The sequence below is a fragment of the Poecilia formosa genome, unplaced genomic scaffold (assembly GCF_000485575.1).
Source record: "Poecilia formosa unplaced genomic scaffold, Poecilia_formosa-5.1.2 Scaffold6, whole genome shotgun sequence".
NCBI classification, from domain to species: Eukaryota; Metazoa; Chordata; class Actinopteri; order Cyprinodontiformes; family Poeciliidae; genus Poecilia; species Poecilia formosa.
This window is the reverse complement of record NW_006799945.1, coordinates 2,683,008-2,754,395: the sequence shown is the minus strand read 5'-3', so window position 1 is coordinate 2,754,395 and position 71,388 is coordinate 2,683,008. Positions and strand designations below refer to the sequence as shown.

The 71,388-nt window shown below is 38.5% G+C and overlaps 3 protein-coding genes across 6 annotated transcripts; 2 read left to right on the top strand and 1 right to left on the bottom strand.

Annotated features, from left to right (window-relative positions):
* Positions 1-1,468: 1,468 nt before the first annotated feature.
* kcnn2 (potassium calcium-activated channel subfamily N member 2) lies at positions 1,469-34,309 on the bottom strand. 3 transcript variants are annotated; one of them, XM_016679327.1, is made up of 10 exons: positions 33,564-34,309; positions 33,341-33,533; positions 32,910-33,005; positions 15,503-15,921; positions 15,150-15,291; positions 13,779-13,889; positions 13,550-13,677; positions 11,100-11,108; positions 6,486-6,555; positions 1,469-3,208 (listed from the first exon to the last, which is right to left on the bottom strand). In XM_016679327.1, exons 1-10 carry the CDS (start codon positions 34,148-34,150, stop codon positions 2,933-2,935), a joined length of 2,031 nt encoding a protein of 676 aa, XP_016534813.1. In that variant the 5' UTR covers positions 34,151-34,309; the 3' UTR covers positions 1,469-2,932. The 3 variants fall into 3 exon arrangements, with proteins under 3 accessions (XP_016534813.1, XP_007567157.1, XP_016534818.1); XM_007567095.2 differs by having other exon boundaries at positions 33,341-34,309; XM_016679332.1 differs by lacking the exons at positions 6,486-6,555; positions 11,100-11,108 and having other exon boundaries at positions 3,075-3,208; positions 33,341-34,309.
* A 12,507-nt stretch (positions 34,310-46,816) lies between these two features.
* Positions 46,817-51,732, top strand: slc2a11l (solute carrier family 2 member 11, like). The gene is made up of 12 exons (XM_007567085.2): positions 46,817-46,850; positions 47,100-47,198; positions 47,311-47,471; positions 47,558-47,682; positions 47,768-47,897; positions 48,872-49,020; positions 49,143-49,330; positions 49,768-49,878; positions 50,117-50,218; positions 50,336-50,411; positions 50,519-50,646; positions 50,738-51,732. The coding sequence occupies exons 1-12, from the start codon at positions 46,827-46,829 to the stop codon at positions 50,945-50,947; spliced, it is 1,503 nt and encodes a 500-aa protein (XP_007567147.1). The 5' UTR covers positions 46,817-46,826; the 3' UTR covers positions 50,948-51,732.
* A 1,921-nt stretch (positions 51,733-53,653) lies between these two features.
* nt5c2l1 (5'-nucleotidase, cytosolic II, like 1) lies at positions 53,654-62,074 on the top strand. 2 transcript variants are annotated; one of them, XM_007567073.2, is made up of 18 exons: positions 53,655-53,852; positions 54,745-54,818; positions 54,906-55,023; positions 55,127-55,222; positions 55,969-56,060; positions 56,188-56,245; positions 56,834-56,927; positions 57,006-57,059; positions 57,139-57,222; positions 57,304-57,339; positions 57,416-57,523; positions 57,604-57,670; positions 58,742-58,912; positions 58,993-59,044; positions 59,884-59,944; positions 61,171-61,347; positions 61,446-61,539; positions 61,635-62,074. In XM_007567073.2, the coding sequence occupies exons 1-17, from the start codon at positions 53,791-53,793 to the stop codon at positions 61,536-61,538; spliced, it is 1,497 nt and encodes a 498-aa protein (XP_007567135.1). In that variant the 5' UTR covers positions 53,655-53,790; the 3' UTR covers position 61,539; positions 61,635-62,074. The 2 variants fall into 2 exon arrangements, with proteins under 2 accessions (XP_016534842.1, XP_007567135.1); XM_016679356.1 differs by lacking the exon at positions 61,171-61,347 and having other exon boundaries at positions 53,654-53,852.
* The last annotated feature ends 9,314 nt before the right edge of the window (positions 62,075-71,388 follow it).

Genomic DNA, 71,388 nt, shown 5'->3' with positions numbered 1-71,388 from the left:
ATATGCTATTTATTCAAGAAGCACCACAGTTACCTATGTCAACATACAATATAATCTTATTACAGATGAATCTGGCTTATATTAGCTGCAATATATGATATATGAAATATATAATAATATACAAGTCTAATCCACTCCATGACGTGCTGGCTGGATACAGGAGCACCTTCCTTCAGCAAGAGACTCATTTTACCAAAGTTCACCACAGAACTCCACAGAAAGTCATTTCTGCCTGTTCTGGCTCTACAATGCCTACTTCTGTGCTAATTGATAAAAAAATTTTCTGCGCTCATTTCTAGGTTATTTATTGATTAATATATTGCATGTGATTGCTTGCTATTTATTTATTTACTTATCACTCTTAGGTAAATATATATATTTTAAAAACTTTGTATTTATTACCTAAGATGGAGGAGCTTTCAACAAATGAGCAATTTTCACTTGTGGATCAATAAATTCTATTCTATTCTATTCTATTCTATTCTATTCTATTCTATTCTATTCTATTCTATTCTATTATGTTTCAATTCATTTGCAATGCACCACTTTTTAGGACAATGCAAGAAAGATCTTAAATCAAAACTTATTTATATTAGATTGCTCCAAGGCTGAACTGATCTTGAGTTAATAGCGCCTCAGACTGCAAACAATGTGACCCCTTTGACAATTGATTGGGATGACAGCGGTCCAGGAGGTAGGTGGTGCTGAGGAAGGAGGTAGGTTGCTGGTTTGAATGCCTGCTCCACCCGTCTCAGTCGTTGTGCCTGCTGGTTGTGGTTAGAGGGCCTGACTGTGCTGATTGTATAGCAGCTTCACTTCTGTCAGGCTTCCTCAGGGTAGCTGCAGCGTGGATTACTACCATCAACGTGTGGATGACTGAAAGTAGTGGATAAAGTGCTTTGGAGTTCTCTCGACTTGACAAAAATGATATACACGTACAGCTCATAAATTAAAATAAAATTTTTGATGCCTGGCAATGAGTCTTGTACATCTTTGTACAAGTTTAGCTCACTGATCCTGAGCAGAAACATTTTCATTCTATCACACTGGAAAGGGTACCTGGAGAAATGTCCTGTTTAAGGTCATGCCACAGCATTTGATGCAGATTTAGGTTCAGACTTTGACTAGGCTACTCAAAAATCTTTATTTTGGGTCCATTCAAGTTGACTTACAGGTTTGGTTTGAATCCTGTTCCTAAAACTCTTTGGATGAGGGAAAATATTTTTCCTGCTTTCACATATCTTTCCTACTTCTGTATTTAATTGATTTCTTTATACTCTACAGCCAAGAATATTTGCACGTGGGATGCAAGTTTAGTTTTGTCCACACAATAGAATGTGTAAGAAACTGAACAAATTCATCAGGGAACAAATACTTTTTCATTGCACTGTAAACATCTGAACATGGAAACCATGTTGTTAAATTGTCCGACATGTCACACAAGGAAAAACAAAGAAGGACTCAGACCCATCTAATTGGGTATTTTTTATTTGCTTTATCGTTTAGGTTGCATACAACAGAATCTCTCATTGGTTTCTACGTTGTTAATGTTTGTGGACTGCACATCCGGTTGGTTTATGTTTGAGTGCTGGCCGAGGTGCTGATTTTACGAGTGACCAGTTTATCTTCTTCATTCTTGAAAAGTTTACATCAGTGGGGTCTTATGCTGAAGTAATGCCTAATTAATTAATTTTCCTATCCTTTTGAAAAACTCAGACAAATCATCTCCATTTCCAGGTTTCTCCCACCGTATGCCGTTTCTGACTCTTCACCTTTTTTTTCCTGTCGTTTATTTATCGCAAGAGGTGTGCTTGTCCTCATGAAAATATATAAAAATATGTATTTCTTCAGCTTTAAAAGGTAGATAGGGTTTACAGTTGTTGTTCGGCATATTTTGTTGCCCGGCTTGGAAGACAGAGAGCATAGATAACGCAGGAGAGGACAGGAGTTAAGACACAGCAAGACATGGGTGGAATTACTTTGTTTATGATCATTCGGTGCATTTCATTAGACCTCTATAAGTCTAAGTAAATGCATTTTTTTTTATCAAGAACCAATAATAATAATAAATAATAATAAAAAAAAACAAACAAAAGAAACTAAATGTGGGTTTGTTGGATTAGACAACACTACAAATTGAGAACTGACAACAATAAACCCATGCCCATACGACTTTTTTTTTTAAAAATGGGTATAGATCTTTAGATCATATGTCAGCCAGCATTGAAGTGCATTCATTAAAAATTAAGTGCAAGTACAGATTTTCGATGCATTCAATTGAGTTGAGGATTAAACTATGTGCAACATCTCCCCCCCTTAAAAATAGTCATTCTACAGGGGGCAATCTGCAAAGAAAAACCGCTATAGTTGATGCTGTTTTCTAACCTAGAAATACGTGTTTGTTTCCTCATTTCAAGCTTTTTACCTTATCTCTGAGCGACTGTGTGTTGGAGTGCTATTTACCTGCCGTCTAGAGTCATTTCACTATTTCCGTCATATCGCTGACATGCTCTCTGTCTGGTTCCTCAGTAGTTTCTCAGTTTCAACTGAGTCAAGCCAGCAGAAGTGCAACGTCCATGAGAAAGCACTACTTTAGTGCAATAGTTTCACGCCTAGTAACCTTGACACCTAGAGCTGGCTACCTCTGCATAGAGACGGAGTAGAGTTCCTGTCAGAGCCTGGGGAGGCCTTTTATTACTGAGGGAAGGGCCATTATTTGTGGTCTATCACCAGAGCATGGATAACATCATCTTTTGAGGTAATAAAAATAAGGACAGCATGAAGTTATCCGTTAAAACGCATCGTCCCCAGGAAGTCGGATTCTGTCATCAGAATTTGGGTAATACTTATTGAAACCATAAGGCTTTACAGTAAATGCAACTTGGCCATATGATGGCAAAAGTCTTGAGCGGAGGCGTTCCCCGTTTGGACTCTAGCTGCTCTCCGAGGAGGTCGGCGGCGCCGTAGAGGATGACCTCCTCCGTGACACCGACTGCGAGCGCTCAGGGCTGTGTTTGTCGTAAGGCTGGAGCTGCACTTCCAGGAAGTCCCTGTGCTGCTGGTTGATGACCTGGCTGATGAGTCCAGGAAGAGCTTGCAAGTTAGTCAGTAGGGTTTCCAGCTTTGTTTCCAGCAACGCAATCCTCTTCTCCATGTCCTCCCCTCTCTCGTTCAAGTCTGACACCATGTCATACATGATGTTCTGCGTCTGCAACGGCAGAGAGGAAACACACTTGATGCAATCAGTCTTTCAACTTGCTGCTCATTCTCCACTGCTAACATGTGCAGGTTGTAACATTCGTGAATATATAGACAAAAAAAACACTTCTTTGACATCCATTTAAATATGTAGTTTATGTTGATTCTGTAAGAAAAGAGGAAAGAAAAAGTTAACAATAATTAAAACATATACTTTATTAATGCATTTAATTCCAATTTGCAGACTGTACATTAGAAAACACCTAAAAAACAATGCAGAAATTAAAGTCCATTCATTTACCGTAGCTAAAATAATGTAACACACAAAGTAGCGTTTCAGCTTCTCCACATTTTAAAAATGAAATTTAAGGTTATGTCTTCAAGATGTGGATTTGTAATTCAAATTGTAGATTTAAATGCTAAACGTCATTACCGTCAAACGAAACAAGAAACAAATCTCAAGTGGGCTAAGATTTGAGATTTATGTTACTTTATTTTAAATTCGAACCTTGATACTGTCTGTTCTACTTGGAATGCCCTCCCTTGATAGTTTCTTCTTCTGTTTCTAATTGTTGAATACAGGAAAATTTGACCTGCTGAGACATCCAGTGGTTAAAATAGGAACTGCAGTAAAAGCAGTGGACCTTCAAGGGAGAGGTATAAAAGTCAAAGGAACACTTTCCAAGTCCAAATCTTCTCTGGACATCTGGATTGCAAGGTTATGTCAATGGCTTGAATGTAAATTGAGCCTAAAGCTTCCTGAGGAGTTTTGCCAACTATGCGACAGAAAGAAAAAATTATTACAATAAAAAGACAGGATTTCAGAGATAAAACTTTAAATAATGCTTCTGTTAATGTGTGTCCACAACGTGCCTGATAACAGTTCTTTTTCTTTGAACCATTGCTTCTGTACACATTTATTATTTTTGAATACTTTTGTTTATAAACATTTACCAGTATATAGTTAATCTAATTTTCCTCTCTGGATTTCTGTTTGAACATCTGGATTCCCTGAAACTTTTCCTGGAGCAGATCTTTTGCTCTGCACCTACTTGCATCTCGTGTGTATTTGAAACCTAAGAGATTTTACTGCCAACGTGCAAAATTTGACATTACCGTCTTCTCAAACCACAACTTGGTAAGAAACCGGTTTTGCATAAGTAACCTGAATAAATACCAAATACTAAACTATTTGAATTCTTCTGGTAAAATCCACAGATTTCTACTTATGTTTCAAACAGTTCTCATGACACAAAACAGTTGTGAGAATATTTGAGTTATTGTTCTGCTGAAATCTGAAGATAAATCATAAAAACATCAGCTTTAATGCTGCTTAAAGCTAATGTCCACAACATCACAGAACTCATGAGGGACCATTTTCTGTACAAAGTTTGCAAGAAATCATGTTTCAGTGCAAGAAATCATGTTTCAGTGCAGAACAAACCGCATTAATTGTTGGCCTGGAGGACACAGGAAATGTGCCAGCTGAGGTCACTTTCTGCTAGTTTTGCAGACTGTTCCTCCTGAGCTTTTAGTTTTCTATATTCCTCAACTGCAGATGTAGAAACTCTTGTCACATTTCAAACATGCCTTCGGGGTGAAAATGTCAGAGGATGGCTTCTGAGGGATTATTCAATGTAAGACTGATAATCCTTGGCAGGCCAGAGGCAATGTCATCCATCACTTACCTTGTCGTATTCTGATTTAAGGCAGGAATGATGGAAAAGGTTGCTTATCTGTTGCAGTGTTGACTGAAGAAACATTGGCAGTGCTAAATATGCTGGTAACAATAGTTTTACTTTGTTCAATTATATTTATGAGTCCATATATCCTCATCATGCAAAGATTTCTGAGTGAGTCACAAAAATACAGCTCTGCAAAAGTGTTCACAACCCCTTGCACTTTTTCAGATTTTTTCCACAAACTTAAACGTACTTCACTCAGACCAATATGACATAGCACATAATTGTGATTTATATAGAAAAGGTTATGATATTTTAAAAAGATTTTTACAAAAAATGGTTTTACAAATATTATTTGAAATGAATGGCATGCATTTATGTGCAGCCCTCCAGAATACAATATATTACAAATGCATGCCACACTTTTCAGATATTTTTTCATTTGTCAAAAATCCTTCCACTTCAGTTATGTGCCATGTTTTGCTTAGCTATGGCATAAAATCCTGTAAAAAAAAAAAAAAAAAAAATCAACATTTGTGATTGTCATATAACAAAACAAACCAATGTACAATTTTTAGAACACTGAATTTGTTACTAGATGCAGCTCTTTAGGTAAAAACCTAACTGTGAGTTATGGAGTGAGAAGGAATTACACTTTAACGGCAAACAACCTGGCCCAGCAATTTGTGCAGGAGTCAATTTCATTAGCAAGAAAAAGATTCACTTTAAGCACGAAGCAAACCACCAGCTGACATCATGAAAGCAGGAGGAAAAGGAGGCAATCAGAGAGCAAGTACACAGATAACAGGCTGTGCGGGAGATAATGAATTAAAGAGATGCACCGTGATCTGATGATTTTCAGAGAGCACTGCAGTGGCAATTCATCTTCAACAGCTGCACATGTTGAGCTCAATTTTTCTACAGCAAAACTTAAAAAAAAAAGAAAAAAAAGACGTTTTACTGCCCTCTTGTGGTTGTGGCTTCTCATGACAACTGCTCGGACCAAAACGAACTGAATCGGTCGTTAGCCAGTTTCTCCCATGTTCCGAGTCTGACTGTTGTTTTACAGCAATAGATTGACTGGGCGATATCAGCTAATATTCTCAGTGACATGCTGGATTACGTCCAGCTTGACTGTGTTGTGTTTTTTGAATGTCAGAGTGGTCTCCTTCCCCCCCTCCTCTGCCTTTATTTCAGGCTGAATCATCAGATCACAGCGTGTCTCCCTTCCCAGGTTAGTGTTTGTGCTGCGTCAGGCTGGCACCCTGCCTGCGCTCTCCCAGAGGGTTGTCCGCTTGTAGTCAGTAACTCTAAAGGCGAACAAAATGAAAAATTACACCGCATTTAAAAAAAAAATTAAAGCATTTATTGGAGGGCATGTCTTGGGATAAACACCTTAAATAAAGATAGGCTATTATTTCATACCCAGACACTTCAGGTGAGTGGACCACACAACAGAACATAGATGTAAAGCCTGTCTGTTTATTTGACACCTGTAGACTTTGTCTACACCAGGACACCAACGTAGTGAGTGAAAAAGCATGCACTGAGCCCACTCACAGGAGTTAAGCGAATCGAAATTGACAGTGGAACAGTCTATCTTACCTTAGCAAGGTCCACTAGTGAGTTTGCTTGGTCATTCAGCTTGCGTTGCTCCATTTTAACACTTCTCAATCTGAACACAAGACCATTCACAACCCGGTAAATCAGCGCTGTCAGAAATTACTTTTTTAGGCTGTGCACACACAAGGGCATACACACGGAGAGCACTCCTGGGACATGCACAGGATGTGTGTAGAGAATGGAGGGATTGAAGGGAGAGAGGGGGGAGGGGAGAGAGGAGGGCAGGGGAGGGCAATCTGTTTGGCTGAACTGCATGCAAGTGGGAAGGAGGCCGCAGAGGGGGGAGAGCGAGATCAGCTCTGCATCCTCGACCAATTTTCACACAAAAGGGAAGGAAGGGATCTCAGAGTGTCTGCGTTGTGTACAAACACTCATGTCCTGATGTGGTATTGTTAAAAACACGGGGAAGGTCTTCTGTTGTCGCTTTATGTTTCTTTCTCAGTAAGCCAACGGCATCTGTGCTTATGGATGGAAACAGAAGACTGTCTCTATATGTAGTCATACCCCTTCAATTGTTGCTCATTTTTGCACATTACAGTACGAAACGTTAGTGTATTGTAATGGGATTTTATGGGATTAACCAACACAAAGTGGTGAATAATTGGGAAGTGCTAGAAAAAAAAATTATACACAATTTTCAAATTTTATCAGACCCCGTGATTTAACACTTTGTTTAATACTTTGCTTCATTTTCAGGTCAAACCTTGAAATTATAAGTCCAGATAGTAAAAATTGACCTTATCTAGAAAACCTTCTTCAACAGATTCCTTCTTTTTTTATTGTGTCCCCTACATAACTCGTGGAAAACTAAGCTAGCCTGTTTATGACTTTGTTTTTATCACCCTTCCAGAAAAGGACATATTTGAAAAGTGCACAAGTATGTGCACAGTTTGTCCAGTCTAGAGATTCTCCCACCTGAGCAGTGCATCTCTGCAGTGCCTCCAGAGTTACCCCGAGCCTCCTGGTTCTGTTTCCTAGTAAGTTTGCAATGCATCATCTACGTTGTCAGAAGATCCACTCAAGAATATTTTATAACATGTTAAAGCCTTGGAATATTGTTTTATATCCCAGTCTTGTTTTAAACCACTAATGCTAATAATTTCCTCTAACAAAATCTTCACAAATTAAACTCAGGCGGGCCCTACTGGCTAATTTGCTAAGCGACTTATGAAAGTAATTGGTTGAACTGGATTTTAATTAGGGGCATCAGGGTAAAATGGAATAAATACAAATGCATATCTCACTTTTCAGATTTGTATTAGTGACAATACTACTACTACTACTACTACTACTACTACTACTACTAATAATAANATAATAATAATAATAATAATAATAATAATAATAATAATAATAATAATAAAAACAAGAACATTTTTCCTTTTGGTTTACAATTATGAACCAATTTGTTTGTGTGTCACATCAAATTCCGTGAAAATACATTGATGTTTGTGTTGTAATGTGACCAAATATAACAAGGTTCAGGAGATATAAATACTTTTTAAAGACACTTTAATGCTTGTTAATTTACTGCAAAATAACAAAACCCTTGTGTGTCATTGTTCTTTTTACAGAATTTTCAATATTGACTTAGAAAACCTCAAAAGCATCGTAATTTTACTATTTAAAAAGGCTTAAGTTTTTGTGGTATTTACCTGATGAAATATAAACTGCAACCTAAGCTTGATTTTATTTTTTTTTTACCACAAAAGAAAAAGCCGTACAAAAGTGATAGAAGTTAATGTATTCACTGCAGACATATTGCCTGAGGAATCACGCTGCCTGTTTAATTAGGCCACTGAAGACTCTTTTCATTTCCATTCTCATGGGGCCCAAAAGCCACAACTTTCTCCTGCAGTGTGTCAACTAAACATGGATTCAAGATATCAATTCATCTTTTTCATCTGAATCATAATAGGCAAAGACACAAATTGCTTTTGAGATCTAATATCTGGAATATTGATTTAGAAATCTCTCAAAACCCACAGCTTTGCTTGCATTGAGCAAAACTCAAATTATTATCATTAAAATAATAATTTGAAACTCAAATGTGAACTAGAATCAAGAAATACATGGGAGAAAAATGGTCTGATTATTGGATTAAATCTATCAATGGTTTTGGAGGGCAATTTTAACGTTTGCTAATAGACACATGTGGAGCAAACATAATACGTTTGGCCAGCAGAGGGCGCCACAGGAGCCAAAAAGAAACCTGCAACAGCGAGTTAATATCCTCACAACTGAGTCCAGAAGGATTCCTCCTCCTTCCGCTTTATTTATTAAAAAATAACAAAACAAACAAAGAAGGCAGTTTCAGTGAGGTTTAAAGAGATGCAATGTTTTTTTGTGTTAAATGGAAATAAAGATTTCACAGTAGTTGGAGAGCTTTGAGAACAAAGCAGTTCAAGGTCAGAATGAAGAAAAGTTAAATTCAGTCTTTTTTTTTTCCACCTCGGTCAATCAGTCCTCTCAGGGCGTTCTCCTTTTAAACGAGCACTCTAAATCTGCTTGCTATTCATCAGGGGAAAACGGCTACGCTAAGCTTTTCAACGCCACACTAAATCTTTCAAGGCAATCTCAGTTAGTGCTGCTGCCCTGACTCTCTTTCTCTGTCATGACCGCCACTTCTGAAGTAAGACATTTGACCACATGACTGAATAAATACAATTTCTTTCACTTGTGTAGATTAAGAACCTATATCTAGATTGGATGTAATTGTTTTATGAATAAAAAGCAATTTGATGAAAAGATGCGCAGTACTGCACAAGAGCTCTAAATTATGTTTCATTTCTTGTTTTGCTTCCAAGTAACCAACTATTCCTTAAAAATGTCTTGATTATTGGTTCCCCAGGTTTTCCAAAGATATTTTTAAAGTTTTACTTTTGGACTTTTGATGCTTTTTCACACACATTTTGTCCACTGTATGTCGACAAGAAATGGTGGCAAAAATGTCGCTAGTTGCCAAAATAAGCAGCTGAAAATGGCTAAAAATATAAACTAAGTAATCATTTTGAATTTATAAATAATTAATTCCTTTTTACTATGACAACTTTCTGCATGGTGGTTAGAAAAAATATTTTTCAATAACTATTGGCAGATCAAAGCTTTACCAAACAGTGATTGAAGATCAGCCAAAAAATTATGAACGTCTCATCCTTTAAAGATGATCCCTTTTAAAATACATATTTTTTTTCGCTAAGTTTTATGTGTAAACTGGTTTGAGTCTTAGGAAGATTTGTGTTATTCAGGGATTTAACTAACTTTAAAAGCAAAACATTCCTCAGAAAATGGTCAGATACAAAGAGCAACTCCAGAGAAAAAGCACATCTGAAGAGATTCCATGAAAGCTTCACTCCTTAAAAGTAAAACATACAAAAACAAGCTTTGACTCAAGACTTTATATGCAGTGCTGTAAAAAATAATAATAATAATAATAAAAAAATCCTCCTAGATAAGTTTAAATCTGAAATTTTGTAAATGCTGTCTAGTTTCCAAAGATTGTGTTGGTATGAGCCAGTTACTCAGTCATTAGCGGCAGCCTGGTTTCTGTTTGACAGCGTCACGCTGGCGGTCACTGTTGAGTCTCTTCAGAGCAAATGGGATTGCTCGGAGTTTGACCTTCCTCACAGGTCGCTCGCTGTGTCTTCAGTTCAATGATCTCTGAACTAACAAGCACTACCCTGCTTCCTGCTATGATTCCCATTTCAACCTTGAGGATGAAAATGAATGGTAATCCCTTGGAGGGGGACTTTGAGGTTGCATGGGGACACTCCAATTCTCAGCTGTAATGGTCTAAAACCTGGTGTAAGACATTTGTTTGTATACTGACCATGTCTGATCCGAACACCCTCGGCAGTATTTAGACACTCTCTGCTGTAAGCGCTCCTAATTACCCTTGTATGACTGACGAATGTCCTTGTTGCTGCGCTGGTTAACAGCTTGGGTGTGTGCTACTGAGTCGTCAAACGGAGAAATGGAGGAAAATGCGGCTGCAAATGCTGTAACAGGCGTAATAATGGTTCCACTCGCCGAAAGATGACCCCCCCCAGCCGCCACAAGCCCTGCTCTATATGAGCACGACGGCTCCGCTGCATGTAACAAGTCTTCTAGGGATTTCATAAATTATAAATCAGCAGGTCTGCCTTGATGGGGAGCGCTAGCTGTCATCCTTCGGTATGTGAAAGCACAGTTGATTGGAGTTTAATCAGTGGCTTTCTGATTAAAGGTCAGAGGTCATCACATCCATGCAGAAATGGAAAGAAAAACACCCTCCATCACTGATAATTGAAATTCACATGACATGGATCTGTGGATGTGTTCAGAATATGCAGTAGGCATGTTAAAAAGTTGTACTTCTTTGTGTTTTCAATTCTATTTTCCATTTTTTTATTTTTTATTTTACATTAAAGTCCTGTGCAGCGCCTTGAATAACACGGACGTCTTCATGTGATGCAAAAGGCATCCGTTTGAAGGCATGAATTTCACTTATCAAATGAGGGAGTGCCATTTTTTTTAGTAGCATCATCGGGTTCAAGGACAAGCTCTCGTTGGCATGCACACAACAGGTCTCTATCTACATTAAAGGCGAAGACTTACTTTCGAGCTCTATTGCATTGTGTCGACACAAACAGGAAAAAAAAAGGAAACATGAAGTAGACAGATGAATTTTTACAACATCAGATAAACATATTCAGATGAAAAAAAAACCCCTGCTAGTACAGGTTGGAGTGATCAACTCTTACGATGTCACCTCACCTACAAACTGCAATGTGTCCGCATTTGCAGATCTGCTCGTCATCGACATGAATGTCATATTATTTTTGTGCCTTTGATGAGGTATTTGAGTACGAGGTATTTGAACAGACCTTTCTCAAAGTCAAATGTATTTAGCGCAAAGAGATTTACCGTTTGCTTAATTATGCTTTTTATCCGCGAGGATATGTAAGTCGGGTATTTTTCCTATCAAGAACGGTTCATAAATAGCCACCTCAGCGTGATGCTGCCACCACCATGCATGTTTAAGAGTGGAACCCAGCGACTCTGCTCAGAACTAATTGAGTTGATTTGAGTTGAACGTCCCCTCGAATTAAGAGTCGATAGATGAAACCAGGTCAGAAATGGGAGGTCCAATTGGCAAATGATCCCTAACGTTAAAAGTGTTTTTGGATTGGATAAAACAGATGATCATTAAACGTCTGGAATAGCATGTGAGGATCGTCCTTAAACAGTGGGCAGGTTGCTACTCCAAACATTAATGTGGGTGTTTGTATGTATTTTAGCCAGGTTGTATCTTTGACCCCATTCGGATTGGAGAATATTCAAGCTGAATCCACGCTCACTTATCTGAATAATCTTTTAGAAATTTCAGAAAAGGGCATATTAAATAGAAACCAGACATTCACGTCAATAATGAGCAGATCTAAACGTCCCATCTTAGCTGCATATCATCCTGAAAACACATCATCGTTTCTTACTGTTTAGACTGTTTTCTGGTGGCTGCATCTGTGCTCATACTTTATATCTAATCTCATTTTCCCCAACAGTACTAATCTTGTTACTTTTTTGCAGTAGAGTAAATAAAATCAACCTTCCCGATTGCGTTCACGATCCCAGAAACATTCCTCAAGCAATACGACACAAAGGCGTTGTCAAAAAGCATCTATGGCTCCATTTAGCAGCAGCTCACAGCTCGTATCATTTGCTTTCAGTATTGAAAGCTGTAAAAAAAAAAAAAAAAAAAAAAACGATGACAGTTGATGTGATTTGTCTGACAATCTTACATGTCTAAGTTATTCTTTTTCTATAATTATATCAGTTAAGGCTTTGTATCTGATGCAAAGCATATAGGCTTCAAATCCCAATTCAATCATTTGAACCTTCTAAATCAAAACCACAAAAGGAAGAAAAAAAAATCTTTATAAGACAAAGGTGTGCCCGACAACATGCTGAGTATTTGTTTTTAAACTCAGAACTGAATGCTGGATGTGACTTTTCCCTGTTGGGCGTTGTTTATTGTAGATTAAGCTGCAGCTCTGGGCAATTCCCATTTCAGGACTGTCTAACCCTAACCCTGGAGAACAGGAGGTGGACGTGAGACACTGTCATCACCGCTGCAAATTGGCTGAATAAAATAACACAGCCGCTGGAGAATAAGAAATAAACAGCCAGAAACTCTGCCGATCTGGATGCAGGAGGAAGAGCAGCAGCAGTAAAACTGAGCCTATAATAAACCACCCAAATGTTTTCAAAACACAAATGCATGTTAAAAAAATTCATGAGCAAATTAAACTTGCACACAAGATCCTACAGAGACCCATAAACAAGAGTAAAACCACAGACAGAAGCCAAATGCGCACACAGCAGATGCTTTTTTTTTTTTCTTAAATAAAAACATTAAGCCACATACTAACAAAATCACTGTAGTTATTTCTCTTGATAAAGCTCTGCGCCCATTTCCAGCGACCACAGATAAAGGACACGGAGCAGAAGTGTCGGTGAGCACTGTAGCGTGAGGAAAAACAACAGCGAGGTGAGGCTAAAATCGATAATGTTTTGGAGTAAGTTGGAAGTCCTTGGGGACCCACTAAAGGACTAGCTGACAGGTAGGCGCCCGGCTGGCCACCGGAGAAGCAGAAACACCGATGTGTCAGCCCTGAGGTCAGCCTGACATCTGACTCACCGAGAAAGAGATGCGCTGGAGTCAACGGGACACAATGGCAGCTAGAAACGGATCGATACCACGCGCCTGACACACAACGATGTTCTAAGGTAAACACACTTTTAGTCTTTGTGCTTCTTTCATAATGAGCATTCATACTCATGAAATATAACAGCTGGGTTAAACTGCATGCATGATCAAACCCAGCATGTTTACACTTTTCCAGCATGCTACATGTGAACCGTAACATTCTTCTTTGATATATGAGCACATACATGTTTTGCTACAGGTGTCAAACAATTCAGATTCCAGGTTTTTTTTTTTTTTTTTTTTTTGTGAATTAAATGAACATCCTAATAATAGGCGAGTTTAGGAGCGCAGGACCTACTGGTGAATGGCTTGAAGGAATTTTCTCTGATGCTTCCTGACTCTTGCGTGGTCCATCTTCCTCACAAGTTTGGTGTTCTTGTAGATGAGCCACGTCTCCCTGAGAACATTCGCAGCTGTGTTTTTCACCTGCAAATGCAAAAAAAATAATAAAATAAAATAAATAATAAATAAATAAAACCAAGCGCAGTGGAGAAACATCTGAGATTCTGTGAGGAGAGCTGACGTACACTTTTTGTTAACTGGGTATCCATCATGAAGTTATGAACATGTTTTTCAGCTTTGGTTAATTCCAGTTTCTTCGCCACCACAGCCACCACCAAGGCAGTGCAGCCGGCGCCCTGGAAAGACACAAACAGACACGCTGGACTACCTTTTTTTTTTGTTGTTTTTTCTTTTTTTTTACCCTCATGCTGTGGAAAATAAATCTGGAGACCCAATGACAAGTCATGGCAAAGACATTCTCTACAGAATTGATGGTCAGGGTCACTTTATGCCCTCATGAATACAAATATCTCCATGTTTTTGCTCCAGTCGGCCCTCTGATCACGCCTGATTCCTTTGTTAAAACAATTACAGCCATAACCTCTGTGACTGCTTTCTCAAGCTGTGTTAACGTCGCTCTGTGCCATTTCTCTGGGGACATGAGGGACCTACTTCCCAGTTTTTCTGCATGAAGCAAGACACGCTCTCACTTTCAATCTTCTGACTAAGCTGTAAGTGTTACTTTCTGATAAAGCTCAAAAAGGCAAAGGGTTTACTGAGCTATCTAGATAATCACGCTGCTACAGGCTTAGGCTGCTGGAGGACAAATCGACCACTGCTCTTCACCACTTTATTCTCTCTCTGGTTTTCTGTTTTTGTTTTTAAGTACACTGCAAAAAAAAACAACAAAAAAAAATTCATAGGAAATATTTCTGGTTTTCTTTCTAGTGCACTTGAAATAAAGCAAACATATAAGTAACGTTTCAGTAAGAGTTTTTTTTTTAAAGTCAATATTTCCTTAATATTGGTGGAAAAGTACTAGTTCGATGCTATAATAATGTCTTATAACATCGTTATGATTAAAACATCTTGGCAGATTATTTTAAGTTAAACAATCTGCCAGTGAAATAAATATATATATATTTTTATCAATATTAAGGAATTATTTACTTAAAACAAATATCTACATATTGCAGAAAAGATTTGTAAGTCAGTTTTGTCTTCTTTAAGATATTTTGCACTAAAAACTAGACAAAAAATACTTGGTAAGATTTAATGTCTTGTAGAGTGATTATCTGATTGTATTCACACTGAGCATAGAACAAACTGGATTTATACGTTAATGAATGTATTGTTCATACATTCATTAACGTATAAAACCTGTTTATCTTGTAAAATGCCTTGAGATTATATTTGTTCATTTCAATTGACCGACTGAAATAAACTGAACCGAACTAAATGAGGATTTCTGAGTTTTAGTCATTTTCCTCTCAGATGAAAAACTAAGTATATTTATGCTGTTAGCAAATTTGACATTTTTAACAACAATAAGCAAACAGAGCAAAAAAAAAAAAAAAAAATACCACAAAGGTCATGAGCATCCAGTGTACACTGACCATAATGCCCGTCAGGAGGCAGACTCCTTTTCCACAGTATGTGTGTGGGACCATATCCCCATATCCAATAGTCAGAAACGTGATTGAGATCAACCACATGGCTCCAAGAAAATTGCTGGTTATGTCCTGGTTATCATGGTACCTGTAAAGAACAATAACAGGTTTTTACCTTACACCTAATGTTTCACTTTCACCTGAAAAGAGATTCATTCTGCTGCTCAGTCTACGACATAATGCCGTCTCTCCTAGGGCTCAGAGACAGTGAGCTGAGATGTGTTTGGTCTATTTTTACGCCTCTATCTATGTTTGACGCTGTGAAGCGTGGCGTAGCGGGGAAAAACTGGTCCGGGCACCTCTCACAAGCTCTCACTGTCCATGCAGCGATGATCCAGAGCGAGATGGTGAAGACCAGCAGCACAGTGCCAGGACAGATGGTCATGAGGGTCTTCATCACAAAGCGGGTGTTGAAGTTAATCTTGTTGAGGGCGCCGATGCTTCGGGACGAGGCATCGGTGAAGAGCTTGCTGTGCAGCAGCATGACCCGAGCGATGAGGTACAGCCTCAGAAACATGGGGATGGACAGGATGATGTCCACGTCCGCGTCCGTCTTGGACGGGACATAGGAGTACGCCAGGCGGGCCGTCCAGGTGAAGGTGTAGTTCCCTGGGATGGGGTGTATGGCGCACACCAGGATTTCCAGGCAGATGAAGAAGATGCGCTCATATGTCATGGCTATCCTCCAGTCATCGGCTGCGTTGTCCACCATGAAGAGCTGCCAATAAAGGAGGAGAGGTGTGAGCTTTGACTGGGAATGTTGAAAACATTTTGACTGCAGTACTCTTATAGGAGAACAGCAATAAAACTAACCAAACCTCAACTTGTTTTTCCTGTTTAGATACAAATAGTGTTAACACAGCCGACAGGAAGCTAGAAAAGTATCATTTCAACTGTTTTACGTAAAGTCGTTTTTCAACACCATCATACTGATTTCACCATCATTTAAGGATGCTGCCTCAATAATGTTCTTTGTAACACGCTATCATAAATGCTTAAGCGATGGTGCTCATCTAAAATCAATCTGAAGATGTCATTGTGTGAAGATACAGCATAAATATGTAATTATGCCATAATATTTATAAATATTCTCTCAGTTTTGACCATCAAAAATAATAATAAAAATATCACATTCCTTTTGCAGATTAGTTTTAATATTATTGCTTCATTATTTCTGGCACTTTTGTCTGAGTTTCAAACTCTTTTTTAATTAACCTTGTGAAGATTTAGTTCTAAGTTTAGACTTGCTGCTCTAGCAACTCTTCTGCAAAAGCTTTCCACAGGATTTATGGAAAGAAGATTTTTGAATTTCAAAAGTTAAAAAGTTTTGAATTTTATTCTCAAAATTTCAGATTTCCCCCTTCCCCCAACAAATGTTCAACTTTTGGAGCTCAGAAATTACCTAGAACGTTTTTAGGTGGAAATTTACTCCTCCTCCTTTTCTTTTCTATCTGCAATGGCCCCAATTCACTGCCATAAATAACTAGGAATAATCTGGAGAACATCTGCAACAACTTAAAGTTCTGCTTACTTCTATCTCAGACTCCTTTAAAGCAACAATAAAAGCTGTAGCACAAAACACTTCATTTGCAGCATGTGGTAAATACTGGGATCTTTCTGACGCAAACATCTGCTGCCTGCACGTTAGCATAGCACCAGAAGGTAGACAGTTTCATATGGGACTGAAAGAATGGATTGCAGGGCCTATCATCACTCTCCTGCTCCCTGTCCTCTGTCATACACGGTGGCTTCATCACATGGTCACCTCTGCTGCTGCTGCTGCTGCTGCTGCAGCTCAAACCTCATCTTCACCTCTTCGATCCAATCTGCTGTGAGCTTCCCTGATGGCTGCCATCACCTCCTCTTCCACACGATCCCCCCTCTCCATGCTCGCGGTTGAGGACAGAGCATCTCAATCTTCCCTGTCTTAGGGAGGTTCTGTTTGCTGGTTTGGGTTGCAAATTAAGTGCTATCGAGCCATATTAACTTCCTCTCTCTCTCTCTCTCGCTCTCTCTCTCTCTCTCTCTCTCTCTCTCTCTCTCTCTAACACACAGCACCGGTATTCCTCCACAGCTGCTCTCACTCCATCCACTTAATCATGTCAAGGTCCTCTGACTGCACCTCTCTCTCTCTCTCTCTCTAACACACAGCACCGGTATTCCTCCACAGCTGCTCTCACTCCATCCACTTAATCATGTCAAGGTCCTCTGACTGCACCAGCCGTCACAAGCGGCGGTATATATCTTAAAAAATGTTGCTGTCAGCAAATATGAGCGAACAGTTCAGACACTAGTTGTTTTTTTTTGTTTTTTTTTTTAAATCCTGGTGGACGGCTTTTTAAAAAAAGAAAAGAAAAGGAGAACATTTGATCAAAAACCTTAGCAATGTGCTTGGTTGTAATATTCACATACAGTACAATGCTTCTGCTTCTGCTTACAGCGTCACGTAGCTGGAGGCAAAATTGTGCAAAGGTCGGCTGAACCTTTAGCTCAACGTGAATAAAGCTTTGCAGTCTGTATGAAATCTTTAGCCGTAGGAAGTGAGGCGGTGTGAGAGCGGGAAGGTTTTGCTTGGTAAAAGCAAGGTGGGCAGATTTTTTATTTTTTTATTTTTTTTGGAGGAGTGGCATGGATCTTTTCCACTGGAGTTTTTTTCTTCTACATTCTTCTGCATATCCGATTAAACGATGTGACGTTAAAGTTGAACGAGCTCTACAATGCGCATCTACAAGTCACAAGGGTTGAAGGATATCGATAGCAGAAAATTTCAGGAGTAAACACAGCTTTGGTTTATTTGATCAATAATCAGAATAAACAAAGCCACTTTAATGTGTATTCTAATTTATTTTTATGCATTGGAAAACATATAGTATTTTATCATCCCTTCAAAAACATAGAAATCATACTACTGATAGCAGTTTAAAAGCGTACAGCAACTTGCTGCTATTTATGATTTTATCTCCTGTAGATCAGGCATATTAAACTTATTAAATATATTAAACCTTTCAGAGCCAACAAAGATTATTAAGACCAAAACCCAAAATAGGGAATACACTTCTACCTATCCAACATACACCTTTTTTATTTGCAACCAATTCTTTTTAGAATTGGTTTTAAGATTGTATATATTATATATATAAGATTCTTGACTTGAGCCATAATATGTCTCAGATGAAAAACTTGGGTTTTTATCTTAATTTAAGGTGAAGAAAATAAAAGTTAATTTCCTTATGTTTAGTTCCTGTGTTGTTCCTCGTCTTCTGTTCACTACCGGTTTAGAGTCCCATTTCACTGTTAGTGTTTAGGTTTTTGGTTCAGTTTGAACCATTTGCAGTCTTGCTCAGCTCCTCTGTGTTTAGTCTGTTTCCATTAGTCACCCTGCTTTCTCTTCCACTGATCAGGTTATTCCCCAGCTCCACTGCTTTCACACACCCGACTCTCATGCTGCGCATCAATCCTCCCAGCAGTTAAAAGCCTCTCAATTGCTTCATCTCCTCGCCACATCCTCTGCTTTTCTGTGGTTTGGCTTGTTGCCTCTACGGTGTTGTTCGTTTCCAGTCATTTGTTTTGAATTTGGACTTTATAAGTTGTAGTTTGTAGTCTTAAATCACATTATTCTGTCTCACACATCTGCCTGTTTTGGGGTTTTCAACAAAACAGAGGTTCTCAACCTCTGTCCTGCAGGGTTTCTGTGCTGAATGTTTTGCAGGTGTTTCCCTGCTGCTGCACGCCTGATTTAAGATGAATGAGTGATCAACATGCTTCAGCAGCATCTGATGACAAGCTGAGACGGCAATAGAGGCATTTGAATCAGGCGTGCTGAAGCAGAAACACATCAAAAACATACATGATCATAGTTGGGTGATCCTCAATATAAGGCAAATAATGAAACAAAAACAAATCTTTTACTTTTTCTTAAAAAATGTTTCCTTATTTTTAAGCTTATTTTTTTTATTTTTCACATAATAAAGTGTATTGGTTTTGTGAGCTTAGCATTTTGGAATTGTAATTGTATTTGAAATTAATTTTGTAACATTTCCTCACTCAGTTTGCCAAATTTCTGTTGTTTTTAAAAATGTATTTGAAATACATTCAAATACATGAAATAGCTAAATGTATTTAGCTATTTCATCCTTTTTAAAGTGTTCTTAGTATATATATATATATATTATCCCTGGTAATATGTTTTAACCCATGCTTCAAGCCTTTTGTGTTACTTGTCTATATTAAAAGATGATTAATAAATTCACTGTTCGCTGTTACTGTATTGATGGTGCTTGATGTAGTTTGCTTTGCTCCAGGCATCACATATAGCGAGGATGCTGCTCAAATGTGCAATAACTGGGGTAAGAATGAAATGAACACTGGAAAATATCTAAGTTTCTACACCCAAATCTACTTCAGTTGCAGAAATACAGCTAATAGTTTTTTTTTTCCATCGACATGGCTGTTTTACTATTTTTTTAAAAAAATAATTGTTCCTATTCAGCTGAATCGTGGCGTCAGATCATGACTGGGCGGTTAGCCGACGATCTTCCATTAGTTCAGTTTGGGATTCTTTTTATAGAAGTTAAGAACCGCACCACTCATGAAGCGCTAATGGGATCAGTGACCTAGATGGTAAATTTAGCTCAGATACAAAACAGAATTAATTAAAAAAAAAAACGTCACATGTCAAATTCAAAAGAACAAACGCTCCTGTTTAATGCACTCATCTCAAGGACGAAAAAAAGCGAACAAAAAAAAGTGCGCGCTGCCACATCTCTTGCAGACATACATGAATGCTTTGCGTATTTGACAGCTTTAAAGAGACTGTGAACACTTCAGCTTCTCAACCGCGTCACATTAACACACAGAGTTTAGTGCACGCTGCACGCCTCTGAGTCAGTTCTGCTGCAAAAAGCTTCTGTGCCAGAAATACAAAAGCGTCAACAAGCTGGCACATTAGGAACAAAGCAGAAAATGCAACAACTAACACACGTCCTTGAACAAGCGGTACAACTGTCCAACAGAGCCTCTGCAGCTCGTTTACATTTATATGAAACCCGCCATGAGTCTCCTCTCCAACCAAAGAAAACATATACATTAAAATTTCAAGGGCAGTTGTTCGTTTCAAATGATTGACACTGAGCTTCTTGAACGGACTGACATCTGTCGGAGAAGTGCGTAACTCTAACCACAGCTTGCCCTTGTTTGGCTTTCCAACTTAGTGTAATGTAGACAATGAAACACAAGCTGGGACCGCACTTGACTACAGTTTCTTACTGGAAGAACTGAGGCTCCTGAAGCAGCTCAGCACGTCGTAGTGTTTGCACAAAGCACAGGCCACGTTTTATTGTACGTTTTAGGCAACAAACCGGCCCTGTCAAAAGCAATTACGAAGTTTGTTAACCTTAAAACTGCGTAATTAAACATTTAGGCTAGGTTGCATGAGGAAAGCCTACTTGGTGTGTAAAAGCAATTATAGTAATGGATGACCTGAAATACAACACCCCCAAGGGCCCTTTACATCAGATGAGAAAATATCCCCTGCTCACAGCAGAAGCAGGAGTTATGACAGACATATGGAGGAAAATAGAAACATCACACTGTGTGTGTGTGTTTCTGATGAATGGTTTTAAATGATTGTAAATGCAAATTTTCCTAATTAATTTGCAAAATAATGTCTTTCAAAACTTTTCACATTATGTCGCATTACAACGTAATTCAGGTTCACCTTCTAGCAGGACAGCAAATATACAGTCAGAGCCAGGAAATCAACTTTATCCGCTGGTTTTTTGGGCTTCTCTGCCTTTTTGCATTATATCTTCTTACTGCTCTTTCATTGCTAGACTAATTCACGTTGATTTCTTTGCATTTGTTGATTACTTTTGTTGTTATCGTTAAGTGAATATTTGGTTCACGACCCCGTTTAATGTGTTTGAAACATATTTTATTCCTTAGTATGTAATATGTACTTAAATTCAGCTAGCTCTGGACAAAATCTGAGTGCATTGTGGATATGCAGTAGCATGACAGTGGTTTCAGGTTAGCGTTTCTGCATATAATGCGTACTAATGGCTCAATTAAGACATTACTTGTTTTCGTCTTTGGTTTTTGGTGCCTAAAATATATAAAAGAAAACCAATGGATGTGAAACTTGCAGAACTTGAAGACAATTCCAGGAGGCAGCTTGTACTCACCTAACCTTCATTTTCTGTTAATTATCTATAACTTTATTCCTGAAGATAATTTAAATGAAAGATTTTGATTTAATCCTACACAGGACTGTCATAACCTGAGAAACTTACCACTGTACAATTTGTCCTTATTTTTCCTATAAAGTTATGCATCTATCAGTGATTTGCTTTTGGAAAAAGTTTGATGTTGATAAGACATTTTGTTTTAATTAAAGTAATAAACATTGGGTCACAACAGGAATGTTGTGTTATGTTACAATTACCCACCGGTGCGACATAAATCTACAAGTCTCCTCTCAACTGGCCAGAGTGTCAAAGGGTTGTTCTCGCTACATGTATTTCTTTCATACTTCTGTCAGACTGATCTGTCTGCTCACCACTGCGACAAGCGCTGCCCCAGGCTGTCTGAGGAAGGGAGCAAAGCAAAACTTGAACTCTTGTTGTTACTTCTCAGGTCATGTCATGTCTTCTAAGAAAACTCAGTATTGTTGGTGCCTGAAGCGATACTTTCCGAAGCAGACGAAGAAAATCTCAAAGCAATGACTGTAACTAGATGGATGCAAAAGTAATAAGTGAGAAAAATCCACACACATAAAAAAAAAGGGTAACATACTCAGTTACGATTTTGGAGTTTTACAAAATGTTGAATTTCTGAATCAATCCTCATTTGAAACTGGCTTCATAACTGATTTGGATGGAAATCCACTGCTATAAAAATGTTAGAATAATAACACAATGCTATAATTTCCCAATTTTATACTGCAGTTGGCAGATGCACTGATGAACCACCACCTCAGCATTCCAAATGCTTGCTGTTTACACATAGCAGAGGGATTGGACCTAATTCTTCTTATTTAAAAATCATAATCATTCAGTATAAGGGGACATTCATTCATTCACTCTCCACTCAGTCTGAATTTTAATTCACATCTTGCACATTTTTGTACTTCCAATTGGATGTTTTGTTCAGAAAGCGCTTGCTGTGTTCTTATTGGGTGTTCAGGAGGCTCTACTTCTGCTTTTAAAAACAGTATGATTGTATAATTGCGGATCTGTTTGCAGACATTTTCATGTTTGGTGTAAACGTTGAGTTGGGTGACGTAGCCAGCAGCAGCTTATCTGGATTCAAAGTGACAAGAGGCCCCCAAAACAGCTTTTTATGAAAGGATCTCAAAATGGGAACAGTTGAGCAGACTGAAATCTCATTATCTACAAATGATTTTGTGCAAAAAGTTTAATAAACATGATTTGCGTAGCCCATAGATCTGACCCAATCTGTTCAAGGAAGCATAATAATAAACCACCTTTACATAATTCTCAGATGTGAGAAGACTTGAAGTTTCACCTAAAGCTTGTAATTGTTTTTATAAATATTGACTATTTATGCCAACATAGGTAGTTAAGGTAGATATCAGCATTAGCAGCTTAACAGCAGATGAAAAATATTGTTTACAATATTTAACTTTTTTTTTTCCAAATATCACAGCCTGATACTGACAGTAGAGTAAAGAAGCACACAGAGTAATCCCTAATTTTGTGAAACAAACCTCAAAGAGGAAGCAGCCAGCACAGTGCGTCTTACTGAAGACACATTAATTCCTCCATTGCTTCTCTCGGATAGTCAGCTTGTTTCCTGATGGACTCAAAATGCGGCCTAATCACTCAGAGTGCATGCCCCTTTTCTCATCACCGTAGGAGTTTATTCACGTGAGTTTGATATAGAGCACAGCTGAATAGGTCTTAAGCTTTATTCCCTGCATGAACTTGGAGCTGCCTGCCTGGAAGCGTTTCAGGCAAAACACCGGTTAGTTTAGTTACTGGTTTCGCAACTCCTAATAAAACTAATGGAATGGGACTCAATATTTAATCTGTGTAATGTGGAGATGGAAACATATATCTTGTCATTGAGAATTAAATCGCTCAGTCTCATTAGTAAATTAGGTTGAGAGGTTCGGTCCAATTAGGCATTAAAGCAATGCTTTATTTATGGTATCAAAGCGAGCCACTAAGAGGCCACTTTGCCGAGTAAATCTGAGGCTGCTGCAGATTCAGTTTGCTTTTGTTTCTCCAGATTAAGTCTGAAACTTGCATTTGCAATTTGTCCGCTCAAGCAATGTTCCAGTCAGAGCGCGTAAATCTGCCTGTCTTTCAGAAAGCAGCGGCTGCAGCCCAGTTGCGTGCATTAATAATCCAAAATCATCTGAATGTTTAAAGTTGCATGCAGTAAATACCATCAATAAATAATCTTTAGGATTGGCGTGACTGGGCGTCTCTGCTGCTGAAAGCCTGGACGCTGAGTGAAAACGCTGAGGTCACCAGCCAGCGCTGGTTATCCGACTCCCGTCTGGACTCTCAGGTAGAGGACAGATTTCACTTTGAGAAATGCGGAGCGCCTCCTGCACGTTGCAGCATATCTCTGACACATTAGGCAGCACCGGGAGAGGGAAGGCGACTCGACGAGAGCGGTCGAGTTCAGCCTCGGCCGGATTTGCTGGTGCAAGTTCTGACACTGCAGTGTGTTATATTTCTTGCGGTCTAACACCGTCTGTCAGCACTGACTTTTACCAAAAAACAGGACAGGCCCCAAAAGCATAAAAAAAAAAAAAAAAAAAAAAAAAAAAAAAAAAGTTTCGCAAAACTCAGCAATACTGTCACTGCGAGGTGAAGAGAGATATGGCGTCCTCAAAACAGAAGCTCCCAAGCAAAGAGGCCAATTGATATGAGTTTGTGTCTGCTCAGAAAAAGTCTCAGCTCATCAGCTGTCAGATGACAAGAAGAGGATCCCGGCTCCTTGCAGCTCGTATCAGGTTTAGGCAGCGGGAAGTCAAAGTCACGACAGAGGTACAGACTCATCATACTCATGCTTTGCTGCAAATGCACCAAACTTGCCCTAAAGTCAAGATTAAAAAAATTAATTGTGAATAAATAAATTCATCGATGGTAGTTTTTCCGAACCTGCAGACAATTTGAGTAGACATAGCGGAATATATATACACATTTAAATAAATGAATCTTTTATTGAAGTAAGATAATCTGACATTAAAAATGAAGAAAATCCAGCCTTTAATTTGACTACATCTTACTATTATCAACAAATTTCCATATCAGACACAGATGTTGAGTTAAACGCATGATGATGTTTTTAATTGATGACTTCATCCATCCATGCAGGGTTGTGTGTGCATGAGGACGGGGGTTTCTTCCTGCATGGCAGCAGAGCTACTGACTCTGCAGCTATTTATGCCATTTTGTCCTTTACAAACATTTGAATTAACGGTGGTTTGTCACATTGTTTTGGAAACAATGTTTTGTAAAACCCAGGCCTGATTACTGCTAAATCTGTAGGATCGAGCAATAATTTAAACAGAACCCCTCTGACAACGTGAGGGAGGCTAAAATGTCTTATAAAGCAACATGTCATGGTCCGATCTAAAGAAATTCAAAAACAGTCAATGTCAATGTTCATGATTCAACATTAATAAACAGACAGGGCAAAAGTGTCAAATGAAGAGCTACAAGGCAAATGGCATAATTACTGGGACCCGTACACAGACATGGACTACAAATCATAGATTTGAAATTTTAGTTGCATATATTTTAAGCAATAGTGATAATATCGATCTTGTTAAAATTACTTATTTTTACTCACTAAATAGATGCACTCAAGCTAAAGGTTGGAGTTTTCTAAAATCAAGAGAGAAAAATTATGCAACTGTGATAAAAATATGAATTTATGTTCATGATTTTTACACATCTTTATCCAAAGGTGACAACACTTTTGGCCAACACTGTATTGACTTGTTGTTGTAATGTAGCTGTTTCAGTAGGTCACCATATCTCTGCAAAAGTAAAGCAGATGTTTCCATAAAACAATTATAGCAACAACTGGCATTCAGTCTCCATCTCGTCTGACCCAACCTTGGGAGTTTTCAGTTATGCCAGGGGGGAAAGTGTTTGTGCTTTAAAACCTTTTCCGGAGCTTGACAAGGAAATCAGTTTTGGGATTTCTGAAAATAGTGAGGGGAAACATTTCATCATCCTGACTTATGCCTCTACATCTGACAGGCATCTGTGAGTACACATGGATGTGCATGCATAATCTATTCCACTGCAGGAGCAGTGGGAAAAAGTGCTCTTTAGAGGCAGAAATCTATTTTGCAACACTGCAAACACGTTGGCACTTTTGTGGCGAGAAATGAAGTGAGGGTCAAAAAAGGAAACATCACATTAAAGCAGAGGGTTGATGCGTGTGGAACTGGAGGCTTGCACTAAAGTTAAGATTAAATTTCTCCATACACTTTCCAATTTAGTTCAGTGTGGGCTCCTTAAATTTAATGGGGCTGTTTTGGAATATTAGTTTTCATGCAGTCTTTAAGATGAAGAGTGAATATTTTTTTCCAGACCAACTGACCAGATCTATTTTATATCTTATAAAACCTGTTATAAAATGCATTTATTTGCTCTTTGCAAACTTTTTGAGGGTTAAAAAAAAAAGCTACTTGTACATCTTGCCTATCTCAGTTTGAGACCAGTGATAGATTTCTAATGTTGAGGAATGCGGGTGGTTGTGATCTGATAGCTGACTGTGCACAGATGGCTTTCCTTCGCTTTCATTACAGACTTTCAAGCCTCTCAGCCACTATTATCTAACATTGATCAAATGATCTGATTTGCATCTTTTTTCCCCCTTAAAACTCTTCTCCAGTTCCAGTTTACATACACTCATCATTGGCATGAATGCTTATAATGTAAAAAGTTTAAAGCTCTATTGAACCATGTTTTTCCCAGAGTGAACTGATTATATAACTAACAATTTGCATAAAAATTATTTCTGAAAAGAACCGGATGTAAAAGTTAATATATTGTTGAATTTCTTTAATTCTCACAGGGTCAAAATTATACCTACAGATTGATATAAATACCATATTTTTCAGACGATAAGCCGCTATTTTTACCCCACACTTTGAACCATGTGGCTTGTAGCCAGATGCGGCTTTTCTGTGGATTTTTCTTCAACCACCAGGGGGCTCTTTAGCAGGAAGTGAATCATTGGAAGTCAAAATTGGAAATCAAAGAAGAAAGCGCTGCTTTTCATTTAGAAAAAGCACATGCTAGCAGCGGGCACGACGGAGAAATGTTTTCAAACTCATAGCCCCTCATCATGGAAACAACACGAAAAAGTTCATGTGATGCAGCTTTTAAGTTGAAGGCTGTCGATCTGGCAGTACAGATCGATAGTCGCTGCACGTAAACTCGGCGTGAATGAGACGCAGGGCTGGTATCTTCGCCGAGCGCGGCGAAAATACCAGCGGCTTATTTCCATTTTTAAAAAAAAGACTTTGTGGGTGCGGCTTATAGTGAGGCGCGCTCTATAGTCCGAAAAATACGATACCTTCTTCCCTACTTACGATGGGATAAATGTCTTTTAGCAAATTGAACCTCAAAGAAATGCGTGTTTTGTTGCAGTCATCAACAAAGTTTTTTCATTGTTTTGGGCTAATCTTGGACAACTCTTCTTGGCAGAATTAGGAGAGTTAAATACAGATTGGTTGGCTTCCTAGCATGGACTGAAATTTTAAGCAGAGTCTATAGAGTAAAGGGTCAGGGCAGTAATGTTATCCAGCTTTATCCATTTGGACATGTGTTTCGGATCCAAGTTTCAAACATCTGACACAAACTGTGCCCAGATTAAAGGAGGATTTGTGAGGAGATCCTGAAACAACCCAGGAAACTCCAAGACTGAAGTCTGCCATGAACTGGAACCTACTAGAAAACCAGTATCACTGCCTAGAGAAGCCAGTTTTAGAGTGTCAGGGGTTGGGCGGATACTGACTTCAGCACATATTTAACACCGTCAAACGAGGGAAAAACAACTATTTGACAGGAATAACACTGAGAAGTGTCAATGTGAGACTTTCAAACCTGTAACTGTTGAGAATAATGGTGTTGCCCTGTTTAATGGTGATTTTAAGAAAGGGGATTTAAGAGGATGAAACAAGACTACCTCTAAATTCTTCAGCTTTATTTACAATCACCAGCTAGCAGGTTGAAACATTTGAGTTTTGCAACCAGCCATTGATGTCAAATCACTTAAAAGGTCCTCCATTTACTCAAAATCTGGAATAAAACTCTTAATTTAGTTTCTGTGTTGACTAAATCTACCATAAAACTACATAAAAGCTACAAATTTAGGTTTTTATTCCACCTTTTTAAACAGAGATTTTCCCACATTTCTCGTCCTGTGAAACTGGAGGCTGAAGGGCATGAAAAGGAAACACACACATCTATACATGTGTGTCGTGATCAAGACTAATTTGGAATTAAGTCATCCGTGTACGCGTATCCTTATGTGAGTGTGTGTGCCAGCACATATGTTAGTCTGCAGGGAACGGTTATTGACAGAGTAGCAGGAACCGCCACAAAAAGAGCCCGAGGCGAGGAAGGAAAGGAACAGCTGGTGTGGTGGAAGTCGCAGCGCAAACACGGTGAGCTGGATCTAAACAGCAAAAGGAACTGGATGATGGTTACATCCCAGTGGGGTTCGATGAATTGGGAGACAGAACTTCCCATCATCTTTTACATTTACAAGACCCTGAGCCAAGAAGCAGCGAGCAAGACATGATAATGTTTCCTGATTCATCTTCAGAGTACAGTTATCGAGAATTTGTGGTGAAAACCGAGCTGCAGTAATCGACTCTGTGGCAAACAATTGCGGCGACGTTCTTGTTTTTTAGGTCACTACATGAAAAACCACTCTCTTTGTGAAGGGAGAGCTATCTGTTGTGAAACATGCTTTGGTTTTTGATGTGACTGTCGGAGGAGCTCGGATCAAAGAGGTTTGAAGAGCCTTCCTGTGGGGTAAATATGCATCGGCTGACAATAAATGCAGCTCAAAACGAGCTTGTTCTTGAGCTAAAATGAGCATTTCAGCGTTCCTGAGATAGCAGGGGGGAAAGGAGGGCTTCGGTGTCATTTTTATTCCTGAGAGAAAAACTGAATTATTCCATTTAGTTAATCAAATGTCTTTCTAAAAAAGGATTCACGATTAGACGCACAGCTGAAACCAGATATTTACATTCGCTGTATAAAAAACCCCCCAAAAAAAAACAATTTAAACTTTTCTTTCTGCCTCTCTGATATTATTTCTCTGCTGAAAGAGAGAGATTTTCTTCAGGAAACGTCTCACAATAGTTTCCTCCTGACAGAACTGGAGTAACTAAGACAGTTTGTAGGTCATCTTGCTCTCAGACGGTTCTACAGATCTGCTTTCGAATATTCTGTGGAGTAGAGATCAAGGTTTTGCGACGGCCACTCCAAAACATTGACCTCGCTGGACTTCAGGCGCTTTGCGACTAACCTGGTGATGTGCATAAGGGTCATCGTCCACTTGTGCCCAAAGAGTTGATGCTGCAGTAATTACACTTCATGATCTTTCCTCATGATGACATCTATCAATCCTTCACGCAGCAAATCAACCAGACAACATGAAGCCACAGAGCTATTCTTCACAGGTGGAATGGTGTCCTGAGACTTACGAGCATTCCTCTTTTTCCTCCAGGTTTGATTCTCATTATGGAAACAGACTGCAAATTAGTTTAATCAAATCACAGCACACGTCTTTAAATATATCGAGTTTAATCTGGATTGCACATGTAAGGTCTTCCTCTATAAGAGGCATTTCGGTCAATGTTTGTGCAGGACTTGCTTCATTAGTAATGTGACTCTTACGGGCTTCAGATTTTTTTGCTTTTGGTAGGAAATTGCACCCAAGCATCACCCAGACTTTTCCTTGCTCGATGTCATCTGGTTGTTCATCAAAATGTTTGAATGCATAATCATTTTAATGTGCACAAGCTAAAAATCCACCTGTTTAGAATTGCCTTTGATTCATGGTAACTGGAACATCGATCGTTATATTTGATGTTTGATGATTTTTGATGAAATGTAACGTGTATTGCTGTTTCATAATTGGTGACTATACAATGTTTTTATGGTGTAAAGCAATTTGAAATGCCTTGTTGCTGAAATGTGCTGCACAAATAAACTTGAACTGACTTTTATTATTCTGGAATTTAGCAACTGAAAATAATGTTGGTAATCCTTAAGCAGAAAAGCCAGACAGTAAAAACGTTAGTTTCCTTTATATAGTGCAAGAAAATATCAAGTTTCAACTATACGTGGAATAATAACAAGATAATTGCTATACGTTTCATTGATCCATTCATTGTTTTCTGCTGTTCTGAGAATCAGCTGCAGAAGGAACGTGTCCAGGAGGGAAACCCAGACGTCCCTCTTTCCAGCAACACTTTTCATTTTATTCTAGGAATCTCCTGAGATTCTGAAGCCATAAAATATGTGAAGTCCCTTCAGTGAGTTCTGGGTCTTTCCCATTATCACCTTTAAATGGGATTTGGATGGAAATCCTCCAAAAAAGAGTCATTAACAGGCCGCCTGATCAGATGCCTGAACCACATCGGCTGGCTCCTTTTGATACAGAGGAGAAGCAGCAGCTTAAACACAATCTGGTGGAGATCAACACCCTGCCAAAAGAGGACGCTGATTCCAACCGATCATATTCTGTTCTTTCAGAGATGATTGTGACAAGTCACAAAGATACGTTCTGCTCGAAAAAGACTGACCGGGCAACCTGAATGGTTGTAATCCTTTTTTTTTTTTTAAGTTGAGAACCGTTTCTTTACTTGACTTACGTAAAAACTTTTGCAGCACTCCACAATAATCATGGCCAGGCGATGCTAGCAGAGCCACATCTTCTGAATACAAGAAATTTACAGATTTTTCCATGTCAAACTAAACTAGGCCTTGGGAGCCAGACTATGAAAATTACAGAAAGCATCAGAGACAAGAGAGAGCCCTGGAGTCCAACCTGCACTGGGAACAAGCTTGAGATTGTGCTGAATATATGGTCACAGATTTCGCTTTGGTTTTACAAGACATGCTCTACTAGCACCTTTCCAATAAATCCCTCTAAGGACTTCTCAGGATCCAACAAAACCACATGTCAAATGGAGGATCAAAAGCAACACTCTTAAATCTGAGGTTCAAAAGCAAAACTATCACAATATTTTCTCAAATCTTAATATATTTCTGGATGTAGTAACTCACACCACATCAAAGTTAAATGTGCAGAGCTTAAAAGAAGTAAAAATAAATTGTAAAGTTCTACACAAGACAGATTTTCCTTCTAATTTCTAGCATCTACTTGGGCCTGCCTGCAGGGAAAATGAAACTCCAAGGTAGTGAGACGAAATGTGGAAGTGATGTCGGTGCTTTGCTGTCATACTTTATGAAGAAAGATTCACAGCTGAAAGCAGTGCCACAACGCGATGATTGAGCCTCCTGTGGGATTTGTAAGTACTAAATTTACCAACGAGGCTGATGCATTCAACTGATAATGTGACTTTAGATCAAAAGAAAGGAAGAGAGCTAACCTTTTTCATCCAAGCAAAAGAGAGAAAAGTGCAAGGCATCTATAAATATTGCAGGGAAGCGTAAACCGGACAGAAACCAGCAGGATCAGCGTATAGCTTTTGTGGCGTTTCACAATATACAGTTTTGTTTATGCATAAGACGAAGCATTAGCATGATTAAATATGACGCTGTTTGCAGAACCGCTTACGTCGCATTTCCTTCCAAGTGAAGTTTTCCTTTTGATTTAATCAAAAAAAAAAAAAAAGTATGCTTCAGATATATGAAACCTTTCAGGCAGCACGCATCCGCTCTGCAGAAAATAACACAATTAATTGCATGAACTCAATGAAGACAGGAAGACAGAGTGCAACACTGTTCCAAGGTAATGTTAGAAAAGACTTATGTTAGAGCATCTCAGTACTGCCTCATCGTGAGGATTTTTTTTTTTTTTTTTACATTTTACTCTGGGGCAATGGCTCAGGAGGATCTACACAAGTTCTACTGCTCCGTCCATATATTTACATGCTGGTGGTGGCAGCCTGGCTTCTGTCAGTCTGAGCCAGTGGCTCCACTGTAGCTACTGTATGAACAACATATCTTAGTGTAAAGTACTTATGAGATCTTGGATTTGATTTAAAAAAAAAAGTACAATTCAAGTAGAAGCCATTTACCATTTATATGTAAAAAGGATAAACTTTCACCATTGTTAGGCAGGATTAATGTGTGCAAAATTAAAAATTCAATCATCTAATTGTCATGAGCGTCTTGAAAGTTGATCTGTTTCAAAACATCAAAAAAGTTGGAAATATTAACACAAAATCATTGAATCTCTAAAACTAACACTTGACTTTTTTGAGAAATAATTTGCTTTATAATAGTTTGAGAATCTTTAGTAAAATTTAAAAAACAACAACAAAAACCCCCACAGCCAATCATATTTAAAAACAATGTTTTAATTAAACAACTAATCAGAGCAAATTAAAACTTTAGTCGTACTGATTTCTGCTTCATAGGAACAGTTTTCTTAGTATTTATTCTGCTGCTGAACAAGTTATTTGCTGCTAGATGTTTGAGAAAATATATTTGTAGTTAGCTTGATTAAAATATTCTAAAATTGAATCATGATATTCTAAGAAAATCTGTGCTAACAGCAATTATGAATGAATAAAGTTGCAAAGACCAACCACATTTAATAACTTTAGTAGCAATAAAAGTGAAAAAAGTACAAAAATGGCAAAAGACATAACATAAACACCACTGGGTGTTATTTGTCTTTGCCAAATGACATAAAAATGTGAGTGTCATTTCCTCAAATCTTTTCTATTTTCTGTCATTTTGTGAACGAATCAATCTCTGAAAAAGTTCAAAATTTTGCTGCAACATTTTGTAGGATACCATAGATTCTTAGCAGTCTGAGGTTTTGTATAAAAACACTTTCATCTTACCAAAGAGGCTGGAGGCTAAAGGTGAACCCAGTGAAGGCTAGACCAAACATTATCACTGCATTCAAGCGGAGAAAGATGAGAAAATGATGTGTTTCCTCTTCGAGCACCGCTACGTGCAATAACATGTAAACGGTAAGAGATGTTGTTGTTGTTTTACGTTTTCCTCTGAGATTTAAAGGTTGTCTGGCAAGCTGAGAGAAAGAAACACTGCAGCCAAAATCTAGACCAAAGTATGGACAGGATTTACTGTATGTGACACTCTGAGGACGGTAACTGTGTTGTCAGAATAAAGCATTTCTAAACATGTAAAACACATAGATCTGTATTGTATTAGCATTGATGGTGTGAATGTCACAATCCTTCTTCCCATCTCCCCACTGATATAAAAGCAAGCAATAAAAAACATGCTTTGGGTGAAAAAAAAAGACTCTGTCACCCCCTGATGGGATGACGCCCTGGGCAGTGACCGCTATCACCCATATCAAAAACCACAACTGGAATTACACCTAAAAGTGCAGCCCAACAGAGATCATACACCTCAGCATCATACACAGTGTCCAGAAGTTGATCTCTTTGCTAAAACCACAAAAAATATAAATAAATTAAAATAAAATGGTATACAGGAGAATGAAGAAAACGACTTAGGACATTACCTGTATCTCTCTCGCATGGTAAATGATAATCAGCCCCAGGAGAATGATTGTAGAAAGGCTTATCAGGCATTTTAGAGCTAATGAATACAGGGATTCCTGCAAAAGAGTGAAAACACGAAAGCCAAACAAGACTAAACATGATGACAATACATGAACAATTTAAAAATATATATAGTAAGTGCTTTTTACACCATTGCAACTAGCCAGGACTTAGCAGTTTTTTTTTTAAATCATAATCATTAGTGTTCTCTTTTATGGTTGGGCAGCAGAGGGCCAATCGGCCTGTATGTGTTGGGACGCTGCACTACGCAGACTTTTCTTCCACACTTTTGGAAGAAGTTGTTTAAAATATACGAGTTGCATCCACAGTGACAGAGCAGAGCAGTGACTAAATCGCCCAAGCGGGACGTGAAGTTTGAGTAAATACGCACCTTGCCATAGGCTCCCCATGAGAGTTCAGTCTCTATAACCATAACAACGATCCCAAACATCCCAAAGATTAAAGCATAGTCACTGAGACGCTTCCTTTTCTCAAACAAGGCCCGCCGGTGCCCCAGCTTCTCCCCAATGTTCTGGTTCTTCTTTTTCCCCGATTTGCCGGTGCTGTGGCCGCAGCCTGCCCCTCCGTCCCCCGATGCGTAAGGCATCAGCGTGGCTGAATTGTTCTCCGGCTTGGATACTAGAGTGTCCGACGCATCTGCGGCGGAGATGGGCTGCAGAGGCTGGGACTCGGAATCGAACTCGTGTATGTTTCTGCGGGACGAGCTCAAGTTGCTCAGCGGCCGCATGACGCCGCCGTTGTATCTGCAGCTGCTCATGGCTATTTCATTGTAGGAGTTGCTGTCTTTGTGGCTGCTCCCCTGGCTGCCCCGCTGCCGATACTGCTGCTGCTGCTGTTGCTGATGATGATGTTGGTGGTGAGGATGATGATGTCTGGTTGAACTACCATGACTAGAAGGTGTGAAGTCGCAGGCGGTGCTGTGCTGGCAGCCCTGCCTCGAAGACGTCTCGGAAGGTGTCCTCAAAGTTCCCACAGTGGTCGGCGACGTCCCGCGAAAGACGAGGCTTTTTCTCGCATCACAGGTGGTGCAGCTATTGCAGGTGCAGCATTGGTCGTGCTGCCTGCCGATGCGCTGCTGCTGCTGCTCCGGTCCGCAGTAATAGTGCTGGTACTTACAGTGTTGGAGCTGCTGCTGCTGCTCTGGGAAGAAGTCGTTGTGCAGCTGGAAGGGGGTTTCCATGTCAGTGCTGCCGATCACAGCAGCGGTCAGGAGCCACAGAGCACCCGACAAAGGGCGTTATGGTCCTCCTCACAGGAGGACGGAGCCGCTGCATGAGCAGATCCATTTCGGCTCCGGTAGAATGTGAGAGATGGACCTCCGATTGGGCAGAGGGGGGGCAGGAAGGGAGGTGGGGGCAGGAAAGGGCGGGCGGGGGACCAAAACAACTGTTTCGACGTCACGAAGAAGGTTGGAACGTCAAGTTCTGCCTGATATTATCGATATCAGTACAAACTATCAGTGCAGATCGATTTAACAAGACAATTGCGGCACGAAAAGGGTTAAAATTTTCGGCGTATTCAGTTTTATTCAAATTATTTTTAAATATACCATTACATTTATTTTTATTAATAAAAACCTATTTTATTATTATTATTATTATTATTATTATTATTATTATTATTATTATTATTATTATTATTATTATTATTATTATTATTATTCCACCCAAAATATCTCTTCATAGCCACACATAAGCTAAGCGTTCCTTTACGTCCTCTGCACATTTATTTATTTGCTTTAAATCAGGGCTTCCCCAGCCCTGGAGAGCTATTATCCTGCAACTCTTAGATGCATCCCTTCACCAAGAAGCCTGAGCTAAAAGGCTGAAATTCATCAGTAGTCGTTCAACTCTGCAGAAGTTAGGTGAGAAGCCATTCATTTGATTCAGCTGGAGAGAGGATGGGTGGCAGGACAGCAGCTTTGGACTTGGATAGGGCTGAACTTGGGCAATTCTGCTTTAAGTACAGCAAACACATTGAATACGGACACAAAATTATTCATATTCAATTAACATTTTCATGTCTTCTAAAGCATTTACACACATATCTGTAATCTGTATTTAATTAAGATTTAAGTCATGAAGTTGAAGCAGGAAAAAAAAAGATAAACGTTTTGAACATCTTTTACAAAAAAAGAAATATGTGCACTGTGATGCAGTAGTTAGCCCCAGGTTACTCTGGTGTCATTAAACAGGTTAATAAGTTTGTTAGTCCAATCCCATATTGCTTTTGTGTGTCCTGTCCTGGCTTAAGCAAAGAAGATGTTGGATCTGGCTGCCTCGCTATTCTGTAAAATAAATAAATAAATAAATAAATAAATAAATAAATAAAATACACAAACAAAATAATGAAAGTTTCTGCATGTAAAGGCGGTGGGAACAAAAGTCAAATGATTTTCTGCCGCATCTGCAGTAAAATGTAATTTTAAAGAGTAACGTTTCATGAAGGGTGCATACTTGGTGGCGTCAGCATCATGCTGTGGGAATCCTGATGGAAAGATGAAGAGAACCAAATACGAAGCAGTCCTTGAAGACAAGGAATGCTTTTGCATCAAAGTGGGCTAGAATGGCCCAGATGAAATCCGGATTTAAATCCAGTTGATCGTATGTGGAGAGGAGTTCATGTTCACATAGATTCTTCATCCAATCCAGCTGAATTTGAGCTATTTTGCAAAGAGAGACAGACAAAGATACACAGATGGAATAAAATATTTGCAATTGCAGATGACGATGGCTCCTTTTGCTACAACACCAAAGTGTTTATCTATTACATAGAGCCTCAATAAAACACTGAAGATGGTGGAATAAACGTAAAAAAAAATATAAAATACTAGACATCGTTTCATTGCACATACCTTAAAACTATGATTTCATTCTGCTCACAGGGCGCTGTGACAGGGTCGGTCCGTATGGAGCACATATGACCAGAGTTTGTGTGTTCAGCCAGAGACTGATGGGACCACTGGTGGCTGTGTTATTATGGAGCAGGAGAGTTACATCCCCCCAAGGAATTACAGCCAACTACCCGCGATTGAGTAGCTGGTGAGACATAAAAAAAAAGCCCGAACTCAAATCATCCACGCCTCTTGAATTTACAGCAGCAACAAATTAGGTATCAGAGCCTGTATGCTGGAGAAATGTTTTCTGCATTTCAAGGGGCTTCCGTTTTTGTACCCCCCCCTCCCCCCGCCCTTTTAACAGGGGTTTCATTGTTTCAGTCGTAGTCCAATCATTCACTAACAGTCATTTGTGGAAACAAAAATAATGACTATAAACCTGCAGAAAAAAAGAGTGTGAAAATGCAAGCATGCCGTCATTTGTTACATTAGGAAAGAGGAAAGTGGAGCTGTCAGCGGTGCCAAAAAACAGCCAATCAAAGAAGTAACTTTCAGCACGGCGGACAGCTCCACTCTCTCATTGATCGCAAGCAGCCCCTCAATAAAACAACCTCCCTGCACAGGATCGCAATGCGCACTTACTCCTGATTGGCTGGAGACGAACACCACGTGACACACCCCACCTTCCTGAAGCTGAAGCTCGCCTCTTTTTTCTAGGTGGAGTGAAAATGAATGAAACAGACAACAGACTTTACTATCTATCTATCTATCTATCTATCTATCTATCTATCTATCTATCTAATCTATCTTTTAGTGCAGTTTCCCTACTATCAGTTCTGTGAGGTTCGTTATTTCTCCCTCTAGTGGTGGAACCGATAAATCATTACACAAAGCGCTGTACAAAGAAAAAGAATATTGTAAGGGTTTAGATGTTTAATCAATGTAACATTTGTCCTTTCTAACAATTAAAATTACACCACTGACTATGGGAGACTTGCTCAAGAGCCATAACTTATTGCTTGCACTGGTGAATTTTGAATGAAGAATGAATTTCAGCATAATAATACTTTATGTATAACACAAAGGAAATGATATACAAATAGAAAATGGAAACTCTACTATAAAACTATAAATAATTTCCCTCTAAAGATAAAAACCCTGTTTTTTTCCTTTTGGTTGTTTAAGTTTTTTTCTTTCCTTGCTGTTTTTCTGTGCTGATTTGAGACACGCCTTTTCATTCCTTTTAGTAGAGGCTTTAAAAGCAGTTTAAAAAGACTGCTTGGTTTTCTGAACAGCTCACGCATTTCCCCTCAAAATTTAACCTGAGAGCAATGCAAGGTGGTAAAGAAATCATTTCAGCACATTTACTAAAATCAGAGAAAAATAAAATGTATTTAAATGTTTTTGGTTAATCAGCGTGACACTTTTGGATGCAATGATTCAAACAAGAAGTTCAAGGTATTTTGATAATCTTGACATGCATGACTGACAGCAAATAATACTTTTTTTCAAAACTGAAAATACGAACATGGTATTTATTCATGTAATGGATCACTGGTGTTTGAAAGATACTTTGAATGATACATTATTCTGTTTCTTTTTTAAATGAATCTTTAAGTAAGCAGAAAATATATTTAATTATTGATAAAATGGGTAAAACTGTGTTGCTAATGTGCATAAATCAGTCAATGTCAAATCTGTTCCAAAAATCTGTAAAATGAATAATTTCACTTCTGAATTTAGTTTGTCATCAGTTTTAAATAATTCCATTTGATTCCGTGTTAAAAAACTAAAAGGATGGTTGGTTAATGTAATTAAGAGTTGTTTTTATTATTTATCAAATTCTCCAATATTGACTTATCAGAAGTAAAAAGAAAACACACAAATAATACTGCCATAGGGGAAAATGTTTCCTTCTGTATATAAGAAAATGAAGATTCAAAATGTAATCTAAATTTATTAAAAATTCAAATTTAACTCTCATTTGTCTCTCGGGAGCTTAAAGGAAGAAACTTGAGGCTTGAGAGTTGAGTTTTCCACTCAGCCTCTCCTGGTTCTTTTAAGTGTTTGTTTGCTCCCGATATTAAATTTGGAACCAGGCGATCTGCTTGAAGAAAGTCACTGAGGGATGCTGAACACATTCCAGGTGTGGAGGAAAATCGAATCAAAAATCTCACGGGAACGTCAGACAAAAATTAGATGAGTGCGGGAAGGTGCACAATGCAAACAAAAGCACTTATCATAATAGAGTCTGACACTGTGATCCGTCCTCTTATTGAGTTTGTCAGGCAATAATTCTTGCTGGTTCAGGTCCTCTTCTGTGTCTCCTGACTGAGTCCGATATCGGCTAACTCAGGATCTGTCTCAAGGGCTGAATCAACCAATCAGGAATTGACTTTAGAAAATTGGAGAAATTGATTTATTGTTGTTTTTTTTTTCTGATGAGATGAGAGAGATGAGTTTTAACAGTAATCACTGAATACAGAGTTTATATTTGTCATTGAAGGTCATCAACAAATATTTAAAGCTAAACAGTCGTTTGAAACACTTTTCCAGCGTCTGGTGCAATGGATCTGAGGTCGTAAAAACGTAAATGTTTTCTGAAGATTTTGGGGTGATGCCGTTTGCAGGTAGGCGTACGCTCTAGCTAAGTTTGAAGAGCCTTAGTAAAAGCAGTTAAATGTCTGTGTAAAGTCAGTTTTGATGTTTTCTTTACATAAGTGACCCAAAATTGGAAAAATGATCATCTTGTCATCTTTTCATAACGTTTTTCACTTCATCACTTAACTAGAATCATAAATCTAGAGTAGATGATCCTTTTTTCCTCAGAAATGGTTGGCATATCCCGAAACATCACACATTAGGTTTGACTGGTGCAGCTCTCTTTAACTTATTTATTTTATGTGAATGCAAGTACATTAAAAAGACAGCAGCATTTTTTGCTTCTTTCCAAATGCAGCTATGTTATCTTATATGATCCAAACCACAAACTCTCAGGATCTGTCTGAGATCCTGAGATCTCAGACAGATCTCAGGATCTCAGACAAACTCTGAAATCCTGTTTTGATCTGTTTTGATCATACTGACACACAGGCTAAACGTGTTGATGAAGCAGCAAAAAGGAGCAGACTGCTTAGTCAACAGAAAGAGTAATTCAGAAGTGATTTCCTTTGGGTGACGGTGCAAGTCCATTTGGAACAAGAACATCAAGACTCTTGACCTCAATAGCTATCCGGGTGTTTTAATCCATCTACTGCAGCACATGTGAGGCACTGCCACACCTGGAAGATGCTTGATAAAAGATCCCCGACCCCTGATGCCTCTTTTATTTTAATGCACAGAGGCTTTGAATCATTTCAGGGCTTCGTCTTCATCATCTGCAGGTGGGATTAATGGCACAAAGTCTAAATGGTCATATCCCACTAAATGAAATATTTATTCGGCTGTGAAATTATAGACAATTATCACATTTTTATTGGTGTAACAGACAAACAAGAGGAGGAATTAGGAGAAATCAGGAGGAAAGCTACAGTGCTTGGGCTTTCATTTGTTCTGTTATGCTAAGGAGAACAGCTCGCTTGCCTCATGTGTCTAATGTGCACTTTGAGGAAAAGGTAATTGCAAATTTATGCTTCTGATTCGGTGATGAAACATTTTCAGTCCTGATTGCGGTTCTCTCTTTGACAACGGACAGATCCCATACAGTGGGACGAGATTAGTCACCGACTTTCATGAATGTCATGAATAAATATAAAATGTAACCTGTCGTGGAATTTGCAGTAATTGTTCAGATCACTGTATTCTTGTACAGGACATTTTTTTTAGGCAATATAAAAAGCAGAATTTGTAAAAACACACTTTACTCCAATTTAGCTGCACACGCTCTGATTTATGTATGGTTTTTATTCCTGACTGCACACTTTCCTCAGTTTGTTATTTTGTTTATTGTAGTTATTGATTCAGTATAATTATTACTGATGGGTCCAATAAATCCTCACACATCTTTAAATTAGTAACTGAATTATGGGGCAGATGTAGAAAAGATATTGTCAGAATATTTTTGACAGATTAAGAAGCTGATTTAAATCTGTAACATTCATGTACATCAGTGTTATTTGAAGGTGCCATCAAATATGTCGCAGAAGAATCCACCACAGATTAGGAGGCCACCAGTTATGCCTTAACGAGCAGCTGAGACACTAAGGCAGATTTCTGCAACTTCAGTCCTCAAGGGTTGGTTTCCTTCAACTTTTTCAACGTGTCTCTGATTCAACACATCTGAATCGAGTAAGTAGGTAATCAGCAAGACTCTACAGAGCCTGGCTGCACTGCCAGCCGTTGCAGACTCTTGATGCTGAATAAATCACAGAAAAGTCGCACTAACAAAATCCAGTGAACTGCAAACCTAAGAATACTCTGTAACTGGAAGTAATACTCAATGCTTGTATAGAGGGCCCCAGTAAATGTTATTTATTCTGCAAACAGCAGCTGTGTCTTGAGGTCAAAATTCTGTTCATGTATCTGTACACTGAGTATGACACCACCAGAATGACTCAGATTAAATGCTGCAAGCATCTAATTCATAGAGCTACTTGAGCAAATTCTGTGAAGAAAACAGCAATAACATTTAGTAATATAGAAATTTTGGATTGTGCAAAAGAATCTTTGTTGTTTGTGTATAAATTGTTTATTCCTCCTAAAGTTTATGTAGAAAATTAAAAAATCCATTTTGCTTTCTTTCTCGTTAGCTCGTGTTTGAAATTTGTGAATTACGTTCATTTGAAATTTGTCAGAATGTTGTTTGACGGTTTGAAAGTTTTACAAACAAAGCTTTTGCTCATGTTTGTTCTTTCATAAAGTTGCATAAAATATGTAAAGCAATAACTTGCAAAAAATGTACAATTATACATACAGCAATAGTTTGCTGCCCTTTTAGCACATGCTAAGATTTGAATTGCAGGAACACGTTAAGAATTAAATGATTAAGAACTCTGTTGAGAAGGAGACAATAATGTGATTAGAGCTACAACAAGCAAAAATGTTAATACAATAATAAAAAACTGTTTAAACATGAAAACTTGCAATTAATTACACCATTTGGACTGTTTTTCTGTGCATGTCTTTGCCCCAGTTGTTCAAACATGACTTATTCAGCTGCAGGTCATATGGAGACAGGATACCTGACCTGTGTGAAAAGCTCACCCTTCTGCAGCAGTCTGCACCTGTTTCTGCTGCTGTTCCTCCTCTAGTGTCCCTGATACCTGAGTCAACAGAGCTTTCAGGCATGCCACATTGAGCAGAAGAGCTATTTATGTTGAGCAAAAGATTTAGAGGCAGTCTAACTCCAAGTGCCACATTCAAGGACACGATGGCACGCCAAGCAAGATTTGACCCTCTGCTTCCCAGTTTATTCCAGGAAGTGGGATGATAAATTGATGCTGAGCTGATCTGGTTGAAAATTGTTATTTTTTTTGTATTTATTAATTTTCTGTTTGAGAATGAGACACTGGCTTGCATGCACTTGCAGCCTAATTGGCCTGTTGGTTTATTGTTTCATAAACAAGAGTGTTTTATGGCCGAATGACACTCCGTGAAAATGCAAAACGAGAAGCGAGCTTTCTGATTGCATTTTGAATTTTGACAGCACAAAAAAAAAAAAAAAAAGATTTATTGACTACCTCACAAGAGGACTTCAGAAATATCTGAACACATAGGTAGCATCAATTCCTGGAAAATTTCTTTACATAAGTTTGTTTTGTTTTCCTGCTGTGCCAGTCAAGTCTGCTGTCACTTGCAATAAGGACTGATCTACGGTGACTGGACAACATTTTTTTATCAGGACAACATTTTTTTTATCCTGTTTTTGAAATATTTTTTTTTGTGTTGGTGGGTTTATAAAGGTCACGTGGTTCTATTTTACTGGAAGGCTTGAGACAAAATAACATGTTCAAATCCATACATCTTGCACTCTGAGAGCTGAGGTTTGTGTTGTGGTGATGAGACATTGTTTGAATTTAATGTGAAGAAATACCAATAATAATAGGAAGAAATTATACTCCCCAAAAGGTCCCCTTCACTTTACACCGAGGAGAAGACACAGCATGTTTGTGTGGACGTGAACAGGTCCTTGTAAAGTGAACCCATGAGTCATTCATTATTCATCGTGATCAAGCATTGTGTGACTCTCCGTCTGCTTGGAAGGACCTTACAAATTTGGCTTGACTCCTTGAGTGTCTGCTTCTGCTGCCAAGCCTTTCTCTAAAGACCCCAGCGTCAGCCCACATGAAACAACCAATTCTCGGTTATTTGTGCACAGAATCCTATGTGGAGAAAATCAGCTGCTGTACTGCTTATCTGTTTCTGATTAAACTCAGTGCAATGGATATAGAAAAAGTTAAATATGCATGGAATATCTGGTGTGCTTGACTAAGACTTTAATAACCAGTCACAGCGAAATGTAACAAACTGTTACATCATGCAAATGTTTTTCATGCATTCTTTGGATATGAACACAAAGTGAAACATCAAATGGTAATTTAGGAAATATAAGCAGGGGTTTTATTCTGGATTAATCAGCCGGTTGCACATTTACATGTTTAGCATCAAATCATTTGCAAGCAGGAAAAAATATTCTGCAGCCTTTCTGAGTCTTGTGTAGAGAGGAACAAATGCAGTCCAAACAGTTTGCAATCTTGTGATTTACCTTCTACTTTAATTAGGGATTGACAAGACAAGCTGTCTTTAAAGATAAAGAGAAGAAATGTGACATCACTCAGTGCTTTGCACTACTGATTTTGAAATTTGTCTCTAGGCTTCTGGAGCTAGAAAAAATATGCAGAGAATTGAATTCAGTGCAAAAGTCAAGGACAAAGAAAAAAGTCTGGTTGTTAATGCATAAATCATCTGCTGGTTCTTTGGCTCTAAAATATTACAAGTATAGGCAGACCCCCCAAAGACTGCTTTATTATTTATCTAACCATTTACAATATTAGCAATCTTCTTTTTTGCACGCTTAAGAAGGAGCAAGTCAAAGTATGTCCTTAGATAATCCTGCCATATTAAATGATAATGGCTGCATTCTATTATTACTTTTTACAACTTTAAACCCATATTTTGTTTTCATATCGCAAAGCAGAAAAAGAACAAGAAAAAAAATCTATTTTTTTGCCCTAATTGTTCCTTTTTGAAGAAATTGGCTGTTTGTCCTGTTATTAAGTATACTTTTTGTTTCGTTTTTAAACAGATTTATGTTTTTATTTTTATTTTTTGCATTTGAAATGAATATAAATTCTGTATTTTTATATCCAAGCAAACTTAAAGTAAAAAAAAAAAACAAGCAAAAACAATTCACTACCTGTTTTAACACTTAGTACAAGCAGCTTTTATCAGTGGGTCTCTCCTTTGACATCCCTAAAGGTCAGAGCATATTTAGTGAGGACAGAAAGATGTTTTTAGAAGATATTTTGAAAAGTTCAACACGCGCTCTCAGAAAGCCTTTAGGAACAGAAGAGGCCCACAGCATCACAGATCCTCCGCCATACAATATTTGTTTCTGTGGCACAGCAGGAGACCAAGCCTTAGGAAAATAAGACTCCACAAAAACCACTTTATTTCCTCACATAAAACTCAAGTAAACTACAGCATGCATTGCAAGATAAGTAACAACACTGTTCCAATTGAAGTCCCAGCCGCATTTACGTTTGTGATTATGAATTTTCTTTTTTGGCATTCCTCCCAAACATCCAGGTGGGCACAGAAATGTTTAATGGTCGTTATGGAGACTCGACGACCTCAAGAAGTCACTATTTGCTCCAGTTATCAATCAATAAAATTTAGAGATTTTTAGGTTGATTCCCCTTCTCCTCCCTGTGCCAGGTGGAGAATTAAACTTGGTTTTTAGTCCCTTTTTTCATCTAATTTAAACTTTTTATTTTTAGCTCTGCTTGTAAATACCAATTAAATTGTATCCCAAATCTTCAGCATGAAACCGAATCTATAACTAAGCTAAAGCTTTAGCTTAGAATTCAATGGAAAAGACAAAAAAATTATTGAACATCTTTTGCTGATTAATTTGCTATTTCACACAATTTCCTTATAGTCATTTATTCTCTTTTGCTTCGTTTGTTCAGTCATTTCCAAAATGTTCAAAATGAATCTATGTGCAACATCATGTTTCCGTTTCACATTTATAATCAGCATCTGTTTCCCCAATTCCCCTGAAACAAAATGAAATGCGTCTCGTTAATTAATCTGCTGATTTCAGTCCTTTAATTCCTCCGCTGACTAAAATATTCAGTTTGCTCACCCAGATTTTCTTCTCTGCTTATAACCAGACGCCTGGAGCAGAGGGAGTGAATTGATGGAGACTGGCTGGTATTTGCAGTTTCACTGGTGCCAGTTCATTTGGATCAAATTAATCTTTATTAATACCTCAAAACAGGGTGTGAACTAAATTAACTGCGTCCCTGAATGCAAGAAATTCTGTGCTTGCTAATGTATCTGAACTGTATCAAAACAATAAGAAAAAAACTCACAACATATGATTGCTTAGCAGCTGCCTCTATCTCACCAGATGTTGCAATCAATACTAGAGAAACCTGGATAGAGAAACAATGTATCATATCTCATGTGTGGGTTTTTTCTGCCTGAATATGAACACATTAAAAGAGCAAAGCATCTGTTCGTCATCAGACATCACCGGATTGTTTGGTGGGAACTTTGGTGGTCAGATATTGACTGCTGCTCCACTTCAAAAACTAGAAATTATCCCATAATTCTCTTTTTACATATTGCCTCATGAGTAGCTCCACATGTTTTCGATGTTCTTACCACCTGAAGCTTCAGAAGTGGGACATGTGGCTGAAAATTCGGCCCGACACAGAGGGTTTTTTTTTTTTTTCACTCTGTGTGACTGTCATCAGAATCAGATTTGGGTGTTAAAATGTGAAAAGCAGCAGTTTGGATAAATCCGCAAAGAGCTCCAGGCTGCTATTCTTAATCTTCAAGCTCTGAAAAATACACTTTCTGTTCCCGCCACAGGGTAAAAGATGAGCAGCTCCAATTTACCACTCCCAGCAGAGCTGCTTAACATGCTAGATCTCTTAACAGTAAAATATAAAGTCAGTTTTTTTCCCCTTTTCTTTCTCTGCCTATTTCTGGCCCGAACATGGTATCCTCAAAGCAACACCTCAGGATCTCTCCGTGCTCAGTCAGGAAACAGCTCATCACAAAATATTCCACAGCATGACATGTTTAATTAAGTTTGTTAACTGGATGATGCTAAATCAGACCCTGAAATATAGTTGAGACAGTTTGCAGATTAAACAGGTTTGATAGAAGTGAACTTTCTCCGTTTTTATTTTGAAATACCCGCACAGCAGACGTTTAAAATGTTTCGTCAGCTTTAAAAGATCTTAAATATTTCATAGTAGATACTTTAGTTAATGAATATGTTTTACTAATGCCGGAGGAAAGACAGGAAAATGTTGCAGTCTCCCTTAGATTTACTCCCAGACAATAAATAACCGTACACCTTTCTAAAAATCTTGCAGTAATAATTAACCAACTTTGGTTGCAAGAACACACACGCAGCTTTTTTAATCTTCTTACCAGCCTTGGTGGCCACAGTTATGGTGACTTGCAGTGAGGCTTTTGCATCAATGGGTGCATTTGTGCCGACTGTTCTTTTAAGAATGTGTTTAGTTAAGCCACACTGGAGGTTTTTTTTGGGAATGAACAGTCAATTTAAGGTCTGAATTAGATTTAAAGAGGCAGTATTATGTTCTTTCCAGGCACATAGTGCCATTTTATAGCACAATCAAGTAACTGTTACCTTCAGTTGTTACAACAATGCTGAATATATCAAATATGACTTAAAAGAAAACTGACTTTGTAATTTAACACCGGGAAATTGGGCCTCTGTCTTTTTAAAAACTCCTACTCTTTCTGAAACTCCTCTTTCAGGAAGTCATCACAACATCACTCCTCTATTAACCCTTTAACAAAGTTTTCCCAGTGTTGTACTGAGAAGCAGCTAGTATAACGAGCTAATCAGTTATACAACCAGGTGTTTGCTAATTGCTGCTGGCTAGTCTAAAGGAGCTGGGTTGGGGCGGGCTGCTACATGAGGGGGAAGCTCGGAAACTTGGAAACGGCAGCTTCGAGGAGGAGCTTCATCCTCTGAGGAGGCGCTCGGTCCCGCCAAGCTGAATGTTTGACATGGGAAATTATGCATGAAAGAATCAAGGGAACGCTCCAGGTATGTTTTCATGAGGAAATAACGTTATCACATGACATACACCTCAAAAAGTCGATTTTACAAAATGCTGCTCCTTTAAGCAGCATTTTGCTTGTCCACTTTAGTCCACTTTACGCAGTGGACTCCATAGGGTGCTACAGACAATTTTCCTGCTGCATAACCCAAGTGTGCTTGAGCTAAATCTCATGAACTGATGACCTTATGATAACCGGCTACAGCAGAATTCATGGAGCAGAATAAATTGGTTTTGCTCCATGTAATTGGCTCCATCAATTATTTTGTTGCGAGGAAATGTGAAGCAGGCCTTTGTGTTTTTTATTTTTTTGCAGTGAGCAGTGGATCTTTCCCATGATGCCCTTTCTTGATGTTAAATCATGAACAGCGACCTAAACTGAGGCAAGTGAGGCCTGCAGTTGTTGAAGTGCTGTTTTCCTGGATGAACACTCGAGGCGCTCTTGAAGTAACTTGAATGTGGTCAATTTTTTTGCATTTACATAAGTTATTATTAAGGTAGATATCAAAACTTACTTGATGATCTGAAACATTTAGGTGTGACAAATAAAAAAAAAGAAAGAAAGAATATGTTGACAGGGGTTAATAAATTTCCACCCAAGTAGAACAACAAAGCATTTCTGCTTCGTCACTCTACTTCACAATTCTGCTTTGGCCTCTAAACAAAGTAAATCATTTCAGAACTCAGTTATAAGATGGGCTTAGTGAGTACAAATGAACTGAGAAGCCACATAGCAACACACTCCAACCATGCCACAACACCTGACTCTCCTCGTAAGGGATTTTTGTCTTTTTCTGAATTTCTTTGAACTGCTCTGTTGAAAAAAATGTGCTGAACAAATGAACTGCCTTACTTTACAATTTTTATTTTTGCCCCTCCCTTTTTTGTTACAACCGTCTTCAGTTATTTAACAGTAGTTTCTTCTTTTAGTACCAATAATTATTGTGTTTTATCTGGTGAAATAACAAATTTAATTATCCTAACCTAACATTCCAGCTTTTGTTTGGTGTGTGTATCTGCAGCTGAACTATCCCGTCCTCATTTTGGCCATTTTCATCTGCAGCATCGGGGGGACATTTCAGTATGGATTCAATATTTCTGTGATGACTTCCCCCTCTCAAGTAAGTAGAATAATTTTAGCCAATGAGGGAATTCGGTCTTTTTAACCAGATATGTTGGATTTGGAGCACCAGACAATTTATGAATGAATACCTGTGTGTTTTCCTGTTGCAGTTCATAAAAGAGCTGGTGAACAAAAGCTGTGTGGAAAGATTCGACCGAATCTTAATGGACTGGGAGGTGTCTCTCATCTGGTCCTTCACAGTGTCTGTTTTCTGCATCGGAGGGTTGCTGGGATCGCTGATCGCAAGTTCTATCAGTTCAAGATTTGGCAGGTTGGGACACAACTACAGCTTCAGTCAGCGTTTTGATTCAATGCTGCTGAGTGTAACTAGACACCCCATGTTTGTCTCCTCCCCAGAAAGCGCTGCCTTCTATTAAATAATTTTTGGGCTATATTAGGAGCCATATTGATGATCTTGAGCCGAACAGCCAATTCCTTTGAGATGATAATGGTGGGAAGATTTCTCTATGGCATCAATGCAGGTAATCCCCCCAAACCCTTCCACATTATATGCCCATTTATCCTGTTTTACAAGCAGTTTGAGTGTTGCAACTGGTTTGTGTTCAGGGATTGGTCTCTCGGCTCAAGCGATGTATCTCACCGAATCTGCTCCTAAGAATCTGAGAGCGATGGTGGGCGTCACCATTGCGACCGCTTTGGCCATCGGGAAGTTCTGTGGTCAGCTGTTGGGGATCAGGTGAGCTGAACTGGGTCAAATGAACAATCCAATATGGATCTATGGTCATGTATTAGTCTATTTTAATGACACTGGGCTTCATAGAAACACAATAGTGTGAAAAGTCCTGTATTTCCAGGAGCTATCTGGTTCTGTCGTATTTTTTTAAGTCTTTCTGTCAACTTTAGACCTCAATGTTGGTACTAAAGACTTGTTTTTATGTGTTACCAAATTTACTTTTTCTTGTGATATGACGTTTTCCCTTATATAAAATAATTGTCATTGTGATTATGGTGGGTTTTTATTTTTGTTTACGTAAAAAACATGACTTAATAGTTAGAAAATGATGTAGATTTGTTCCCTGTGGCCCTCGCAGCTCTTTATCTCATCTGTTCTCTCTTACCTGAGCAGACACTATGCTTGTCATTTGCGTTTGTAGTTAGATCATTTTAGCGTTTTCTCATTAGGGCATCTCCATCTTGACTCTTTCCTTTATGTTGAGTTTAGTTCCTTCTTGTGTCCACTTCGTTGTCTGCTGGATTCAGTTGTCGGTCTTGTTGTTATGTAATTCCCTTCGTTGTTTCTGTAACTCCTCCTGAGTTCCTGTCTGCACTTTGATCCAGCATGGTACGTACGCTGATATGTTCAGGTACAAGAACTGGATGGAAACTGAATGAATAAGCAGCCTTAAATAAAAATCCATTTTTTTCTTGTGGCTAAGTCTTGAAAAAATATTTTTGTCACATAATCTTGACAAAATTTGATGCTTCAATTAATCAGATATTTCTCTCAGGCAGAATGGATCAGTGTTTACATCTAACATATTTAATTAACATCAGTACATAAAACTAAAGTTGGGTTAGTTAACTTCTGGCCCAATTCAACCCTCATTCTCCCGACAGAATGCTTTCTTATTTAACTGGACTTGTTAATGATTTGTGTGTTTGATGTCCTGACTGTTGCTTCATCTCAAAGTGACTTTTTCCCTTACACAGAGAGCTGCTTGGCACAGAGAAGAGCTGGCCCTGGCTGCTTGGTTTCAATGGCTTCACTGCATTGTTCCAGCTCTGCACTCTGCCTCTCCTGCCAGAGTCTCCCAGGTTCCTGCTGCTGGAAAGAGGAGACCTACAGGCCTCTGAGAAAGGTTTGATATGTGGTTTTCCTGCCCTAAACTAATGGAAAGTGTTCCATAATACACTTTCCTTCATTTTGTCACTATTTGCAAGCAGCTGCACCTGAATGCACCATTTTCTCATTCTCACTTAGCTTTTAGGAAACTATGGGGCAAAAAAGATCACAGCAAGGAAGTTGTGGAGATGCTGGAGGAGAAAGCAGCTCTGCAGAGCATCCGGAGCTGCTCGGTTCTGGAGCTATTTCAGAACCGAACAGTTCGCTGGCAGCTCCTCAGCATTGTTATCGTCTTCACCTCGCTGCAGCTCTGTGGCATTAATGCTGTGAGTTACACTCACAAATGCAAATAGCCTTGATTTACTCTGCATACAGAGAGCCTTTTTATTGTGAGCAGAATTGATGATCTGTGTTTGTATGAATTTCCAAAGCATGGAATTGCTCACTGCACAATTACAACCAAATAAAAAGGGCCCAAGTAGAGATGCACCAATTAGATTTTATGATTTTAGATTTTCTGTCGCTAGTTTTTGAAATTCTGACCTGAGGATTTTTAAATAAAATGATAAATTTTTATAAAATTTTAACTGACTTAACAGTTATCCGTCTAGTCATCAGTGAAAATCTACAGTGATGTCGTAGAGCAGAGGTATCTGTAGATAAAAACTACTTAAAATGAACTGTATAAGTAATTTCTCTCAGTGCATCCCTGCAAATATGTTGTTCTAAATTAAACCTCATATGTTCAACTGTTTCTCTTCAGGTGTATTTTTACTCTTTTGATGTATTTCGAGCTGCAGGGATCCAAGAACACAGGTTAGCGTACGCTGCCTTGGGGACAGGCCTCTGTGAATTAACCACCTCTATAGCCTGTGTAAGTCCTCCTTCACTGATTTCCACTTATTAACACTGTTCTGTTCAGTAACTTTAGGTAAAACATCCTGACAGCTTATGTTTAATATCGTAAGTTTATTTTCCTTTTTATCACATCTAAATGTTGTGTTTCAGTTTAAGCTGTTCTGAATATGTTTGTGTGTGTTGATAGCGCCTCCATGTGGTCAGTGAGAGCTGAACATTTGCACTAAAATGTTAAATCTGTATTCAATTTGCAGTCAATGATAATTGAGAGCATGGGCAAAAAGGACCTGATGTTCAGAGGCTACATAGGAATGGCTGCATCACTGGGCCTCCTCTCTGTCACTGTTTACTTTCAGGTGAGTTTATAACCCCCCCGCCCCCAGATATATCTAATGTATATTTATTCACAATTTGTTCCCTCTGTCTGATATGACTCCAGGAAAAGGGATAAAATATTCTCTTGTTCTCTGCAGAAAACTGTCTGGTGGCTGCCGTACTGCAGCATGGTTCTCGTTTTCGTCTTCATTTTCTTCTTTTCCAGCGGACCAGGTGTGTTTGCTTCACAATGCTCCATTACATTTTGCTCATTTCTAAATTAAAAGCTATGCATAACACCTTCTACTACTCTGTTTTTTTGTTTGTTTTTTTATCCTAAGCTGCAACGACGATTCCTCTTCCAGGGGAGATTTTAACTCAGTCGTTTAAATCAGCTGGATACACAGTCGGATGCACAGTGAACTGGACCTGCCTGTTTGTTCTGGGGTCACTTTTCCCCATCTTGGTGGTGAGTGCCTCAGCATCAAAATGTCCATATCCTCAGCTACAGTTCAGATGTGTTAGCTTGTAAATTAATTTGCAATTTCAAATGTTTCCAGGAGCACCTTGGCAATTTTTGCTTCCTCATATTCCTGGCTGTTTGCCTCGTCTGCGGGTTTCATGTGAGGTTCAACATGCCGGAGACCAAAGATCGAACAGCGCTGGAGATATCTGCTGAGTTTGACAGGATGCATGCCAAAGATAAAACCTCACAGAAGAAAAACTCTTCTAAAATCTGTGAAATCAAAGCACAAGAGACCAAATTATGATGCAGTGTTTGGGCAAAGCTTACAGCTACTTCACAATAAAGACTAAGATTGAGGAAGCGTGAAGGTGTTACATTCCTTGGGAATTTGGCTTTTGATTTTGTTTGTAAGTGATAATTTTGCTTTGCGTGAGTCATTTACGTTTTACATTTACGTCATGAAGCCAAGGGGTAAATTCAAACTGCAAGACTCTATTCAACCAAAGATATTGATTCCAACCTATCTGTGATGGTCTCCTCCTCCGAAGCACCGCTCCCTTGATAAGGTCCAGCTGTTCATCTGCTTCCGCTCGTTGGCTGAGCTTCAACCTTCCTCCACCCCTCCTCCGCCTTCAGCTCATGGTTTCTTCAATGTCCGACATCCTCTCCACCTCCAGGGCCAGAGGGGGTGAAGAAGACATCTCTAATCTTCATACACAGCGGCTCATTCTCTTTGACAGCGTTTCCTCTTGGGTCTAAGCACCAAAGACTTTCATTTGTCAATTAAACCACTCTCTCTCTCTCTCTCTCTCTCTCTCTCTCTCTCTGCCTGAGTTTTTCCAGGTTGAATTGCCATGCTGCGTTCGTTTTGCTGTGTTAATTATTGTTGTTAAGGTTTCACTTACTATATATGTTCATTCCTTTGGATTTAGTTTTTCCAGTTTATTTTTAGGATTATAAAAAGCCTTCACCTCTTTGGATGTTTTACTCTTTAATTGCTTTCGCTAAATATTCGTGATCAACAAAATGTAGCTGTTTAATGTCAAAGTGAAAACTGATCCCCATAAAATGACAACAGATAAGTAAAAATATGCAAAATAAACTAAGTGATTGCATGAATATTCACTGCCTTCAGTATTTAGTAGATGCATCTTTGGTTTCTATCAGGTTTGTACATCTGGACACATCGATTTTTCTTCATTCTTCCTTGTTACAGCTCTCTCAGGTGGAGTGGGGATCAGCTGTGAATGCCTCTTTTCAAGTTCCTGTACAGCAGAGTAGAAGCTGAAAAAGCTTCTGTGTTTGTCTCTGTTAGAGTCACTTTTTCCACACTAGCTCTAAAAAAATTAAGGCTAGTCAGCTGATTGATTACTAGTGGCAAACAGCAATCAAACAAGAAATTTTGGACAATTTCGTGGTCCAAACTTTGTGGGTCCAGTCTGGTGATGCCTCCTTGTTTTTGTAACCTGACTTTGAACCAGAGGTGACAAGGTTGGTGTGGAAGAAACTCAAATATCTTTAAAGAGTCATGAGTTTGACTTTGTGGAGCACCGTGGGGGTGAATATGAGTAGAGACTGTGAGCCAAGGCTTATTGTCCAACATCAGTGTCTGACCTCACAAATGTCCAGTGGAAAGAATGATCATACTTCTTAAACATACTTCTTATCCTTTATCTGTAACAGGATTTCTATTATTTTTAAACACAATAGATTTAGAATCACCCAGTTTTATTTGAGTTAATTCTTCTAGCAAACAGAGTAAGTTGAGATGCCATCTTATTTTTATTAAAAAGAGCATTTCTTCTGACAACCCTTCCAAAATGTTACGTTGTACTTGTTATATCTCACATATCATGACTGTGATTATTCAACATGTTGCCTTCGGCCTGTAAAGCCTGAGCTGTAGCTACTGAGCTTTATTTTATTGTCTGACTGCAGGGATGGCCACTGGTGATTGGCAGCTATCTGAAACAATTCCTACTAGTGAAGAATGATGGACATCAAATGAAAAAGGCCTTCCAACCCTTCTTGTATTGATGTGCAGCAATTATTGCTTCTCTAAGGTCATTCATGACATCTGACTCCTTCAGTGGAGATGGTCAGTTTAGCTGATTTTAATTACCCTCATTTCCTCATAATTTCAAGACCCATAGGAAGGGTGTAATTACATTTAGCAATGACTCCAAATGCATTATTCTGTTTCCTCTTTCTCTGTGGCAATAAATAATCTATATCTTTCAGTTAGTATTATGTTAGGCAATCAATGGAGCCATAGTGAGCTCTACATTTAAGATTTATTAATTAATTTATGTTATTCTTATATTATTCTTCAGGAAAATAGAGCTCACAACAATCTGAAAGTGACAAGTCCCAACATTTTCAGGCCATTGGTGGCGAATAAAGAGCTTTGTTCCTTTCTTCAGGCTAAGTTTACACAAACAATCCTCTGGAGAATGAAGGAATGGTTTTGTAATGCTATTTCTTTAATGAAATAGAGTCCACTCTGTTAATACAATCTAGAGTATAATCTGAAAAAAAATATGTGAAATAAGACTTCAATGAAGAAATAAAAATAAAGACAAACAATAATAAAAAAAGATGCTGAACAAGTTTCGGCACATCTCTGAGCCATTTTTCACATCAGATGTTAAAAGTTTTAAGCCCAGTCAATCTGGAGTGCATTAAATTAGAAGGGACTGAAAATAAGTGCACACCACACTTTTTACATGTTTGAAAAAAGATTTTTGTTGATCCCACGAAGGGACGAAGTTTGTGATTTTATCTTGTGTGTAAAAACCAAACGGATCACAAATCAAAATGTCTTAAACATTTTTGCTTTGATGGAACAAGTTGAACTTCGGGTGACGGGGGGTCTGTCGACAATCATCGGGGGAAACTCCCACCAACCTACGCATGCACGCGCTGCCCCGGTACATGTGCGAGCCGCTGATAACGCAATCTAAGCCCTCAGAGCTGAAAGCGCCACAGGGGCGAGATGCAGGATGGGTTTGGAAAACACAAGCGCAAAGTCAACAGCGCACGTCAACAACAAACACACGCCCACCCAATTTTTGGGGGGCAACTTTGACCATTTAAAGCCCACCGAGGTGACTGAGGGCTGACCGCAGGCTTCCTCCGAGGGACACGATGGATAAACTTCCCTGCGGGCCTCTTGTGGAGCAAATGGCCAACAGAGACTTTGAAAAAAAGTGAGTTCTGCTTCTGATACATTGAAACAACACAACCATACCTCCGCTACGAACTTATAATGAGATTATTATTATTATTATTATTATTATTATTATTATTATTATTATTATTATTATTTTGTTTCGCGCAAAAAGAGGTTCTGTAACTATCGATTTTTTTAAAGCATTTTGATTAATCTTTGGCTTGTTTGCGTGAAACGTACACTCTAAGACCAGGCGATTGAGTCAACAGATAGGCAGAGAAAACTCCCGCAACTAAAGCAAAGTCCTCTCAGCCTGTTCAAATTTGCCCTCATCATCTTAGAAGAAACCCAGAAAGCAGGTAAACGATTTACAGCAGCCGTGCAGATCACGTTTGAATTGGGAGGGAATTGTTGAGAGGAGGCTTCACACGAAGCCATTACACAAATTATACTTTTGCTGCACTGGAGAGTGTAAAATTAGACAAACAGTTGGCTTGCAAAATGCTAACAGAGCTCGTCATCCTGAACATAACAACACCACTGAGAAGCATATAGTAGTGGCAGCATCATTTGTAAAGCATGCGGTTTCTCTCTCTCTCTCTCTCTCTCTCTCTCTCTCTTAGCAGGGGTTAAGAAAATGAAACTAGCTAAATACGGGATAATCCTGAAACTAATCTTGTTAAGAGACTGCAACAGATTTGAGAGTGAGTTGCAGATTCACTTTCCAGCAGCAGAACGGCCCAAACCAAAACACCAGAACTGTGACGCAGGCGTTTGGATCAAAAACTGCAAAGAACGTTTTGACTTTTAAGACCTAGAAATCTGGCTGCTTAATACAAAAAATAGGATGCCCAAGGGGGAGGCAGGTATATTGTGTTACACTTTTCTTTGCTTCATTTTTTCACCACGTTTATTGTGTTCACTTGCAGGGTGTTTGTTAACAGGAGTCTGACTCTGGAAAACATTAAGTGCTATGGCTTTGACATGGACTACACACTGGCAAGTAAGTGAAGGAATAAGGCAAAAAAAATCATAGAATTACAGACTCACTGACAGAATGCCAGTCATCTATCTGCTTCTCTGTTTGTAGTGTATAAATCTCCTGACTATGAGAGCATGGGCTTTGAGCTATTGAGAGACAGAATGGTGTCGATTGGATACCCTCATGAGATTCTTCGATATACGTACGACCCAAGCTTCCCCACTCGGTCAGTCTCCGCTTCTAAAGCTTCATCTATTCATTCAAAGCAAAAGTCAATTATCTGTTTGTCTAACTCGCTTTCTTTCCCCTTTCTTCTTGTCTCCCGACAGCGGGATAGTCCTTGACAAAACATTAGGGAACCTGCTGAAGGTGGATTCAAACGGCAACATCTTAGTTTGCAGTCATGGTTTCCGCTTCCTTAGAGAGTAAGGTCAAAGTCAAGTTGAATAGCAATGCTGACTGTTGTTTTGCTTCTTTACATCAGAAAACATGTAGATCACAGTGGACTGCTGTAGATTCTCATTCATCCAGGACACTTCAGTCATAAATGCTTTACGAGAAGGGAACAGAAAAATATTGGATTAAAACTAATTTAATTTAATACATCAATCAATCAATCAATCAATCAACTGTTTTCCCATTAATAAGCTAGCAAACCAACCAAGCACTTAATTAATTAACCATCAATGTAACCAGTTAATCAATCATTTGGTCAGTGGATTACCAAATCAGTCAACAAATTAACCAACCAAACGTACCGACTAATCAGCTACTCAATCAAAAATACAGGCAAATAAACTACTTATCTCCCCTTTTTAACCATCTAAGCAGCCAACCAGCTATTCAGCTACCTAAATAAATAATTTAACAATTTAGTCACCAGCTAATTAGTTTACTATACTAACTAACCAACAATACAGACACTTAGTCAATAAAGCAAAAAATAAAAAATAAAATAAAAAAATAACTAAATAACCCACCAATCTATCTAACCACCAAATTCACATTAGCACTTTTTATTCACATGTAATGAAAACTCAAAGTTTTTAGAAAATGCAGTTTATAATAACCAAACCAGACAAGGCAACTGCAAATTAAATTTAATTAAATGTAATTGCTACTTAGTTTTTGGATCTAAGTAACAACTCGTGTTTTCTGGTTTGGTTCACAGGGAAGACGTCGAGTACTACTATCGAAACAAGTTCATCCAAAGAGATGACACTGACAGGTTTTACATGCTTAACACCCTCTTCAATCTGTCAGGTATGAAATGAATTCATTTCTGTGTGATTTCACAATGTCTGAAATCCAAATAAAACATACAATTACATGTAAATATAGATGTGTGACGTTATGAAACAACTAATTTTCTTTCATTTTGTTTTTTCAGAGACTTATCTTTATGCATGTCTGGTGGATTTCTTTACTCGATGCACCAGATACTCAAAGTGAGTGAACATGCTTATCAGTTTCTTAACGCACCTTTCATTTATGTTGCAAACCAACCGCTTCGGATGTTATCAACCCAAGGGAAGGCCGTTATTTGTGGTTATCAGCCCCATTGAATTGCTCCAGGCGGTCCCTCCTGGGAGCCTCAGTAGATTATCTACCATTCGCATCAGCTTATCGGAGATAGAAGTTTTTCTTTTTAATTTATTTTTTTTTAGCTTTTTTAGAAAATTTTTATTTACAATTTATGTACCAGTTTGAGTAGGATATCAAGAATTTACTACAAGATGTATCAGTCACAAGACTTTAATTTAAAAATGGCTCAGTAAAGTGTAACCCAAAGGGTTTTTTGTTGTTACATTTGGCATTTATTTGCAGTAAATCATTGATATCATACTAAAAAATAGAAGGTATATTGTAAATAAAGCTTTTAAGTCAAGCTAATAACAACAACAAAAACAGAAATCAAAAATCAATGAAGCTGATAACCACTAATAACGGCCGTTCTGTGGGTTAACAACATCCAAAGCGGCAAACTCTGAGATATTTTACTTTAAAATCTTTTTTTTTACCTTTTATTCTCCTAGCCTCCGGAAAGGTTTCCAGCATGGAGACTTGTTCATGTCCTACAGAAGCATGTTCCAGGATGTTCGAGATGCAATGGATTTTATTCATGACACAGTAAGCCATTCAAACAATGCATTTTTTTATATTTGGATTTTATGCTAAATAATAAAGCCCACACTTGCTGCTCTATAGGGAACCCTTAAAGAACAGACGATCAAGAATTTGGAGAAGTACGTCGTCAAAGATGTGAGTACACTGATCTCATCTGAATGCGTTTTAGTTCTGAATGGTTGAAATGCTGAAAAGACAAATGCTTCCACCACAGCCAAACATCCCTGTGCTCCTGACTCGAATTAAAGAGGTGGCAAAGATTTTCTTGGCTACCAATAGTGACTACAACTACACAGAGGTGAGCATATGAGGACTGTAGATGATCTTTGAGAGTTCACACGAGTTTAACATGATTGTTGTATGTCCCCTCTTGCTTTAGGCAATCATGAAGTACCTGCTGGAAAGTACCCCAAAGGTAAGGCTATGATACCTTTTTTGATTTGTTAATTTTCTTGAAAAGAATAGAATATTTATTCTATTTTTTTTTGCAGTCTGGAAGCCCTAAAAAGCCGTGGCGTGCTTTCTTTGACCTTGTCGTCGTCGATACCAGGAAGCCTCTGTTCTTTGCAGATGGGACTGTGCTGAGACAAGTGGACACGGTATGAAAACTGTCTCCTGGCAGGGGTTTGATGAACTAATTGCATTAGTAATAGTGTGTTATTTTATGTTGGACACGCAGGACACAGGAAAGCTGCGCATTGGGACTTACACTGGAGACCTGCAGCACGGTACAGTTTACTCTGGAGGTGAGGAACAAATCATTGTGAGAAATCAGTTTTACTGACCCTTTGTTAACACACTAGTTGGCTGGATGAATGTTTAAAGCCTTCGTCAAAAAACCTCCAGAAACTATTCTCTATTTTTACATTATTACAAGTCGTTGTTTCCTGTTTTGCCTAAATAATCACCTTATTCATTCAGTCAGTGCCTCATTTAATTTTTCTAATGCAAACTGGTCAGGTTTTCGTCTATTATGTCATTCTGCATCTCATTCTGCTGTTGTTACAAACCCTACAGATCAAGGTGATGACATTAATACATTACATTTGATCATGTTTGAAAGGTTGTAAGTTGATTACATCATTAGTTCACTTCTCATGTGGAAAACTTTTGTTTATCTTATAAAAGACTCCACGTTATCACATTAAATAGGTTATCAACTTCATTTGTGTTTGACTGTGTTACTAGTTATAAATGAGAATAAATAATTAAATTTGGACTTTACATATGAGTTTATTTGTAAAGTAAAATACCTCAGTGACATGTTGACATTTAAATAAACATGTATTTCATGTAACAATGTATTTATTTCTGTATTTATAGACTATGCTGTTATGTTCCGTGTTAACGTTTTTGTTTGCGTTGACACGTCTCAGAGCCTTTCAGAGATACAAACTTGCTAAGCTGCTCAGACGGTCAATGGTCAGTAGGGGGCAGAATATAGCTAAATGGAAAGTCTACCGGATTTACGGTTTCTTAATTAGAAGTGTTAATTCTTATGTTTGTTTTTTGTTTTTTTTGTTTTTTTGTTTTTGTTTTTTAACATTTTGTGTATTCAAATTGAGAGTAATTACCAATTATTTGAGCTGTAATAGTCCAATGAAATATGCTTATTGAAATATTGGCAGCTAAAAAAGCTAGTAGACTGAGTGGTGCACAAACATGTCTCATTTGACACAAAAATAGAAAAAAAGACTCAGAGTCACAAGGAGAAACAAGACCACAAAGTCATTGGTGCTAAAGATGCCAGGAACTCATGCAGTTTTGAACATTGCCACTCTTGCAAGCCTAATTCATATTTTCTTCTCTCTGTGCAGGATCGTCAGACATCGTCTCTGATCTGCTGGATGTCAGTGGCAAGGACATCCTCTATATTGGAGATCACATTTTTGGAGACATCCTCAAATCAAAGAAACGTCAAGGCTGGAAGACCTTTCTTGTCGTGCCGGAGTTAACCAAGGAGCTGCAAGTGTGGGAGGAAAGAAGAAGTGAGCAGCTCATCTTTATTTACTATTGTGTTGTCACATTTTTGTTGATTTCATTCTTTTTTCTTTTCTTTGATTTTCAGATCTTTTTGAGGAGCTGAAACATCTTGACTTCTTCTTGGCTGAACTGTACAGGTAAGTCTGTGTCTGTATTTGACCAAAATAACCAGTACTTGATCAAACGATAATAAGCAAAAGTGAATAGCTGCTATCGGACAAACTGTTAACAATTACTGGAAGATTATTGAACAAGGTTTTTCTTTTTTTATATGCCACTTGCAGCTTGTTAGCCTGAACATGTGCGAGCATATTGAATGAAATTCAGCAGAAAGAAATCTTATGGATTCACATTTTCTGCAGTTTTTTTGTTTGGCCCCTTTAACATTTAATTTGGTTTTACTTAAAGTTTTTGATTCTTTTTACGCTTTTATGTTCAACACTTGCAGTTTTTAAAGGCCTTTGTAAAAAGGTTGGCTTGGATTTTTTCTCCACCTACTCAAGGTTACAGGATAATGTGAGAATACTGTTGTTTTACTTGGAAGACAAACACATTTTCCTCATAAAAGCTCCTAAATGCAGTGGTAAACGTGGAGCCTAGTTGAGACTAGTTTTTCTCTATATTACTACTGTTGTGAGCAGTTTTTATCGTTTACTTAAGACAAAAAAAAAAAAAAAAAAAAAAAAATAGTCCCTGAACAACATAAAGTTTGTTTTTCTATTTACAAAAAAAAAAAAAAAACATTTGTCATGCGTGAGGCTCTCGCATTATCGGCGTGATGGGCGGTGTTTAGCTTTGGCCACCAGGGGGAGCTGATGCACAGCTAACAATGTTGGTGCAGCTTGGTGATGGAGAACAAACGTCAAATTTTCCGTTTTTACTTTATGATTACAACCAAATTAATTCAATTAAATTAGCTTGTTTGTTTTGATCTTGTTGCTTCGGTATAAAAATGCTTCTTTTGTTCTGATTGAAGGCACTTAGACAGCGGCAGCATAGACTGTCCTGACATCAGCAACATTCAGACAAGAATAAAGGTAAGGTCATCAAATGGGCTTTTAACTGAATTAGTTTTTATGCGTTTTCTTTTTGTTGTTGCTGCTAAGTGAATTTAGCCCTTTTATATATTCATTAAGCACCACCAAAACAGTTTGTTTGTTAATCAGTCCTACTTTCACATGAAAGGGCTGACAGAGAAAATTAATGTGAGGCAGACGAAAATATTATTAAACAATCTGAGTCTTTCTTTAGGATCACTTAGTCTCAATATTTTTAAAATTATATTTATTGCCCTTTTGCATGAGCACAATAAGATAAAACTGCTTAACAAGAAGCTTTACATAATAAAGCAAAAATAAAAGACTCACTTTTCTACCAATAACAAAAATTAAACATCCTTTAATATTTCACAAACAGGGAATAAGTGCAGAAACTCAAAGATTGTTATAATGTTTTTTTCTGGCAGAACTTTTCAAAACTGCACCTGTTGGCAATCTAATTTACTTAGAAAAAGAGACAATACCAAACTTTGAATATCTCACAGAGCACATTTAAATCCATCATTCATGTTTGAACTAATTATGGGACAACAGAAAAGCTGCTAAGACATTCTATTAATCGAAAATGGTGCTTTAAGCATGTAGGGTGTTAATTAGAGAAGCAGCAAAGAGACCGACGGTAACTCTGGACGAAATACGCAGGTCCGTAGCGCAGGTGGGAGAATCTGTCGACAAGTCAAATATTAGTCATGTTTCCCCTAAAAAGATCCAGAAAGTATGTGAAAGAAGATGCTGTAGTCTTAAAAGGCCAAAACTGAACCGAGTGGAGGAGTGCTAACATTGTATGAAGTATGGTGGTGGCAGTAACATCCTGTGGAGGGTGTGTTGATCAGACTTGAAAGGATGTAGGTTAATTTGATTAACTCCTGGAGGAAAAAAAAAACTAATGAAGGGTGAGCATCAACCCTCAGCGTTCACCCAGCTGTACAGTTAAAGGATTTACATCCAACCATCTACATGTGTTGGAATGGTTCTGACCCAAATCTAATTAAAAAATGTGTAGAAATACTCTTCTACACCTCTCATAAATGTATTTGTAAATAAATATTTGAAAATCATTTTTCATCTACTTTAGAAATATGTACTATCATGTGTTGAGCCTCTACATAAAATCCCAAAGAAAAAGCTCATAGCAGATTAATGCTTTTGCAAGGCATCATGTATGTTCTCTCGAGCTTTTATTGTTGCACATTGTGTGCTCCCAGGTCCTGACCCACAGGATGGACATGTCCTACGGCCAGATGGGCAGCCTCCTGCGCAGCGGCTACACACAGACACTGTTTGCCAGTCAGCTGATTCGCTATGCAGATCTGTACTCCTCCACCTGCATTAACCTGCTGCACTACCCCTTCAATTACCTCTTCATGGCTCCCCCTGTACTGGTCTGTGTTCCTTCCTCCTTTTTTGAAATAATATCAAGCTTGTGTGAGCGTTTTAGTTGCCTGCTAAAAGCTTGTCATTGGGGCTGATTCTTTTTCAGATGCCCCATGAGGCAGTTTCCCAAAGCTCTGCGGACATTCCTTCAACAGAGCAGAATGTGAACAACCACAAAGACGCAACAAACTGCAGCTAAGGTTTGCATTTTTTTAAGGATTTGAAATCAGATATAAATATGTGCTTCATTTTCTGTCACAATTGAATGAGTCTTTTTCTTGTTGTTGCCCCACAGATGCGTTTCTTCACGAAGCAGAACATAGTGGAGGTTCCTGTCCGCATTTACACGCTGATGGACGGTTTGTCACATCTGTCACCTAGTGCGCCATCTGCTGGATAAATAATGCTTTGTGATTAAAAAAAGTTTACACTGAAATGTTAGAGATTGCTGTGCTGAACTGGTGACACGCCCAGGGTTTACCATCCCCCGCCCCTCCACTCACCCAGTGACCGCTGGAGATAAACACCCTTCAAGGAAAAGTGGGAATAGATAATGGATGAATGGATGTTAAGGGTAGTTATTGTAAATGTGAGTCTTTAACATGTAAACGGTGCAGAATGCGCTTTAAATATAAGATTTGTGTAATGGTTTTCAAAAATATATATAATTTTTAATTTATTATTTACTGTTTCTGCTACTTCTGCTGAATTAAGTCAATAAATCACTGCTATTAATCCTGTTGACTATTCTTTAATATGCATTAACTCCACATATTTGTGGAAATGATACGTGCTGACGCTCAAAACATTTAAGATTTTTAATACAAAAACTGTTGAGTCTGTTGTTTTTTTTCCTGAGTTCAAGTTGTTCACAATAGCCTTATTTTGTAGAACCACTTATATTGATTGTTGCAGAGTAAAACAAAGAAACAATTTATCTCTGTAAAAATGTTTCTAATGCTTTTCTAATGCTTCATTGCTTTGCATTTTCACCAGAGGTCAGTAGCAGTCCAAGGAGTACACACATAGGTGTGACTCAATAAATCTGACAGAAGAGTCAAATCAGTAAATCAGAAGTTGTACAAAGACCTACATGAAGTTAGTCCTTGGTGTGTCTTAACCATAAAAAGTACAAAAAAAAGTAATATAATCAAGACCCAACTCTTGAAGGGAAAGCATATTGAAGCTCATTCAAAGTTTGCTTTAAAACATTTGGATACACCAGAGAAATTCTGACTAGCAGAATTTAGTCGTGTCAGACTGAAATTCAAGTCTTTGGATCTCAGACCATGTAGAGGAATGGTGCTCAATATAAACCCTAAAACCTCTTACCAGCATACAACTTTGTAGATAGGATTATCGTGGTGTGTGGTTGAGGAAATGAGCTGATTCATTGCTGATAGGAATCTAAAGGTGAATTTTCCAATGTCTTGTCCCGTGATGGACTGAAGAGCTGCGAGGACGTAAGTCGCCTCTCTGATTCTCATCGTTACGAACCGCACCGAGACCCCGCAAGGATTAGGTTCATCTGATCATCCACTAGATGGCACTTAATCCCCTCACCACCATGCGGATCATTTCAACACAGATTTTCTTCATAATTATTAAACATCTGCATGTTTGATCCCCAAAACTAACACCAACATTGCTTTTAATTTTGAGCATCAAACGTACAAAGCTGTTTAGAGTTTTGTTTTGGATCAGTCAATCCTTTACGTTCATCCTGGGAGACTGCAAGAAACCAGGAGATTGGTCAGACAGTCATGAAGCAGAAAACTGATCTAATCAGATGTGATACTTGTGTAGCACATGAACCGACACACATACACACACACGCTCATGTAGACCTGTGTGGTCCTGTGGTACACACTCTGATTCACACTCTCCTTCCTCCTCCTCCTCCTCCTCGCTGCATGATGTCAGAGCTCATGTGTGATTATATGTAAGAGTTTTTTTCTCCCCCATCTCCGCACAGGAAATGATCCAGTCATCTTGCAGGACTGAAGTGTGTAGAGTGTCACAGTTTTCCTGTTTTGCTCCTGAACACCAGCCACTGCATGTTTTTTTTTAATTTATTTATTTTTTAAAGATTATGCATGGATTTTGTTTTCTGTTTCAGTCTGAAGTCACATGTTAGGATCAAAACACAACGTATCAATCCATAAGCACGGCTTCCTCTTTTACAATTTTTAAATTTAATTATACCGGTGAGGTGATAACTCCTCTCCTTTTCTCAGAGCCTCTTTCCTCATAAACACACACACACACACCTACACACACACGCATTTCCTAGAGGATTTCATTTGTTGTATCTGGGGCTATTTCTGGTTTTGTTTGGATTTCCCGTCACCATTGTCTGCTTGTCACCTGTATTTATTGTTACTGGATCATTTGGTTAATTTTGTCCTGTTTTATTTTCCTGCATGCAGAAATCCCAATCTTTCATCTCTCCTGATCTGTTTCAGCTGCTTTAATCACGTCTCTGCTGGGTCTGAGGACGTGCTCTATTAAGCAAAAGCAGTTTAACTTTTGATGTAGTTTTATTAATTTAGAGATTCAAGGTTATGAAAAGGTGAAAAAGAAAAATGTAACCACAAAAACAATGTAAGCAGAGCTGATATCCTTTGGATAACGTTGACAGAAGTCTTAGCTGCTTTATGTGCTCCATGAATCATGGGGGCAGTTAGCATGTTTTCTAATCTACACATATCTGCTTTCCAACTAACTAAAGCCACAAGAGCGCTTAGGTGTTAGAAATGTCACAACTCATCACATTTCACTCTTTCAGATCCAAATGCTTAAAAAAAAAACCCTGAAAACTTTCTGAAAGGGAGGCGAGGTGATGATATAAATAATAGTCTGCTCTCTGCCAAAGCCACAGACACCATGTGTGCTCCTCTGAGAGCTGAGCAGCACTGAGCAGAAACTAAGTCACAAAGATACGTCACATATTCACAGTTATGCAGAAGATGAGCAGCAGGGTTCAAGATGACACAATGCGTGTTTTAATTAATACATTTTTTTTTTTTTTTTGCAGATGATGAATAAACACAAAAAATTCTCGTTTTTAGAGAGGGAGAAGTTGACTTTAAGCATAAAAAATATCCAGACAAGAAAAGCAGCACTGATGTGACACTTGCATGTTATCTTTAAATATTTATTTTAATTGATTTTTTTTTCCCTCTTAAAGTACACTTTGCAAATTCTGGTGATTTTCTTGCAAAGAATTATCTCCATTTTTGTATTTATAAGCTCGACTTTCCACACAAAACAAATTACTTACACCTTTGACTTTTATTTCACTGAAATCCAGATGACATTACCTACATAATTTTACTGTTTCTGTCAAGTTTTAATTCCCTTGCAGTTAAATTAAATAGCAATAATGGATTAAAAATATTTAATGATATTAAGCAAGGCTTACAAAATTGTTTAAGTTTGCTGCAGCTAAAAATTCAAACAAAACTGCTAATTCTACATAGGACGCATTTTAGGCCTTTGAATAAATTATGCAACTGTAAAACTGACATTCGTTTTTTAGATTTCAACTTTTTAGATAAACTTTCGTACAAACTAATCTTTTTTTTTTTCAGAATTTTATTCTGATGTTATTATTAGCATAGCATGTTCTACTCCCTTAAATGCTTTTTTTTCTCAAGAAAGCCTCCACAAATGATTAATTACATCATCATCTTTATTTGTCTTCATTCAAAAAGATAGAAAAATAAAAACATTTAATCGAAACAATAACAAAACAAATATAACCATTAGAAATACATAAACATGCACGCGTAAAACAGATTATCATTTTCAGCCTTGTGAAATGTGAGGATTTTAATTTAGAAGGATGAAAAAGCTCTAACAATGAATTAAATGAAGTGTTTGAAAGCAGCCAAAATAACAAAAAAACAACAAAAAAAACCAAAACACATGCACACCTAAATCCCAACAACCCAACCCAGAGCAAACACTGTGAAGGTTTTGATTTCCCTCTTTGATTAAAGAAATGCACACACGCTTTGTTCTGATCACTTAGTTTCGAGCTAATTCAGAGGCTGCACATATGAAAACACACTTGCTGACATGTTGGGCTCCACTGCTGCTCCGTGCAGTCAGATAACTGCAGAAGCACCACCGGCCCCCATTCCACACATTCCAGGATTTCCCAGCAAGCATTGCAAAGCAAGCCTAAACAAGTCACGTTCTTTACTCAGAGAGAATTTCACACAAGTCAAGTGGCGGAGATTTTCCCTTTTGCTTTCTCCTTTCAGTGCAAACATATCTAAACAGAATACCAAATAAAATGCTTTTACGTTTGATTCTGAGAATCTTTAACCTGTTTTTGGGGAGATAAACCATCCCCCCCCACTGCCTCAACAACAAGGGAAATTTAACCTTTTACTGCAGCACAGCCATCGGAGGGCCCCACAGAACATGTCTGTTTTTAATAATGACTTGAGTGTCCTTCGCAAGGCGGCTTTTAACAGCAACCGGACTGCGGTTAAACGCGTCCACCCACTTTAACGTGGGCATAGTCATCAAAACAAACAAACTTCTTTGCTCTTTAACCAGAGGGTTCAAACACGAGGCACACAGGAGCACTGACACCTAATCTCAACAGGGGGATAAAGAGAGAGAGAGAGAGAAAGAAAAGAGAAGGCAAAATGCCGTCACAATCGTAAAAGTGAGATATAGAGAAGGGGGTCGCTGGATTTCAGTCCATTCGTTGCAGCTAAAAAAAAAAAGAAAAAAAAAGAGGGGTGGGGGGTGAGAAGGCCCTGCATTCCTGCTGAAGGGCCCCTCCCCCCGCCGACCTGCTGCCATCGAGGATGCTCAGAGCCACACATCGACCTCCAACCCCCCCTTTCTGCTTCTTTTTCCTGTTCCATCCACTTATCAATACACACTGTGGCAGTGTTTGATGTCACAACAGAACAACAGTCACATAAAGAACAGCAGGAAAGGGATGGAGGATGGAGGAGGGGGTTGGCTGATCAGAAAAATACAATCCTGATTGTTCGCTTCAGACGATTTTAGTCTCTTCTCGCCTCTCCTTTTAGGACATTTTCAGCCACTAATTGAACTCGGCGTGACTAAAACCGGGGTTTTCAATGTAAAACATTGATTTCGTTCAAACCTTGAGGACTTGTGTCAGCCAATCAAGCGAGAGTAAACCCCCCGTCTGTAAACACAACACACTGGGTAAACAGTTTTAGGAGGCTCCTGCTCTCTGCACCACCACCTGCCATCAGCCATCAGCTCCACTTCCTCACACACTGATTTGTGTTTTTTTTTTTTTTTAAATGGGCCCCTTATTTTCAGCACTGAGGCCAAATGCTATGACAATACTATTGCACTGCTAGAATGGATGGTACAGTAGTGCAACATTGTCAAAGCAGCTGACCTCAGCATGTGTCAGCATGTGGCCGTTCCTCACTGACAAACTCAAAATTGCGTTTGGAAATATAGATATTTTTTTTTAATATAGTGGATAAGGCAAAGAGGTGTTTCAATTTTGCAGAAATTGAAAACCAGCTGCTTCAATTTTCTTGTTGTGGGTAGCTAATCAAACGAGATGCTTTCTCGCATTAACTCTCCAAAAGCCAGATGCAACCAAACAATTTGTAGAAAATTCTGACTTTGTTAATTGAAAACTTTTAAGAAAAAAAAAAAAACAACACACAAAATAATTCTGAAATATCACTTTGTTTCCACTTGCATCATGTTGATACTTTGGGCTTTTGTGGTCATGTGCTAATAATAATAATAATAATAATAATAATAAAAAGATTTCTCCTTCATGGCACAAACGTACAAAACACAATTCACTAGAGAGCAAGAAAAGTACTAACTTTGTCAAAGCAAAATAAAATTGATATTTTAGCATTAAGACACCTTCAGAAACTCCCTGTGCAGGTTTAGCAGAAAGGAAGAGGTGTGGGGCTTTTTTTTTTTTTTAAGAGGCAGAGGTCTCATAAAAACTTGAATCATAAATGATATGGAAGGCGTTAAGGTTAGAACAACTTCATAAGCTCCTGGTGTTGCTTCAGAGAGTGCAGAGACGAAGAGTGGGTCTCTTTTCTTTTCAATCATCCAATGCCCTTTTAATATTGCACTGCTCATGTCAGTGTCCAGTAGTGCAACAGAAAGAGGGCAGTGGACAACAACATGGATCCCACCAGCCTCCTCTTCACTACAACGACCTTCTGATTACATTTTGTGCTGCTTAACGCATCTGCTGATGGCATATGTCTGTCCCACTTTTTAAGGATCTATACCTTCAAAATAAATTAAAAAATTACCATGGTAACAATGCATCCACAAGCCAAACAAAGTAGTGACATCAATTGGAAATCTGAACAAATCTGCAGGTTTTGATCAAACGTCTCATTTAAAAGCTTTTCTTTCCTGTAAGTTTCGACCTCAAGATGTAAAAGAAAGTGGATCTGTGGGAGGCAAAAAGTTAGCATGTGACAGATTAACAATATCACTTTTCACTGGTGGAGTTAAATGAACTTCCCCAAATTAAACAGCACTGGTCACCCCCCACCCCACCCCACACACACACACACACACTCACACACTCACACCCCTCCCACACCACCCCTCCTCACCAACCCTGGGAGAATGGGAATTTCCCAGCATGTGGGCCCATACGATTCTCTGCAGTGAATGACATGCATTCTAATTTTGGTGGCGAAATGGGGGGATGGAGGGGAGAGAGGTTGGAGAACGGAATGAACGCAAAAAAAGGAGAGAAAGGGTGGTGGGGGGGTGTACACACACTTTTAACAGCTTACAGCGAGCTAACAGATATGTTTTCATCCACAAAACCATCACACACTCTGGCTTCTCTTTCTGTGTTGCTAAAAAAAAAGGAAAAAGAAAAAATAGGAAGATAAATCACCTGAGCTCCAATACAAGAAGCATAAATAAAACTTAAAAAAAATAAAAGTCGTGTAACAATCTCTGAAATAAAATAAAAGCAGACAACTTTGATCGCTGAAAACAGAGTTATACAACCCACAGAGTGGATAGCATGGCACACTGGAAGGGACACTGGAAATCTCCAGAACACCATGGCGCTTTCACACGTTGCAGAAAGCCCCTCCAGGTGTTGTTGTTTTGTATTTTACCTGCATGTGGAGGCTTACAAAAAAAAAAAAAAAAAAAAAAAAAAAAAAAATCCGCTATCCATTTGTGTGAGCGGCCTATCCGCCTCTCCTTCCCCTCAGCGCAGGACCTGAGCTTACAACACATTACAGGCGACTTGTTAGATTGCACAACAGCATATATGGCCGCACACGCGTACCCCGCTTCCTCCGGAGAGCCATTACAATGCGATAAGAGCTCTGTCCACGAATCCCGATCAAGTTTTTTTTTTCCTGATTTTTTTTTTTTTTAAAGACACGAGCTTCCAGATGCGCAGCGCAACGTGGATCGACTCAACTCTCGTCGCTGTTTCTGATCCCCCTCCCTTCTTATAGGTCGCATATTGGAAAAAACAACAACTTCCAAGTTTCTGCGCCGAGCTCCTGACATTTTTACGCAAAAACGGCTACAACTCACAGTGGACAACCTCTCCCTCCTGTCCTCTCCCCTCCTCCTCCGCCTCCAAAATCATGAATAGTATCTGGTCAAAGGGAGGGACGATCCGTTATGGGCAGAAGAGAGCAGGAGGAGAAAAAAAAGTGGCCAAAAAAAAAAAGAGGAAAAGAAAAGCAACCCTTCTCCGAAAGCCACGCTTCGCGGTGCGCTCCTTTGAGGATTGAAGCTGTCATCCTGGGGAAAAGCTGCGAGCGAACAGGGATCTGCGGAGGTGGGAAAGAGAGAAAGAGAGAGGGGGGAAGAAAAAAAATCCTCCCTGCACAAGCACACGGCCTCTCAGATCCGGACTCCATCTTTGACTACTTGACATTCAGAGCCTGCCGGAGCAAATTCTTCGTTTGCATGCCTTCCGCTGATTGGCCGCTCCTTGCGCTAGTCTTTGCTCCACGGCGCGCCATTGGCTCGCTTTAGGCGTGTTCGACACTTCCAGCGGAGCGCGTGATTGGCTGCGGGGGGAAAGCGTCACACAGGACGACAAATACCTTGCTTAACGTGTCCCATTCACAAATTTCCCATCATGGACTCGCAACCGTGTGTCCGGATAACTATCTGAAACCCTCTGCGGCTGAAACATCTTTGCGCTCTCACTAAGGCGGAGGATACTAGCGCCAAATCTGGCGTCATTACAGGCATCAATTAAAATGAAAATTATGTCAATTTGAAGAAATGGCTTGTAGACAGAATAATTAAAAATAATTAAAATACAGTAGCTAATTCTACAGGGACGTATCTAGAAGGTTTCTGAAGGGCTGCCCTGACTGGGACCCGCTGATAATCTTAGAGTGAAACTAAGAACGATTGCAGAAAAGTCTGAATTGCCTTAACCTGTAGTATTCAAAAGTGATGGGATAAAGTGGAAAGAAAAGTGTTTATTAAAAAGGGGAAAGTTAAAGGAGATATAACAAAAATAAATAAATAAGCATCCTAACATTTACTGAGTTTGCTTTTTGGAAAAACGTTAATTAAAAGGTTGAAAGTGAGCTTCTGAAAATTGTGCTGTTAGATTAAAAAACAAAAACAAAAAAAAAACACAGCACATGCCTCCTCTCCACTTACCCCAAAAGTTAAATAAGCAACTAAATAAAACAAAAATAAATACAGTTAATTTAACAAGCATCCAAGAAGTTTTTAAAAGTGCTTCCCTGACAAAGGTGGTGGATTGTCTTAGAGGTTACATCAAATCCTTTAGAAGTATTTTAGGATCAGCGTCACCCCATCACAGAGGGACGGACTTTTAAAAGTGGAGTAGTATCAAGGACACAAAATAAGACAGGCGTAAATCAGTCAACCAGTCAATCAGTTAATGAATAAATTAATCAGATTTCTCTAATTTAATGACTGTTGTACCAAATGTAGTTTCTGAAAAAACATTTCTTAAACTCTGAGCGATTGGGGATCAGGGTGTCGCTGGAAATGCCAGTTGTTAGTCATCACCGACTCCAATCATAGTTTTGCAGTGAATAAATGATAAACTGACACATAAACAAACAACTCACATCAATGTATCAAACAGCAATATACAGAAATACACCTGAATGCCAACAATCAACAATTGTCAGTTTGTATAATCTTGTATTTAAAAACAGTTGTATTTATTAGAGAAATATGATTTTATCTCATATAAAACTCAAAGAATGACTAAAATAGCTCATTTCATCTCAAGATATAGTACTGGCTGACATTTTCCCCAGTTGGTTAAATGTAACGTAATTATGAATTACAGCAGCTAATAATTTTTCAAGATAGATAGAAGCTAGATGAGAACAGATTGTTTTTTTTTTCTGTGAAAAGTACTAACAGCCACAGTGAATGAGATGTTAAATTAAAAAAAAGAAAAAAAAGAAAGAAAATGTCTGCAAGGCATAATACAGTTTTAGGAGCTTTATTTATATTGTTGTGCAGGGATAGGAATTCAGAAACAGAGCACTTAAAAAAAACACAACAAAAACATGTATTGCAGATTATTTAAAATTGCTGCAATTAGTTGACAACTTGCTTTCTCTTCTCCTAAATGCATATTTCCAAAAAATATGCTTATGTAATATGCACGAAAAGAGCTTTGCTGGGGGTGTCCTCCCCCTGGGCCCCCTGGGTGGCGCCACTGTATTTATAGAGTCCTCTGGTTTTTAAATACGACCTTCCTGCATTGAATTAGAAATTATAAAGTGATTTAAAGAGACATAATAATTTTTTGGCATTGGTGCTTCTTTGTCGTTCACGCAGGAAGAGCAACGCTCGTGGTGGGGGGCATCAATCGATGGTCGTATCGGACCACACGGTGCTGGAGGAGGCGGACCCTCTGTCCACCCCCCTCTTTTTTTTTTAACCTGCTTTTCTTGAAATCATGCTGTGGTTGTCATGGCAACGAGGCAATATGACAGAGCTGATGACAGAGGAGCGCTAAGCAGAGATCTGTCACTGAAATAGCCTCATATGGTGGA

What these genes read in the sequence shown, in the direction of transcription:
- kcnn2 (XM_007567095.2), bottom strand. Translation starts at nt 34,150, where the DNA reads ATGGAAACCCCCTTCCAGCTGCACAACGACTTCTTCCCAGAGCAGCAG. An exon ending in ACAGTGAGAGCTTGTGAGAG is followed by an intron (nt 15,292 to 15,502) that starts GTGCCCGGACCA and finishes TGTTCTTTACAG; the next exon opens with GTACCATGATAACCAGGACA. An exon ending in CACTAGTGGACCTTGCTAAG is followed by an intron (nt 3,209 to 6,485) that starts GTAAGATAGACT and finishes CTGCCGTTGCAG; the next exon opens with ACGCAGAACATCATGTATGA.
- slc2a11l (XM_007567085.2), top strand. Translation starts at nt 46,827, where the DNA reads ATGCCACAACACCTGACTCTCCTC. An exon ending in CTGTCACTGTTTACTTTCAG is followed by an intron (nt 50,219 to 50,335) that starts GTGAGTTTATAA and finishes TGTTCTCTGCAG; the next exon opens with AAAACTGTCTGGTGGCTGCC. An exon ending in CTTCTTTTCCAGCGGACCAG is followed by an intron (nt 50,412 to 50,518) that starts GTGTGTTTGCTT and finishes TTTTATCCTAAG; the next exon opens with CTGCAACGACGATTCCTCTT.
- nt5c2l1 (XM_007567073.2), top strand. Translation starts at nt 53,791, where the DNA reads ATGGATAAACTTCCCTGCGGGCCTCTTGTGGAGCAAATGGCCAACAGA. An exon ending in TGCTGGAAAGTACCCCAAAG is followed by an intron (nt 57,340 to 57,415) that starts GTAAGGCTATGA and finishes TTTTTTTTGCAG; the next exon opens with TCTGGAAGCCCTAAAAAGCC. An exon ending in TCATGGCTCCCCCTGTACTG is followed by an intron (nt 61,348 to 61,445) that starts GTCTGTGTTCCT and finishes ATTCTTTTTCAG; the next exon opens with ATGCCCCATGAGGCAGTTTC.